Source organism: Panicum hallii, chromosome 9, assembly GCF_002211085.1.
Source record: "Panicum hallii strain FIL2 chromosome 9, PHallii_v3.1, whole genome shotgun sequence".
Classification (NCBI taxonomy): domain Eukaryota; kingdom Viridiplantae; phylum Streptophyta; class Magnoliopsida; order Poales; family Poaceae; genus Panicum; species Panicum hallii.
Genome location: NC_038050.1, coordinates 17,880,492 through 17,952,580, shown reverse-complemented (window position 1 = coordinate 17,952,580; position 72,089 = coordinate 17,880,492). Strand labels below are relative to the sequence as shown.

The 72,089-nt window shown below is 41.8% G+C and overlaps 2 protein-coding genes and 1 pseudogene across 2 annotated transcripts; 2 read left to right on the top strand and 1 right to left on the bottom strand.

The window, feature by feature from the left end:
- Positions 1 to 22,123: 22,123 nt before the first annotated feature.
- On the top strand, positions 22,124 to 23,491 carry LOC112872917 (zinc finger BED domain-containing protein RICESLEEPER 2-like). The gene is made up of 2 exons (XM_025935944.1): positions 22,124 to 23,288; positions 23,370 to 23,491. Exons 1-2 carry the CDS (start codon positions 22,124 to 22,126, stop codon positions 23,489 to 23,491), a joined length of 1,287 nt encoding a protein of 428 aa, XP_025791729.1.
- A 25,492-nt stretch (positions 23,492 to 48,983) lies between these two features.
- Positions 48,984 to 50,585, bottom strand: LOC112877000 (dirigent protein 21-like). The gene is made up of 3 exons (XM_025941192.1): positions 50,110 to 50,585; positions 49,805 to 50,000; positions 48,984 to 49,386 (listed from the first exon to the last, which is right to left on the bottom strand). Exons 1-3 carry the CDS (start codon positions 50,502 to 50,504, stop codon positions 49,381 to 49,383), a joined length of 597 nt encoding a protein of 198 aa, XP_025796977.1. The 5' UTR covers positions 50,505 to 50,585; the 3' UTR covers positions 48,984 to 49,380.
- An 11,873-nt stretch (positions 50,586 to 62,458) lies between these two features.
- On the top strand, positions 62,459 to 65,807 carry LOC112872915 (annotated as a pseudogene).
- The last annotated feature ends 6,282 nt before the right edge of the window (positions 65,808 to 72,089 follow it).

The window sequence follows — 72,089 nt, the reverse complement described above, 5'->3', positions numbered from 1 at the left end:
GATAAGGTGTACTTGCATATCAAAAAATGATGGAGGAAAACACATTTCAAGCTTGCACATAGTCTCGATGATGTATGCCTTCAGATAGTCCAAGTCTTCTAAAGCTATTACTTTTTGTGACACTGCATTGAAAAAGTAACACAAACGTGTGATGACAACTTTGACATGCTCTGTTTCGAGGGCTCTTACCGCAATTGGGAGGAACACCGTCATCATCATATGGCAGTCATGAGAGTTGTAACCAAATAGAGACAAGTCCTTCATCCTAACTAGTTTGCTGATATTGGATGAGAAACCTGTGGGCACTTTGATCCCACGCAAACATTTGCAAATTTTTTGTTTTCTCCTCAACTGTCAAGTTGTAGCTAGCTGGGGGAAGGTAAGGCTTCCCTTTGCCACTATCCACTGGATGAAGTTCCGATCTGATTTGAAGATCTACTAGGTCCTGGCGTGACTTAAGTCCATCCTTTGTCCTACTCGGCATGCCCAGTAAGGTTCCAATGATGCTATCAAAAACATTCTTTGTTACATGCATCAAATCAATGCTGTGGCAAATTTCCATATCCTTCCAGTATGGGAGGTACTTGAAAAAATCGATTGCTTCTTGAAAGTTGTGTCAGTTGAAGGGTCAGTTCTCTTTCTTTTTTCTCCTTTGTTGTTTTCCCCTTTCCGAATACAACCTGAATATTTTTTACAATTTCAAAAACGAGTTTCCCGCTATAAGGCTTTGGTGCACCTTCACTTTCCAGTTCATTGTTAAATTCCTCTTTCATCTTTCAGTACTTATGCTGCTTCATCAAGAACCGTCTGTGTCCCATGAACACCAACTTCTTGGATGATTTAAGGTATAAGGAAGCAGTTTCATCCACGCACACTACACAACCATTCTTTCCTTTGGTCTTTTGCCCTGAAAGTGTGGCACCCCCGGGAGAATCATGGATGGTAACAAATATAATTGCTCTTAGGTTGAAATACTCCTGGCGATACTCATCCCATATTCGAACTCCTTCATTCCAGAGCTTCGCCATATCTTCCATAAGAGGTTCCAGGAACACATCAATATCACACCAGCTACTTTCGAACCTTGAATACGAATAGTCAACATAATGTACTTCTTTTTTGTGACACAACCATGACGGAAGGTTGTACATCGTCAGAGTCACAGGCCAGGTGCTATGTATACTTCTTTTTTCACCAAATGGATTCATTCCGTCTGTACCCAAAGCAAATCTTACATTTCTGATTTCTTTGGCAAACTCAGGATACATATGATCAAAAGTTTTCCACTGTGATGCATCAGCAGGGTGTCGAATCTGTTTGTTATTCTGCTTGCGACTTTCAGCATGCCAGCGCATAAGCTCAGCCTCCCTAGGGTTTGAGAACAAACGCTTCAAGAGATCAATTACTGGAAGATACCACATCACCAAAGCTTGGATCTTTGACCTCCTTTTGCCATCCATGTCATCAAAAGTGTCATCATCAATTTCAGGTCCGATAGCGGCTTTCTTGTTTCTATTTATCTTCGCGATTTTGTTCACACACTCTTGATTGTAGCTCTTCTTGTATCGTCTGACATTGCAAACTGGGCATCTTGTTGCGTTCTCAAACTCGCCACGATACAGAATACAATGGTTCGGACATGCATGAATTTTTTGCACACCCAGAGCTACGGGAGATATAAGCTTCTTCGCTTTATAAGTGCTGGTTGGTAGTTTGTTGGGTTTTGGTAGGAGTTGGGACAGAAAATTTAAAAGATCTGTGAAGCTAGTATCAGACCATCCGGCGCTAGCCTTCAACTTAAGAAGTTCAAGAACTGTACGCAGTGTAGTAAACTCTTTGTCACAGCCCTTTGATTCATCATATAAAGGTTCTTTTGAGGCACTTTCCAAACCCTCCAATTTAGGTAGATCTTTCTTCTGTGATCCCATAGAACTCAACATTTCTGGATCCATATGGCGCAACATGTCTTCGCAATCAAATTCTACAAAATCTTGATTGGCATCCATAGAATCCACTTTACCATCTTTTTTAGGTAACATTCCCACAACACTTTCGTCATTACCAAGCACTTCACACAGATCCAGCTCACCATGTTCTGTCCATATCGTGTAATTGTTTTTGAACCCTCTTTTGAGCAGATGTGATTGGATTGCTCTTGTATCTCTCCAAGCTACCTTATTATCACAATCGATGCATGGGCACAATATCTCGTTACTTTTTCGCATATTCGCGTGCTTGTTGGCCGCTTCAATAAAGCTTCTGATATTTCGAATGTACGACGGATGTGGTCTTGGCACATTGTACATCCAACCTCGGTCCATTGCCTATCCCTACATTGATTAACGTAAATTGAATTCAAGACCATATGACGATAGGTACATGACAGTGAAACAAGATCATATCGATAGGTACATGACAGAAGTTTGAATCTTCAAAATTCTATGCCATGAACAACAAAAACCCCTAATTAATTGAATTCGATCACTAAATCATGAACGAATGTGCATAAACAAAAGCAACAGACAAATTTGATAAGGATACCTTGCGGCTTGGGGTCGGTTCATCAGCTCGTGGATGCGCGGCGCTCTGCTCAGGGACAGTAGCTCGTACACGGCGCGACGCTCGGGGATGGCGGCAGCTCCTGGACGGCGCGACGCTCTGGGACGGCGGCAGCTCGTGGACGTACGGCATGGCGCTCTGGGCCGGCGGCGGCAGCTCATGGACGCGAATCGGCGCTCGGGCCCGCGGCGCCAGCCCGTGGACGGCGCGGCGCTCGGGGCCGCGGCGCTCGTGGACGGCGGCGGCAGCTCGTCCCACGTCACGGCGCTCGGGGCAGGGATGGCGGCAGCTCGCCAACGGCAGCCTTGGCGGCGCTGTTAGGCAACGGTAGAAACTCGAAAGGGTTCCTCTGCAACTCGATTCCAACCAGTTTATAATGTACACACACCACAAGCAGATATAAACCAAAATCCACTTGAGATACACGAAAACCTCTTGTGATGTAGAACTTCACAAGCGCTTTCTCCTTGACGACCGCCTGTGATGTAGAACATCACAAGCGCTTCTTCCTTCACGACCGCTTGTGACGTGGAACATCACAAGCGCTTTTTCCTTCCCGACCGCTTGTGAAACCGCTTGCGATACGCTTTTCCTTCCCAACCGCTTTTTCCTTCCAGTCCGCTTGGGATAACTTTTTTCAATTTTTGGTCTTATAAAATTTCGTTTCAGAATAATCTGTGTGTGAACGTTGGATAAATCTTTTGGTATAATTTCTACATATCATATAGTGCATGAGTGTCGCTGCATAGAATTTTCATGAATTTTTGAGTTCGGTAACTATTTAATTGTATTTAAATGAATTTCTACATGCTTCTTGAGAGTAATTCGAACTTGAACTAAGACTACAAACAATATGTCTCAAAAAAATTCCTGAAAAATATATATTGTTTGATGTGTTATATTATTGACTAATTTCTAGAAAATGATCCAAAATTTAATTGTTTATTTATAAAAAAGGTACCTTTGCTCTGTGTGATGGCAACAAATAAATCTAATAATATGGATTTTTTGTCCAAAAAATCTATAACTTGACATGGCATCATACTTTAGGTTACTGAACTCCTAGAAAAAAATCACTTTATTTAGACAAACTTGGAAACACAGTTGTTCATAAGATCACAAGTAAAAGTCACATGGTTAGTATAAAGTCAACTAAATCAATGATCCTATGAACAAGTGTGTTTCCAAAGTTGTCGAAATCAAGTGATTTTTTTTCTAGGAGTTCAGTAACCTAAAGTATGATGCCATGTCAAGTTATAGATTTTTTGGACAAAAAATCCATATTATTAGATTTATTTGTTGCCATCACACAGAGCAAAGGTACCTTTTTTAGTAAATAAACAATTAAATTTTGGATCATTTTCTGGAAATTAGTCAATAATATAACACATCAAACAATATATATTTTTTAGGAATTTTTTTGAGACATATTGTTTGTAGTCTTAGTTCAAGTTCGAATTACTCTCAAGAAGCATGTAGAAATTCATTTAAATACAATTAAATAGTTACCGAACTCAAAAATTCATGAAAATTCTATGCAGCGACACTCATGCACTATATGATATGTAGAAATTATTCCAAAAGATTTATCCAACGTTCACACATAGATTATTCTGAAAAGAAATTTTATAAGACCAAAATTTGAAAAAAGTTATCCCAAGCGGACTGGAAGGAAAAAGCGGTTGGGAAGGAAAAGCGTAACGCAAGCGGTTTCACAAACGGTCGGGAAGGAAAAAGCGCTTGTGATGTTCCACGTCACAAGCGGTCGTGAAGGAAGAAGCGCTTGTGATGTTCTACATCACAGGCGGTCGTCAAGGAAAAAGCGCTTGTGAACAGATGGATGCCTATGTGTCCCACGCAGGCGCGCCCCAAACAAAATTTTCATCCCCCTCCTGGAGGCGCGCTGCCAGACAAAATTTTCATCGACCACCTACCGCGCCAGCCGTGTCCATCCCCGCCGCCATCCCCTTGCCGGCCGGAGGGCCGCGCCATCCTCGAGCCGTGCGGAGTGCCGCCGTCCCCGAGCGGAGCGGCGCCGTCCCCGAGCGGAGTGCCGCCGTGCCCCAGCGGAGGGCCGCCGTCCCCGAGCGGAGTGCCGCCGTGCCCGAGCGGAGGGCCGCCGTCCCCGAGCGGAGCGGCGCCGTCCCCGAGCGGAGTGTCGCCGTGCCCTAGCGGAGGGCCGCCGTCCCCGAGCGGAGGGGCGCCGTGCCCTAGCGGAGGGCCGCCGTCCCAAGCGGAGGGGCGCCATCCCCGAGCGGAGCACCGCCGTCCCCGAGCCCAGTGTAGCCACGGTTGTACCTGTTCCTGTTGGCCTTCTCGTAGTTGATTCTCTGCCTCACAGTTTACATATACGTACATCAATTGTTCTTCCTAGATGCTGCTCTAGTGCACTGCCCTTTACAGAATACAGTTGTTCTTCCTAGATGATAACAATACATGAACTGCCTCTTATGTTAACCTCTATTTGTTAGCATGAACTGCCTCTTATGTTCTAAGATAGCATCTATTCTTGATCTAAATTGCATTGATTCATCGTTTTCAGTTACATAGAATTAGCTTAAATTTTTCTACTGATGTGCAGTGCTTATATTTGTTACTAGGATGGATGATATGGACTTGACCGGTGTTTGTAACAAATCTAATGAAGACGCGACCAGACTCTATTGGCAGACATCAAGCAGTTCCAGTGAAGGCAGCGGGGAGGAGGATAGTTCTAGTGATGACAATCCTTCAACACCCATACCTCCGAGATAGAGAAAAACTTCAGATGAGCTTGATGCTGACTATATTCCCAACGAAGAGGAGGTAAATAGAAATCAGCCTGATAACTTAAATTATGTAGCATCTAAAATATGTCCATATATTAAAGGCCATCAATTGTTTTAATATATATAGGTCTCAAATGAAGAGAAGAAAGAGGAGGCATGCTCTACAGGAAACACAGAGGAAGCTCCGGTGGCTGAATCATCTGTTTCACAGAAGCGGAAACGAGGGCCACGAGGTCCCAATCAGCTGAAGGCCGGTGCAGTCATGTACATAACAAAGCTCAATGCAGAGGGGTTTCCTGAAGAACCACTTGATATGGTTACAAAGTTCCGAAATGCCTGTGGGGCTATTGTCAGAGATATAGTGCCAATCACACTTCAGAAGTGGAAGGATTTGGATGAGGACACCCGCAATAGGCTATGGGCTAAGTTGTCAGAGTCATTCAGGGTCCCGAAAGGCACGGAGGATGCAGTAAGGAAGTCGATGCTCTCTGCTATGGCCAGGAGGTTTCGTGGGTGGAAGGTTGAGATGAATAGGGATTTTGTTAAGAAGAACAGGGTTCCTCCGCCGAAGAAAATGGGAAAAATCACACAAGCTCAGTGGGAGGAATTTGTTCGTCAGAAGACCGAACCGAAGGCCAAAGAGCTGAGCGAAACTAATTCTCAGAGAGCAAAGAAGAACAAACACCCCCATCGCCTCGGGTCAACCGGATATCTCCCTAAAGCAATGGAGTGGAACAGGATAATTGAGGAAGCTATGGCCAATGGCACTTTGGACCCATTATTAAAAGATATCGATGAGCGAGCTCTTCGTTGGATCTTAGCTCTTGCAGGTTTGACTAATGAGGGCAAACTGTTGCATCCAGAATTGGTTGGTGAAGTTGCAGAAAAAGTTCAAGAATATGCAAAAAAGAGAAAGAAGGGCGAGTTTAAGCCTCGGAGGGAGAATGACATACTAACTGCAGCACTTGGCACTCTTGAACACACTGGACGGGCTCGGGGAATCTCTTCTAAGATTTCCTAGAGAGAGGCATTTCCAGAGTATGCAGCGTCATACAGGAAACATGAAAAGGCGAAAAGGACCCTTGAAGAGGCTATTGATGAAAGGGTACAGAAGGCTATTAATGAAGCAATGAAGAGAATGAAGGAAACAGGATGTGTACCGAGTGAACAGCATCCAGGCCCCATGAGTCCACCTCTAGTCCCTAGCAGTGTAGGATCTGTGCAAAGCTTGGGATCGGGCACCAAGTTCCCTGTAGACTTCATTGTTGAGGACACGCCTTGCCGTCTTCATATTCCAATCAATCGATCTGGGACAAAAACAAAACAGGCTGCTATTGGTGTGGTAAAACCAGGACTGCTTTGCTGCAATGATAGTCCTGTTCCGCCATTCTATGCTGTGGTCCAAGTTCTAGAGATCACAGATAGTGGTTGTGAAGATTGGGAGATAGACTATCCAGTTGAGGGGATCATGACTTTGCAGCAAGCAGTGAATAAGTTGGTCCTTTGGCATCGACGCGATATTAAGTTGGGTGATGAGCCGATCTCAAGCCCCCTATCGCGTCATAAGTCACCAACACCAACTTCAACACCCATGCAACAGAAAGATAGTTCAATCCCCATGGTGCAGGAAAGTATAGCACCGGCCTCCCACAAAACTAGTGAAACAGTCATATCACCTCTGAAGAAGGCAGTTGAGGAGGGGGATGTGGACAGAATTGTTCCTCAGAATGTTGATGCTGACATTAGAAAGGAAGCAAAGGTTGACACCAATGTTGCAGGGCCAAGTACTTCAAAGAAAATTCATCAACAAATAACCACTGACAATGTCAAGAAACCGGCAGAAGTTGTGACACGCTACTTGGAAAGGTTGAAGAGAGTTATTACAGATCAGTCAAAAGCAGAATCAGCATCTTGTGGAGTACGCACACGGTCCCAATTAAAAGACAAGCTCGAGGTATGGGAAGAAGATGGAATGATTCATACTCGAGATTCATTACATCTTAAAGTCGATATCCCGATATACAAGAAGGAGGATGTTCCTCCTAAATTTGTGAATGGGAGGCCGTTCTTGACAACGGTGCAACTTTCTAAGTTGTCGGCTGCAGAGATTACAATGCATGAGTGGTACATGGTGGCTAGCAACAAACACAAACTCGAGGGCTTCTCATATGTTGTGCCAGATGATGCATTTTGGAGCAAAGATAATGTAGATGCTGTGCGGCATTTATTCTTTGACGATCTGTGGTCGTTGTACCATCGAAAAAGGATGGAAACCAACTACTTAACCCTCTTTTGCTTGTAAGTACCTCTAAACTTTAATGTCTGTTAGTTTTGTACAGCACAGATTCTAACAATTATTGCTTCTTACATGTAGGATGCAGTACATAGATGGTAAGAAGAAACAACTTCAGACAGGGTTTCTTGATCTATTGATGATATCCCAAGCTCGCTACAAAGAAGTTGTTCGAAGACATGGAGAAGAATACAAAGACCTTGATGATGATGAATTTGAGAGAGCAGTAAAAAAGAATCAAAGAAAAAAATGAGGCTAATGGCAGCATACATCGGGCGAGCCATGTACAATCATGTACAACATGGCAAGGAGTTAATAATAGCTCCGCACCACTTTAAGTAAGTTCTCCACATGGTTTTGAACTACAAATTATGGCAATCGTGATCTTAACATGTGTTTTCGTATATGTGTATGTAGTGACCACTACATTTGTATCAAGATCTTTCCAAAGAGTGGTACAGCCATGGTCTTCGACTCGCTGAGAATGGAAAAATAAGCATATAATGATTTCTTGAGGATTTTAGAGAAGTATGACTATTTTACACTTGTACTTACAACTTAGCAAATGTATTCTCTTAATCTCACAATGGTATTCTTATATGCAGCGCATACCGTTTTTATTACAAAGATCTTGGCGGCGAGCATCCAGAGGACAAGCCTAATTTGTCAATATCATTATGTTCAACCAGTCAGAAACAACCTCCTGGTACTGTCCTGTGCGGTTACTATGTATGTGAATGGAGTCGTGTCAACCGTGAGGATGTAAGTTCCCTATCATTGTCTATGTTTCAATTTTTTTTATTGCAGCCCATGACATTACTATTACAAAGCACCTTTTGCTTTCATTCCAGGTTTCTAAATCCAACATCAAGGATGAATCGCAAGGAAGAGATATGGCTACTGTCGGCGTGGCTAAGGTTGTAAGAGACTTGCTTTCCTTTTTGCACCGTGAAGTTCATCCCCCAAATGGACTACTCTTCAATGAAAAGGGAAAGTTGTCTGATCTCCCAGAATTGTACAATCTAGCTCACAGTGTTTAGACCTTGAATTTGTTTAGCTTATGTCATGTGTGGGCTGTTCTTCAATGTTGATGTTATGGACTTGAACTTGAGTTGCTGTAAATTATGGTTTGGTGCTAATACTATTGTTGTCGTTCTGTGAATGTGATCTGTGATTTGTATGAATCTATATATCTATTTGCTGTATGAATCTGGATATGATTTATAAATGCAAATTGAATTTGGATATGAATCTGGACATATTAAACCGCTTGTGATGTGTTAGATCACAAGCGTCTGGGCTTGCAATCCGCTTGTGATATGTATTTATCACAAGCGGCTGGGCTTAAAACCGCTTGTGATATGTTCCTATCACAAGCGGATTGGCTTACAAACAGCCTGTGATATGAATTTATCACAAGCGGCTCGGCTTAAAACCGCTTGTGATATGTTCCTATCACAAGCGGATTGGCTTATAAACAGGCTGTGATATGTTCATACCACAAGCGGCTTTTCTTTCAACCCGCCTGTGATGTCTCTGAAACACAAGCGCAGTGTTTGTTTCTCACAAGCGGTCCGTTTAGACCAAACCGCCTGTGATGTTTGTCTATCACAAGCAGTGCGTTTGGACCAAACCGCCTGTGATGTTGGTCTATCACAAGCGGTTTGTTTGGACAAAACCGCCTGTGATGTGTGTCTATCTCAAGCGGTTTTTGATCGACCGCCTGAGATGTTGTTTTACATCACAAGCGGAGCGTCTCAAGCGGTTCCTGAAAGCGCTTGTGTAGAGGCTAACCGGACCGCTTGCGTAGAGCTTTATTGTAGTAGTGAATACCTCTGCTGATGTTTCTGGAGTGTAGAATATATGAATGTCAAGCTCTCTAACGTTATCAGTGATGCTACTCACGGTACTTTGGACATCTTGATACTTGATTGTACCGTGTGCATTAGTAAATGCTCCAGTGCCACCCATGATGGACCACTGACCACGGGTGGGCTTAGGGCGAATGAGCCCCAACACTTCAAGGGTGGACCCCGCAAAACTGTTACATGCACAAAAGTATTACAAGTAGCATTTAATAATAAACAATTTTATGGCTGTATAACCTAGCTAGAAACTAAATAAAATGATGTGTATTAGGGCCTTTCTTCGGGCCTACGGCCCTTGTAACCATTTTGTACACACTCTTTTATATTATAAATAGAAAAAAATTAGTAGTGCGTTCCCCAACTGTTTCCTTCAGAAAATATTAAAGATGGATTCAGATCCCATTCCTCCCCGCACCACAAGTTAAAATTAAATCCATTCCACGATCTCATTTTTAGCGTCCTCCCCGCACTGACATGTTAACACATTTTTATTGGAAATAGGTCTATGAGTGGTTGATTCCTTCCTTATCTCATTAATTATCCCTAAAAAGTTAGAGGGTTTAAACTACAGTATCTTGCAATGATCTTCGTCTAGCGGACGCTTTGCCGCCCTTCTATTCGTTGGCGGATACTTTGCCGCCGTTCTGCTCTGGCGGATGCTTTGCCGCCGTCTCCATGTTGCTTTGCCACCGTGGTGGGTTGGGTGGATGCTTTGCTACCTTTATCGTGTTGTCAACCTTTGCTCCCTTAGCGTTATAGTATCTTTTAGTAGGTTTAGCTATGGTCGTATCTAGATTTGTGTGCTCATCTGTGTCTCCTCCGTTTTTTCTCACCGTTGTTGTTTGTCGTACGGGGCGCCTGCCACTTACTTGGTGGTGCTCGGTTTCCGCCTTAATAGCCTCTGCCTATTAAGGTTTGTAACAGTCGTATTGCTTTCTTCTTAATGAAACACGTGCTCAGGCATGTTCGTGAAAAAAAACATGGCTTAAGGTGTAACAAGTAAATGTTTACAAAGATGGTGGAACAAGTAAATAGTAAGGGGGACTGTTAGGCAGCTAGTGACTGTTAGACCGTCAAATTAACTTGCCAAACATTTACAGGAGTGCCTTTCGAGGTCGTAGACCCGGTAGCTGACAACACGGCTCTTGGAAGTGACCACATCCCTCTATATATCCTCAAGGCAGTTGGAAAAGGTGAACAGTGCTTTAGGAAGTGAGCATTTCTCTAGGAAGAAGGGTTATAATGTTGCAGATCGCAGCCTACATATATAAGTAGATCAGTTGTATCCTACTAAAGGCCTGTTTCAAAAGGGAGACTTGGGACCCAAATGCTTAGGATTTAGTTCATCCAAGAATACCTAGAGAAATATAATCCTACATGCCCGAAATCCCTGTGTTAGTATGTGAAACTTCGTATATATATCATTATTAATTTCTCCACATCCAAACATTACGGGGGTAATAACGCCATACCAAGAATAACATGCCCCCCCTACCCCCCAAACCAACCACCACCAAAAAGGAAAAGTACCACCATTTGCCAACATTATAGTATATCGATCTCAGGTTTGCATGTAATAAAAGAAAACATCTTACCTGCTGTCATCCTGGAACACTATAATATGTGAAGTGTACCAACTTGTGGCGGTTTGACCAGCTTGGAGATGGAAGCCTTGTGCACGTGCAACAATCTTTTCATTCGGATTGGGTCCTATGGTTAGAAACCAGTCGTGAACGTACATTGTGCCAAACCCAATAGGTTGGGCCGAAGCTATTGCACCTACTTCATTAGGGTTTGAGACGTTTGGCCAGCACTACCGGAAAAAAGATCTTTGCCGAGTGTCAAATATTTTGCCGAGTGTTTTTTTTTCGGGCACTCGGCAAAGAGCTTCTTTGCCGAGTGCCGGTCTTTGCCGAGCGCCTTTTTTAGACACTCGGTAAAGAAGCTCTTTGCCGAGTGCCTTTTTCAAGACACTCGGCAAAGAAGCTCTTTGCCGAGTGCCTTGTTTAGACACTCGGCAAAGAAGCTCTTTGCCGAGTGTCTTTTTTACACACTCGGCAAAAATAATTTTCAAATCATATTTAAAGTAGTAAATTAATTCAAATAAAAATATTTTCAACTACAAAGTTGTATAACTCATCAAGATGCACAATTTTTATTTTGGACATTTCTTCATTTGATAAAATAAATGTACATTTGTTCACAAAACATATATATCTCCCTCGTAGTTTATGAAACTAGAAGAGAGATATATAAGATTTGTGAACAATATTAGAATTATCATGTCAGATGAAGAAATGACAAAACAAGCAAAATAAACTTTGTAGATCTTGAGAAGTTATAAGATTTTACAGTTGGCAACATTTTAATTTGAAGTCATCTTGTCAGCAAAAACTACATCTGAATATAGAAAATTTAAAATTTGAATTTTGCAAATGACCTCGAATGGAAAAGCCATCAAAATTAAAGTTGTAGATCTCAAAAAGTAATGAAAGTTTGTAGTTGACAACTTTTTGATTTGAAATCATTGTGTCATATTAAAATACGTTTGAAGTTTTCAAATTTGAAATTCAAATTTTGTAAACGATCTCGGATGAAGAAACTACCAAAATAAAAGTTGTAGATCTCGAAAAGTTATGTCACTTTGTAGTTCACAACTTTTTCATTTGAATTTATTTACTATCTCAAACAAATAATTTACACTCGGTTAATTATAATATGTGGAGAATAAAAACGTAATGTTGACACACGTGGTCCAATGGTGCAGTGGTAGAGGGAGTTGTTTGTGTGCAGCAGGTCATGAGTTCGAAACCTATCATCGACAAATTATGAAAAATTGCTGAAAAAATGTGCAACCCATTAGATGAGTGACTAGTTGGATGTGCATGCCTCCACTAATAAATTCGTTTTTTTCTGTTTCATTTATTTGGATTTTTTTCGATTTATATTTTGCCGAGTGCTTCTCTTTGCCGAGTGTTTTTTGGTTTGCCGAGTGCCTGGCACTCGGCAAAGACGTCTTTGCCGACGAAATCGCTCCGAGTGCCCTTTGCCGAGTATTACACTCGGCAAAGCCTTTGCCGAGTGTAATCGGGGCTTTGCCGAGTGTCCCAGGCACTCGGCAAAGCCTCTGATTCCGGTAGTGCAGGCGGGGAATTGGTGTAGGTACATATGTAGGCGAATCTCATTCTCTTGGGGACACTCACACGGATATGGATAATTTTTATCAGTGGGTGTAGCCGTTGCCAGGACTATTGGCAGGCAGAAGAGAAAAAGCAAGGAGAGAGATGGAGTAGCCATCTAGTAGGGGATTGTTGCAAACGATGCCAAGAGAAAAAAACCAGAGGCGCGCGTATTCCTTGTGTGAATGAGGGGAGAGAGGAGGTATTTATAGAATGCTTGGATTGGGAGAGTTGATGAGTAGAGGAAAATTGTTAAAGATAATATATCTTTTGGCCCCTTGGACGCACCATGGATCATATAAAAGCACATAGAGGCAACACCAAACTTTGATTGGATCATCAAATATTTTTTGTCAAATTGGCACATATCCTATTCATAATGATATTGTCGGTTCCGGAAATAGCCGGCAGCTAAACCAACTTGAAGTACGTATCGCACATTGTGATCGGATGTGGCCTAGCACACAATAGCTCAAGATTTATACGGGTTCATGAAATCGTGCCCTACGTCCAATCGGGGGTTAGTCGGTTGTATTGCTTGAGTCCAGGTGCTCGTGAGAGTTAGGGAAGTTACAAGCTTACGAGTGGATGATGTGGTATTATCAAGATCTGTCGAGGTTGCTTTTCTTAGACGGATGACCCTCCCTTTTATAGTCCAAAGAGGGGTCTCTGTTACAGGGGAACCAAAGGTAGAAAGAGTGAGTGTTGCTTGCTTCGTCGGCGGAGTCGCCAGCTCTATCAGTCGGGACCAGCAACTCTATCAGTAGGGGCCTTCCGATGGCCCCATCCAAGTCCTGCGTCGTGAGGTGGCCATCTTATCTTGTCCCTGTGCGTCATGCTCCGTCGGGGGGGGGGGGGGGAGGGCGAGCGTGCGACGATAAGTACGGTACGATAGTCACGCTCCATCCCTGGTGCTACATCCTGTCACTCTGTTGTGATGGAGGCGTGTTCGCCGCATCGGGATGACGTTGCGTCCCGTCCCTTCACGAGGACGGGCAGGTGGAATAGTATCCCCCTGCTGTGGCAATAGAGGGGACTGTAAGCCCCATGGAGAGAGTGGTTGGCCTGTACGACAAGTTGACTCCGGCGCGTCCGTCCTTATCCTTAGCACCCGTCCCCGGGGATGGTCAGTGTGCGAGGCCCGGCCAGCCCCTGACCTCGTCAGTCGGGAAAAGTGACACGTGCATGGCAGAGTTCGGTTGGCGTCTTAGGTCGAGACCATAGTACGGACCTAGACCTTTCTCGTCCCCTCGGTCGGGAATGCGGGCCGAGGCTCCAGCCGACCGGCTGGCCGATCGGGACCGTGGGCCTGGACGGCTTGGAGAAAGTCACGGCTCAGGAGGGCACCTGTTTGATCCATGCATGGTCTTAGGCCATCCTGAGTGCCAGAAGGAAGTGGGCACGTTGGGGACCCCGGGTCCCTGGACCCATCAGATATTCTTTAAGATGTAACCTTAAAATAAGTAAAAATATCCACTAACCCAATACTAGGGGCATCAAATATATTTTTTTGTCTGGATTGACACATAGCATCTAGTAGTTTCGTACAGTTTTCGGGTGAATATTGGGGTACTATGCATGAAGGTCAGGTACCATTGGGGTACCATTGCCACATCTTTGTCTTCTGAGTCATCATACTTAGAACTTCCATGGTCAGGTCCTAAGCTACTACATCCAATAGATAACGAACTTACATGAAGGATATCAAGCATCACAACTCAATATATGCATGTCGTACTGTATCAGGACAGTGCATAGTTGAATTAACCATGACACACAAAATACACGCATGCATCATATACACCAATATAGGTAGTAGTCAGGTCATTTAATGCAAACAATTTATGTAGAACTAGATTTAGTGCAGAAACCTATGTATGTGTGCTATGCAATGAAGTTCATATATATATATATATATACCATTTTCAACGCACAAAATCGATTTATTCGCTCCAATCTATTACTGCAGCATATATGGTGATTATAGTCCAGATGCTGATTCTAGTTGGTAGTGATAATAAGTTGCAGCGCATCCGAGAATGGACTTGAACTCATCTTACGGTCTCAGGTCCAAAGATCCTATCTGTATAACACTCAGGACTCGTTAATGGAACATATATTAGCATAACAATCCCATCCAGTTCTCTAATATGTTTACATTAATGATTTTGAAACATCATATCTATGATCAACGGAACATGACCATCGATCAATACATGTGCTATGTGCTCGAATGTAAATCATCATTATCCAACATAACGATATATGTGAGACTTGTGATCGTTTAGATTAACATCACGATAATAAAACATAGAGCTCATGAGCATCATGTCATATACTTGCTAAATAACACTTTATTCAAGCAATCAATCAAAGAACAATTTTCTTTGGACATAATAAACACATAGATGTCATGCAATGATCTCCTTGATTGCCTCTAGGAATCTATAACTAAAATATATAGAAATAATGGAACCATAGCACTGGTGATACTCTTCTCGTGACCTAGTGTTGGGCAGTAGGGTCAGATAGTGTTGGAGCCTAGCGAGGCTGTCAAATGCATGGTTATATAACTTTCATGGTGCTAATGATTCCGGTAGCCATCTCTGCATCTGTTCTTTAATGAGACTGAGTTTGTTATGCTATATCACTTATCAGCCTACACATTGACCGGGTCATACTGTAAAGCACCCAACCACCACCTTCATCAGTTTATGCTGACTAATCACTGCTGGTTCAAAGATCAGCAACCATTTTTTAATCAGCATTGGTATTGGCAGCTGGCTGATTGCAGCCTGGTATAGTTAACCATGTAGCTAACTAAATGCTTAAATATTTACCATCTTGTGTAACATGTTTATCTTTCAATGTTTAAATTATCGGCCAGCAGGGCTTAAGCATATGTAGCCAGCTGCGCAAGTTGTTGGCCAATGACTTGTTTGTTACTCAAATAATAATACAAAGCTCTGCAGGCCATTAACTTGTTGTAAGATATATCTAAACATTATTAATTAGCATGGAGTCAGGATTGGCATATGCTGGGTGTGTGTAAAAAACGGTTGACACTCAGCATTCCTTTAATTTGGTTGCGATTCAGCATCCATATATATGTATATATGTATAGAGTTATAGGGAGCTGTCAGAATTGAAATGAAATTGGGGCCACACTCTGAATAAGTTGAGGAAGTTAGGGAGTAGCGACTTGGATATGATAGTTTTAGACTAAACATGCAGCATTATTCTTAAGAGTTCCAAATATGACAACACAATAAAAGAATAATACTAGCTAGATGATAACCTTACTGACTGGAAACCAAGGTAGGCTTCATATTTTCCATCTACACTATGAACAATGATGGCACCTATGTTATAGTCTACAGATTAGCTTCCTTACGCTTGTGCAAGAAGCTAATTTATAAACATATAAGACAAGTGATCAACATCAGTATCATTGTAAGATTAGTTGATGCCAACCATGGAAAATTAGAACGTGTGTTGAATGAAATGATGTGACGCCTTCATATTGTTTATTCGCATGTATGGTAAAGTCTAAGCATGTGAGTGTGTATCAGAAATGTATGCACTCCTAACCTCTCTGCTTGAAGAAATTCGTTCCGTATAGTAGGTAATTATGCTGCAGAAAATAATCTAAAAATACAGGGTGCAAAAGTACAGATTTTTCAGACCGTTCAATCAACCAAAGTCCGAAGAGAGTTGTTAAATACAAATTCGGAGTCATTTCTTCGATGATATTTCTTTATGGATATCAAATACGAACTCAAATAGTTTCATAGATACAAATTTGAAATTCCAATCCGATAATTTAAAAACTTAATTTGGATACTAGATTCAGATAATTGGATGGGATAGACATCAGATGTGGCCTGTAGACCCAACTTAAGGCCTAAGAGTGAGCATAGCCTTTTTCGGCCCAAAAGAATTTGTAAGTTCAAATATATATGGAACTATATAAATTGAAATTCTAACTTCATTACTATAATTTATAAAAATAAAAATATAACTTTGTCAAATTAATGTAACATTATATTTGTAAAGGCCTTGAATTTAAGAAAATATTAGTGTTTTTAGGAACACTTAAGTAAATGTTTTTAGTTTGGTGGTGCTGGGCTTTCCTAGACACAAATTTGGACCTTACCCCGCCGCCATATGACATGCTCATTTAAGCTCGAAATAGCATTGGCTCTAAGATCTTCATAGAAATTTTATTGTTGCTTGCTGGACAATTTGGTGTCATCGTAGAAACTCAATTATTTTTTATGGTGGTACTCTATCTCTCGTCAAATAGAAGTCCGTGTTCAGAGGAGACCTCTCTCTTATGATGCATAAAGCCAAACATTCTATGAAAGATATTTATGAACAATAGATTTTGCAATTTTAGATAGCAAGGTTATTTCTTGTTTGCCTTTTAGGTTTAAAGCATATGTAAATTTTTTATAAAAATTATAGTCAAAGTCTGGATAACGTCCTAAACTATTTTTTAGTTCAATTTAACCCCTAAACTATGTCATTTGGTCCAATTTACTTCTTAATAAGATTTATATTTTTTATTTATCCATGCACAAGTAAAGTCTCGAGTTAAAATTTTACAAGATGATAACGAACATCATAACACATTTTAGAAAAATATGTCAAGAATTTTTCATCTTTATTTTGATAGGGTATGATATTTAATAATAAATTAACCCTTATGATACAAAATTATAGAAAAAATAATGATGAAAAATTCATAATATATTTTTTGATATACATTGTGATGCCCACTATAATCCTTCAAATCTTAAATTAAGATTCTACTTGTATGTGGAGAAATATAAAAAGATAATTTGTATTGGGAGGTAAGTTGAACCAAATCATATAGTTTAGGGGCCAAATTGAACCACGAGATAGTTAAGGAGGTTATCCAGATTTTGGCCATACTTGAGGGGAGTAATTTGCTATTAATCTAAAATAGTCCAAATAAAAATATGAAAACAAATATGGGGTTAGTGATATCTATTCGTATCCGTTCCGGCAGCGCACCCCTATCTAAATAGAGAATTCATTTAAGATTCTCCATAGTAACATGCTTAATAACCTTTATTTCAATCTTGAATTGAAAACAAAACAATCATGCTACTTCCTCCTAGTTAATCTCCTTTTCTTTGTATGACATCTATATATGTCATAGAACTCTTACAAAATTTCGTACTTTTTCCCATGGTATTACTTGTTAGTAGCACAAAATAGTGGAGCCACAAAAAGTAACACCAGAATTTAGGTATGTCCTGGAGTTTATAAATATCACATTAGTCTAAATATTCATCATTTGCAAATGCCCTTATTAGCCACGAAAAGTAATGCTAGAATTGAGGTATGTCTCAGAGTATATAGATGTGTCATTAGTCTAAATATTGCATCAACTGTAATGCCCCTGTTTTCTAGATCCCATATTTCTTTCGCTGCCATGGCCTTTATAAACACCCTGAATGCACGTTTCTTTGGTGGCGACAATCACTAAACGCCAGGTACAGGATAAATGCTGTCGTCATCAAGTCACAGTCATGTTGTTGTAGTGTTCGCGAATAAGTCAGTCTGAGACACAGTGATTTTTAGTGGTTTGATGCATGCATCAGTTGGTTTGGTGCAGACATGTTTCATTAGGTGTCAGTCAATGCTGAAGGTCATATCAAATTAAAGAATACCAGCGTCAATAATTAATCCTGGAACATATCAACTAATGGGGATATCTTGTTTCTTTTAAGGGTTATATTTCATTATTTCTTGTAAGATCAATAACTTTTATTTGGTACAGATTAATTTTTGTATCAATATGGTGTGGAAAGAATTCGACTAGCTTTTTTATGATTATATAAATGGTTTTAGAACTAGTTGCCGTACGTGGGGGCCACTGTAGCCCCTCAATCGATCATCAAGATATTGCAGAGATGTAATTAACGCCTGCCTTATCAGCTACCATAAATGGCATACGGTTGTTACATTTTTTACACCAACATTAAGTTAACACAAAACATGCTTGCCACCGAATTAAATTAAACTGACGCAAAAAAATTGTTGCACCTGAGTGTATCTTGAGGGTGCCGAGTTGTTGTGCGGCTGATTTGAGAGGAGAGGGCGGCTGCCTCCGTGAGTTGTGGATAGAAATCGGCCAAAGGATAGCAAGTTGCCGACTTTATTATTATGTTCATCATCGTCTAGATAAGCTCAAGCAATAGTCAAGTCGGGTCAAGAAGTATCATGCATGGTATGTCCATCATACATCATTTTGAATAAAAGATGGTTGATAACTTGGTATAAGCCACCAGAAACAAAAAAAAAGAACGTATTTTGAGTGCATCGTCCATCAATCCATAATCATGCATAAAAAATAATGTACTTTTATTGAAACAGTACGTACGCCCACAAAAGAAGTTGAGCATAGGATCTCAAGGTACGTACATGACTGTAGTAGATTATGACGTCCTTGGCCAAGTTTGTAACACTATTATTATACTTCAAGCATGACAAAACAAAGAAATAAGTCTAATAAGATAGCTTGGCAGCAATTACGTCTCTTGCATTGGTTGTGGAAGGCCCAGGTTGTTTGCCACTTCGCCCTAGGGAGAGTTCATATTCCCTGCTGCTGCTACCACGAAGCTGAAATAGTGGAAACATTGGTCATGTGGCATGGAGGGCCGAGCATGCTGACATTCTCCCATAACTATGGCCATGTATGCCCAAGACAGTCGGCAGTAATAATAGGTTTAATATCACAAGTCACGCAAATTTTCACATAAAGTATGTGCCATGCCATTTGTGACACTTTGAACCTGCAATCACTAGCTCAAGTATTACCTCACTGTTGCACTTATGATTTGTTGTTGATATCAATGCGAGTTATGACTATTTAGGTACTAAATGGCTTCAATTTTTTTAAAAAAAACATCAACTAGAAAGCTCTAAATGAATCTCATGAAAGGGATGTAAATTTCATATGTAATTTGTCTCCAACCGTCTCCATATGAGAGGGTTATGAAAGTTTTGGAAATCAATCTGCAAAAGGCTAAGGGAACAAACTAAGTCTGGCTCAGTTGGTTAGGTTCCTCATGGCAGAACGTGCCGCACATGTTCGAGTCCTCTGCATCAATTTTTCCGTCCATACCTTAATGACATAAATTGCCTCTATCTGTTAACTGCTGTACATTTATGTAAGTTAATGCCTGATTATGCACCAGTGCTTTTTTATACCTAGCAAGCTTTTCTTGCACCATTAATTATGTATGTATGATTGAACAAAACCCCCCATAACTATTATATACATATGACGTTGGTGTATATATTTTTCTTGTCTCGGTGCATTTAGGACCTTGTGGTGAACAAAATAGGCTTGTTTCACACGTAATAACCTAATATACTTCATATGCTATTCACAACCTATATATTATTACATTCCAAAATAACAGTCTACAGAGCGAATAAAATTTCAAAAGCAGTATTAATTCATCCATCCAATGTATTGGACAACAAACAGTGGAACTTGGGACCGTACGTAGGGACTTACATATTATTTGACATACATCAGGTACTTACATAGTGCATCACAATTGCACGACATGAAGGACAACATTATTGATGCATGACACATCAGGTACTAGACAATGCCTGATGCCTCAGCGAGAGTAGCGAACAAAAGCAGATGACGAGCTTCCATGCGTGCCCCCTTCGCGTGGAAGTTACCTCAACTAGGCCTGGGCATAAAAACCGAAAACCGAAACCCGAAACCGAAATAATCGAAACCGAAACCGAAAACACCGAAACCGATCTAACCGAGAGCTATTTCGGTTGTCATTCCTCAGAAACCGAAATAAATTTCGGTATTCGGTTTTTATTCGGTTTAAACCGAATAAACCGAAAAAGTCCAGTATTTTTCAACAAACCCTATCCCTAATGGCCTAATCCCGTGAGTCCCAGCCTCCCAGGCTCGACCGCTCGAGTGCCCGTCAGCCCGTGCCCGTGCCGCTGTGCCTGGCTGCCTGCCGCGCCCCCGACTCCACGAGCTCCCGCCGCCGCCCAGGCCCCGCGGCCGCCCGCAGCACCCGCCGCCGCCAGCCGCGCCCCGGCCCCGCCGCCGCCCGCCGCGCCCCCGAGCTCCCGCCGCCGCCCGCAGCGCCCGCCGCCGCCCGCCGCGCCCCCGAGCTCCCGCCGCCGCCCGCCGTGGCCCGGGCCCCGCGGCCGCCCGCAGCGCCCGCCGCCGCCCGCCGCGCCCCCGAGCTCCCGCGGCCGCCCGCCGCCGCCCGCCGCGCCCCGGGCCCCGCCGCCACCCGCAGCGCCCGCCGCCGCCCGCCGCGCCCCGGCCCAGCCGCCGCCCCGGGCCCCGCCGCGCCCCGGGCCCCGCCGCCGCCCGCAGCGCCCGTCGCGCCCCCGGGTTCCAGTCGCCGCCATGGCAACATCAGAGGACCAATCGTCGAACTCGAACCATGTACGTCCTGTTCTGTAGGTTCTAATCTTTTCCTCGCATTTTTCTTTACTTAGCTTCTGTTGTTGCGTGTTGATGTGTTGTAGATCCTCCTCAACGCCACTCGGACTCAGGTAGAGCCAGAGGTACCCGTATCAGAGGACAACAAAAGGGATGAAGTTAAGAAAAGAAAAGAGATGGCACCAAGATCAGAAATATGGAATCACTTCAGCAAGGTTCTTATTGATGGTCAGTTAAAGAAAGGCAAATGTAAGTACTGCAACCGCGAGCTTAAGTGTGATCCAACTTTGAATGGAACTTCTTCCTTAAAGAGTCATTTTAACACTTGCAAGCTTAATCCTCATAAGAACCAAGATCCGAATCAAGGTAGTTTGCAATTAACTCAAGGTGAAAGTGTTGCAGTCTATAAATTTAATCCTGAAGCAATTAGAAAAGCATTTACTGAAATGGTTATTGAAGATGAGCAACCATTTGCATGTTCTGAAAGGCCAGGCTTTAGAAAATTTATGTCAGTTGCATGCCCACGTTGGAGTATACCGTCTAGAAGAACACTAACTAGAGACACTGTTTCTATTTACTTTGAAGAGAAAGCAAAGCTTAAAACATTTTTTAAGCAACAATGTGAAAGAGTTTGTCTTACAACTGATGGTTGGACTTCTCAACAACAAGATAGTTATATGGCTGTGACTGCACATTTTATTGATTCTGAATGGAAACTACATAAGAAGGTTATTAGTTTTTTCTTGATCAAGAGTCACAAGGGGGATGATATTGGGAAAACTATTTAGAGGTGCTTGACTGAATGGGGGATTACAAAAGTTATGACTATTACAGTTGATAATGCTAGCTCCAATGATTCTGGTGTAGATTACGTATGTAGACAAATGAATAATCAAAGGAGTAGCATTGCTTTGGGTAAGTATCTTCATATGAGGTGTGCTGCTCACATAATTAATTTGATTGTTACTGATGGCTTAAAAGAGATGGATAACTCAATTAAGCGTGTTCGGGCTGCTGTTAGATTTGTTAAGAATGGAAGTTCAAGGTTAGCAAAATTTAAGAAACTTGCAGAGGAGGAAAATGTAGAAACAAATGCTTTCTTGAAATTGGATGTGTGCACTAGATGGAATTCAACATATCTTATGTTGAATACAGCAATCATGTATGAGAAAGTATTTGTAAGGTATGAAGAAGAAGATCCAGCCTACACAATAGAGTTATGTGGAGATAAAGGGCTTGGAATTCCTGTTGAGTATGATTGGGAGAACGCAAAAAAGATGGCTGAATTTCTTGGGCATTTTTATGATATCACGCTTCGTGTTTCGTCTACACTAAGTGTGACAGCTAATGAATTCTTTCATGAGATTGGTGAAATCCAGGTGCTGCTCCGAGATTGGGCTGACAGTGAAGATCCTTTGCGCCAAGCAATGGCTAAGAGAATGAAGGATAAGTATGACAAGTATTGGGGCAGCTGGCATGAGAATGAGAATGAGTTTGCAAATGAGGTGAGGGGGAAGGGCAGAGCGAAGGAGAAGGAGAACATGAATTTGCTCATATTTGTTGCTACAGCTCTTGATCCTAGGTACAAGCTTTCTAGCTACACTAAGTTAGTAATTTTGGAAATGTTTGGTGAAGAAAAAGGACAAAAAGTATGGGATGCAGTGAATGAATGTTTTTATGCATTGTTTGAAGAGTACAGGAACATCTATGCTCCAAGTGATTCATTACCAAATGAAGTTGATGAGGAACCAACTCAGAAAAGAAGAGGGAGTTTAATGAGGTCAGTAATTGCTAAGAAGATGAAAGTTGGAAGTGCTTCAATGGGCACCACCAAATCTGAAATTGATAAATATCTTAGTGAAGACAACGAAAATGATAGCAAAAAGTTTGATATTCTAACATGGTGGAAAGTAAATGAATCTAGATTGCCTATTCTAGCCCGAATTGCTCGTGATGTGTTGGCAATTCCTATATCAACAGTTGCATCCGAATCAGTTTTTAGTACGGGTGGGCGGGTTCTAGATGACTTTAGAACCTCTCTAACCCCATTTATGATTCAAGCTCTTATCTGTACACAAGATTGGCTGCGGCGATCAACTCCTATTAATGTTGATGAGGATGCCGAAGAGATAGCAAAACTGGAAGAAGGTAATTTTATAATTTAAAGTTTTTAACTGCCTAATCGTACTATTGAAAGTGTAATTCTAATTGATTTATCTTCTATTTCAGAACTGATTGTTGAGTATAATGCTGAGAAGGCTGCTGCCAAGGAGGGTTGTAAAGGATCCGGAAAGGCGCAATCAAGTGTGTCCATCACTAAGCCAAGTTGTAGTGCTGTTTGTGTTGATTAAACTGTGTTTGTAATATTTTAAAACTGTTTGTGATGCCTTGTGAATTGTGATCAGTGTTGTCAACTTGTCATTGAGTTGAAATTTGTTGTTTGAACTTGGAAGCATCGGATTTGATTTGTTTGAACTTTGAACCATGTTTTTATTGAACTAGTAGTTATGTACTGTTATATGCTGTTCGGTTTTTTCGGTAAAACCGAAATACCGAACCAAAAAAACCGAAAACCGAACGCTCGGTTTACAGTTTTCCATTTACAATTTCGGTTTCTATTTTTCATTAACCGAATTTCTGAAAAAACCGAAATACCGAACCGAGTTAATTCGGTTAACCGAATGCCCAGGCCTAACCTCAACCGACGTACCTGCTTACAAGATAAGCAACACAGCGAGCACCGTCCTTGAAGGCTTGTAAAAGGCAGTCCACACCTCCGGTCAAAGCACGGAGAATTGAAGCTAAGTCCAAGGTGAAGCGTAGCGCTGCCCACATATCCTTAGACAATAGGGAGAGAGGCGAGGTGAGAGTCCGGAGAGGAGCTGGAGTGTCGGCCCCTCTCCAACTTTGTACCACTGAGGAATGAAGCTTCGGTTTGAGTAATTTCCTCCTCTTTCGTCGGTAACACTGCTTCCTCTCCTTTACTTTATTAGTACTTGAATACTTTATCTCTCTATAGTTGCGGGATCCCTTGACAGCATAGGTAGCAAGTTCTACTTATTATTTGCGTATGCTCTCTAGCTAAGTACACGGTAGGAGTAAGTAACTCGATAGTTATAGGCGTGGTGCCTAGCCTTAATTAGTTACCTTGGGTTGTGTTCCATCCCACGGAACCGTTATGGTAGGCGGCAGGTGGTGACAGCCCTATCCATCCTTCGTAGTCCACCACGTTCGGGTGCTTTCATAGAAGTAGTAGTAGGTTGTTGTTGGACGCCCCTCTCACACCCCTTTCTGAAGTCCTTCCTCTTCCAGCCGCCGAAGCAGCTAGAGTATCAAGTAGGAGTAGTTAGCAAGACGATGTTAGACCACCTCTACCTATCTTCTACCTATCTTATCTGGACCCGTTAACTCCTGTCATATCCCCTGGATAAATAAGAGTCACTACTAATACACTTCTCATTCCTCGTGGATTCGATACCCTGGAATACTCCGAGGTGAAAGCTACATCGGCATTCCGTACGCTTGCAGATTTATTCTGTTAGGCTAAGGACCGCCAACAAGCTTTCTAGCACCGTTACCAGGGAACGGTAGCTGTACTAGTATCGATTCGAGTTCATCCTTGTATCATCCCACCCTCCACATGGATTCCATTTCTATCCGTAACTTCTCAGCTCCAGGGCCTCATTATTTTGAGTGTCCACCTTCATGTCACCCCATCCTTACACCAGGCTATGAGATCCGCCCTGGTCTCGTAGCCATGGTTTGATCACAATCTTTTTCTGGGCACAAGGATGAAAATCCTTACACTCACCTACGAGAATTTGAGCAGAACTGCTCTATCATCTCTATACTAGGTATGCACCATGAAACCGTGAAATGGAAGCTTTTTCCATTCTCTTTAATGGGTGCTGCCAAAGAATGGTATTCCTTAACCATAGGAAGGGTAGAGGGTGATTGGAATATTCTAAAAGAGAAGTTCTGTCTCCGCTTCTTCCCCTTATGTAGGGTCATTGCCCTTTGTATAGAAGCCGTAACTTTCAAGCAATGAGAGGAAGAACTTCTAGGAGCAGCTTGGGCTCGTCACACCGAGCTGATTTCTTTAGGGCCCGACTTTGGTATGCCCGAGGCTATGCACCTCAAGCACTTTGCTGGTGGCCTTAGAACAGATAGTGCAATCTTTTTAGACAAGGCATCCGGAGGGTCCTTCTGGCACAAAACCGTAAGCGAGGGCAAAGCCATCCACGATAGGATCCTTAAGAATACCACGTATACCGGAATATATGATGACCCGCCTGAAGAATCTCGAGAGCATGCTGAAAGAGCAAAAACATTTTTCCAAACTCCAACACCCTGCCCGCAAAAGATTGCCGAACCAGAACCTCCTGCCTTAGATCCTAAGCCCTTCAGCGAAGATTATCGACCTTTCTTCTTGTCCATGTTTGATGATGATGAATCAACAGTGGACGGTGATGTCTCATCATCACCAAGGGAAGAAAGTGATGCTTACAAAGAATCTGAGGTGGTGACTCCCGATCCCGAGGAAGAATCCTTGTCCGACACTGATCAAGTAAAGGAGGATTCATCATTCCATAACTTGGAGTTCCAGTTCACGGAGGACGAGTTTGTATTTTCTGAGGAGGAGTTCAAAGCTCCTATCTCTCCAAGTTCCTCAAAACTCCAAGAATCATATCAATACCCTTATCCGTTCTGTGATCCCGAGTAAAAATCTTTTCTCCTTGACCCGGAACAATCCAAGGACTTCTATGTCGAAGGCTTAGATTATGATATGCCTCATGAATACTATAGGCTAGAGCATAATTTTGAAAATATCTGCTCTATGGATACTCTTGAGGCAGCAAACTCCATGTCAGGTACGGAAGACAAAGATGAGCATGGAAATTTTATCTTGGAAGAGCCACAAGATCGATGCTCCTTCGAGGAGATTCCATCTCCTCCCGCCATTAGCACACACGCAGATTCGAGCCATCTCATGCCCCTCCATCAGAAAAATTTCAAAAGGGTGGTTGTGGATGATTTTTTCTATCATAAATATTGCAAATCTCATCATGGTTTGTTGTTCTAGTCTTGCATCTAGATATCTTGAGCTTAATCCGAAGATTGGTGATGGAGGGAGCCACAACACCAAACTAGCTGCAACGTCAAGAAGAGGCCCCCAAGGTCGAGCTTTTGACCATAAACAAGCACTGCCGGGAGGTAACCCATATTTTTATTCTCTTTGCTCAATTTTTTCCCACTTCTATTCCAAAAAAATATAAAAAAATTAATCTTTACTTTTCAATAAAATAAAATCGAAAAGAGCCTCAGAATATAATTCTAGAACTTTCTCCCTTCGGGTATTTTTATCACTAACCTTTCAGGTTGGGACTCAAATGAACGAAGAGTTGGAACAGCTAGATAAAAAGACCCATTTCTAGGCTTCAATGGGGAAGATCAAAGGAGACTACAACCTTAGACGCTCAATTTTTGGTACCAAGTATCACAAAATCTGAGTGTGGGAGAAGATAGTCTGAAAGACAAGGTGCTTCCATGACTCCTCATGTGAACATGACTCTTGGTACCACGGACAAAGCTTATGCAAGTCATCAACGCTGGTTTGCACTTCTGTCTCCCCCACTCGAGGTTAGTTCATAATGTTCATATCTTTTGAGGAAGCCTCTTTTGCATGATAAAATTAACCTTGTGCAACAAATTAACTTGATCAGAACTCTGCATCTCACATGTTGGCAAGCATAAGTTTTATTCCTTAACTAGTACTCAATGCTTATGGGATCATCAATTTAGGAGGATCTTGCCTAAGTTGTTAAAAAGTGTGATATAATAAGATAGAAGTATGCCTTTCCTTCTTGATGGAGTATTGCTTGGAGAGTTTTATTTTGGGCAAAATTTCAAAACCCTTAGTCTCACAATTCCTTAGTGGCTCAAAATTCCTACTATAGCGAAATGTTCCATATGATCAAACCTATACATATGGCGCCTATATCGTTGTTTTAAGTTTTATCAAATCTTGTGCCCTTATGGAATAGTGACATTTCAATGCCGATAATTTCTTCCTTTGAGTATGCCCTTGATTGCTAGCATTTCCATGTCTGGCTATGCTAAGTTCCACATTGGACTCTAGCATCCACCTTCACCAGACATTCCTCCATCAATCCAAACCCAATTCGCTTCATTCATGTATCCTTGATCTTATCCTATCCACAAATATGGCCTTCCAAAATAAATACTCCAGCCATGTCCCACACACATGTCCCCCAAATCCTTTATGGAAAGGAGACATGGAGCTATCGAGTAAAAAAAACTAGCCTGCCTGTAGGCAAAGAAGAAAAAAAAAGAGATAGAGAGCCCCATAGTCTCCAAAATCCTAAAGGGGGTCCATGAAAAATAAGAAGTACCACTCAAGGTCATATTCTCTCAAAAGCACAATATATGGTTTGGTCACCACAGTCCATTGCGCTTGTGCTCTGTCCATTTTCTCCCCCATCCTTGATTATCTATTTCCCAGTGATCGGAAGATGAAGTGTCACAACTTTCGCTAGGACCAACTTTTGACTTAATAAATTGTACAACATAGGTGAGCCTACATTTTCCCTGCCCGAGCTCCACATAAGCCTATAGACTATAGGGAGAGGCTGATCAATGGTCTTAGCTAGGAATAAAGTTACCACATGAGTGATTCAAGAGTGGCATCTGAGTATATGACCTAAGGAATTTATTTTGAAGAAAAAAATGATCAAAACTCCAAGTATGGTTGATTAAGAGGAAAGCTATAACTTTATTCGAGTTGTTCCACTATTCAACCATAGAAGGCAGGCATCATAGCCACTACAAACCCCACAGGTATGAGAAATATTTTGGAATAAAGTTTATGCTAGCCATTTACTTTGAGAAGTTGTGCATCAAAGTCTACCTTAGTTCTTGCTCGGCCCGGTATTCTTCATCCTACCCTTTGCTCGGGACGAGCAAAGATCTAAGCGTGGGGGCGTGTTGGCGGTTAATTTTCGATGATTTTGACCACCAACATTACCCCAGAATTCATGTTTACAAGGACTAGACCAAGCTAAGTTTATTTAAACTAATGAGTTCCACTAGTTTTGGTGAATATGTGATTCTAGGAACTCAGTGTACAAAATTGAGCCAGTTTGGGAGAAATCCTAGGCCGGTCGGCCTCCCTTAGGCCAGCCGGCCTAGCACTATGGCCAATGAGGCCAAACTTCGCCTTGCACGCAAACAAACACACAAAGAAGGGATTCTGATCAGCACATCACGAAGAACTACATCCTACGGCCGAAAGGCATGTGCCTTGGATCCATGAACCCACATGTAGTGACTCCTCCAATGTTCAGGCTCAAAACCGCCCGTCTGGACAACATGCATGCGTTGATGAGTGAGGTGGTGGAACAAATGGCCAAAGACACACCAAGACCAGGCCGACTAGCTTAGTCAATGCCGGTCGGCCTTGCAACTGAAGAAACGGTTTGTGTGCAACCATAACCGCCATCAGGAAGGCATCTGGGATGTCCACGCCAAAGGCGGTGCCAAATGGCAAAAATCCTAAGCCCGCCGGCCTCTACTTGCACGCCACGTGCCCCCGTTCGTGTGGAAGTTACCTCAACTGACGTACCTGCTTACAAGATAAGCAACACAACGAGCACCGTTCTTGAAGGCCTATAGAAGGCAGCCCACACCTCCAGTCAAAGCACGGAGAATTGAACCAAGTCCAAGGTGAAGCGTAGCGTTGCCCACATATCCTTAGAAAATAGGGAGAGAGGCAAGGTGAGAGTCCGGAGAGGAGCCGGAGTGTCGGCCCCTCTCCAACTTTGTACCTCCGAGGAATGAAGCTTCGGTTCGAGTAATTTTCTCCTCTTTCTTCGGTAACACTATTTTCTCTCCTTTACTTTATTAGTACTTGAATACTTTATCTCTCTAGTTGCGTGATCCCTTTACGGCGTAGGTAGCAAGTTCTACTTATTTGCGTATGCTCTCTGCCTAAGTATATGGTAGGAGTAAATAACTCGATAGTTATAGGCGTGATGCCTAGGTTTGGTTAGTTACCTTGGGTTGTGTTCCACCCCAAAAAAACCATTGTGGTAGGCGGCGGGTGGTGACAGCCCTGTCCGTCCTTCGTAGTCCACCACGTTCGGGATAAACAAGAGTCACTACTAGTACACTTGTCGTTCCTCATGGATTCGATACTCTAGAATACTCCGAGGTGAAAGCTACATCGGTATCCGTACGCTTGCGGATTTATTCTGTTAGGCTAAGGACCGCCAACAGTAAGCTCTAGCCATCCGAAGCTTGTCTTTCTCGATCTCCTTCAAAGCCTTCAAATGCTTGTCGATCACCTCATCAATATTGTCCATCATCCAATCATTGTAATCAACAACGGAGAGATCATTTTGTTTGGCCAATTTGTAAGCGTCCAGATTCACCTCAACATGTAAAACGGCCTCGTGACTATACACAAGCTGAAAAAGAGTAACTTTAGTAGCACCATGTATACATATACGATGAGCCCATAAAGCCTCAAATAAAACATCATGCTACCTCCTAGGATTTTCTTCTATCTTTTTCTTGATAAGTTTGATCAAAACCTTATTATTGGACTCGGCCTGACCATTGGTCTGAGCATAATATGGAGATGAATTGAGCAATTTAATCTTAAAAGATTTGGTGAACTCAGACACCTTCTTAGATAGAAATGAAGTCCCCTGATCAGTTGTCAAAGTCTGGGGAATACCGAACCTACGGATGATATGCTTTGTAATGAACTCAATCACCTCTCTACGTGTCATATTTTTTAAGGGAACTGCTTCGGTCCACTTAGTAAAATAATCTGTAGCCACCAGCACGAAGCGATTCCCTTTTTATGAAGGAGGATTAATTTGTCCAATGAAACCCAATCCCCAACCTCGGAATGGCCATGGTTTAATAATAGGATGCATCAACACAGCATGTACCAATTGCAAATTACCAAATTGCTAACACTCCTCACATCCCTTATTATATTTGAAACAATCTGCTATCATGCTAGGCAAATAGAAACCAGCCCTTCTAAGTAACCACTTCATCTTAGTAGCCGATTGATGTGTTCCATAGATGCCTTCATGAACTTCTCCCATGCAACTCTGGCCTGATCCGAATCTAAACACTTGAGAAGCAAATCTTTGGTGGTTCGTCGATGAAGCTCATAATCAAGTAATACATACTTAAACGCCAATGCCGAATATTTCTCTCTTGGATACTTGCTGCACCACCAGAAGTGAATCACCAAAGGCCTCAACATGTCTCATGCCCAAAGATTGTAAAACCTCCAAGCCAAATAGAAGTGCTTCATACTCAACTTGATTGTTAGTGCGATTTTCATCCAATCGGTTAGACATATCAAAAATAGCGCCATTCGGAGAAATAAGAACAACACCAATCCCTTGACCATCATCACAAACCAATCCATCGAAATAGAACTTCCATGGTGCGCAAGTAAACTAGCTGACTTTTAAATCAAGCCCATCATCAATCCGATGTTCAACAATAAAATCCGCTACAATTTGGCCTTTCATGGATTTCAGAGGTTCACAAGCCAAATCATATTCAACAAGCGTATACGCCCACTTGCCAATTCTACAACTCAAAATCGGCTTACGTAACATATGTTTAATCACATCGGTCTGACATACCGCTATGCAAGTACTCGATAATAAATAATGCCTCAACTTAGTGCAAGCATGATACAAAGACAAGCATAACTTCTCAATAAATGTATACCTTGTCTCCGCAGCAATAAGTCGTCGACTTACGAAGATGATAATATGCTCCTTACCTTTGGTCTCTTAAGTCAAAACAACCCCAATAACCTTATCCTCAGCAGCCACATAAAGCCTGAAAGAAAACCCTCTCCTAAGCGCCTTGAGCACCGATGGTGAAGACAAATAAAACTTGATCTTCTCAAATGCCTCTTGTTTTTGCCCCCCAAGTAAACTCGGCTTCATCTTTTAACCAAAGAATAGGAGTAAAAGCGTCAATCTTTCCAAACAAGTTAGATATAAATCTTCTCAAGAAATTCACCTTGCCCAGAAACTTCTGCAAATCTTTCTTACATGTAGGAGCTTGCACATTCTTCATAGCTTTAATTCTTTTTGGATCAATCTCTATGCTTTTCTCATGAACAATGAAACCCAAGAACTTTCCAGCCGATACACCAAAAGCACATTTAACTGGATTCATCTTGAAACCATATCAACGCATCCTCTCAAGAGCAAGTCTCAAATCAACCAAGTGATGATCCAATCCGGCCAATTTAATCACAATATCATCAATATAGACTTCCAAGATAACACCAAGTAAGTCATGAAAATCAAGTTCATAGCTCTTTGATAAGTTGCACAAGCATTTTTCAATCCAAAAGTCATGACCATCCAATCAAATAAACCAACAAAACCTGGACATCTAAAGGCTACTTTTGACATGTCAAACATAGGCCTTCTATGATCTTCCTCCCTCTGGTGAGATGGCGGATGCGGCATCGGATAGCATTGCATCAAGATTCCTTCATGTTCCCATGTTGGACAAGAAGAATCCAATGCTGGCAGCGCCCAAGGCATTGTAGCATACACCTTCTGAGAAGGAAAAAATGTAGTGACGTCACCCCTGCGCTTGCTGGATTCTCCCCTAGGAGATGGTGGCCTATCTTGGCGTGGAGGCGACCTTGGCCTTTTTTTTAATTGCTGATCTCTTGGAACGGTGTTTTGATTTTTGTACTTGTTCAGAAGCTGATCAAAGGTAGGTTTTTATTTTGCAAATCTTCCCTGCACCTTTGACTCATTAACCTTCCAAGTACCAACTTCCGGGCGCTTGGGTTTACTCATCTTGGGTGGGCTCTGGGCTGGACCGGTCTGACCGGCATGAGCAACCGGTCTGACCGGTTGTACCTAGGCAGCAGATCGACCCAATTCTCATGAGGAATTGTCTTGCTCCCCGAGTCCAAAAGCTTTTACGGTAATTTTTAGAGACTCCTTCTCATGAGGAGTCTTCTCAAGCATCACTTCCTTGGTCAGAATCTTTTCTTCTGATGTTTTCAGCCTCTCCTTACCAATGACCACATTTTTCCCCTTAGCTCCTTCGGCTTGTTCTGGCCGAATGAGTACCTTGGCATTTTTCAGATCAATGGTGTGAACTGGAAACAGTGTTTTATCAATCTGCATCTCAGGCAAGACCAATCGTCCTTCATTGATTGCCGATTGTACTTGTCAACGGAAAACATTACAATCATTAGTTGCATGAGATGAAGAATTATGCCACTTGCAGTATGCACGCCGCTTCAACTCCTCAAGCGGTGGTATGGCATGAGACAACTTAATGATTCCATTTTTAAGCAACTCATCAGATATATGGTCAACATTTAGAAACATCAAAGGTAAATCGCACTTCTTCTTGCCGATTCTTTTGAGTCGACTTGAGTGATGAGCATGAATATGATTTGGCCTTAGATGGCCAAACAAACTCGATGGTGTAAACTTCTTTCTCCTCATCGTCCGAAGAGTCGGATTCGCAATCAACAATGTGTGTGTTGGACCAATGAGTTTTATAAGTATCTTTGGCATTTTCAAACTTGAGCTCTTGATTCAAAGCTCTAACTTGAAGTTGGTTGGCAGTAATAAAAGCATAACCTTCAAGTTTTTCTTTAAAATGTGAACGCAAACCACCAAGAGCCAAATCAGCCAAATCCTTTTCAGAAATTGACAAATTGAAACAATGGTTTTTTATGTCTTTAAATCTCTTGAAATAATCAAGAATTGATTCATCCCTACCTTGTCTAACCGATGTTAAATCTGTCAATTTTGCTTCATTATCCCCGCTATAAAAGTGATCATGAAATTTGTGCTCTAATTCGTTCCAAGAATGGACCAAATTCGGGGCTAATGATGAAAACCAAGAAAAAGCAGTCCCAGTCAAAGATAGAGAAAATAAGCAAACACGCAAAGCGTTACTAGAACTAGCTTCACCAAGTTGAGCAACATATTGACTAATGTGTTCCCATGTAGTTCTATTATCTTCACCACTAAATTTTATGAAATCGGGAACATGCCAATCAGTGGGGTAAGAAACCAAATCAAAATCATCAGAATAAGGTTTTTGATACAACCTAGACTTGCCCATATCCTCCCCAAGTTTGGTTTTAATCATGTTAGCTAGATCTTCCTTTAACTTAGCAAAATCGGCTTCATATTTGCTGCCCGTAGTTGTTTGTGTGTTAGAAACTAGACAATGTGAGATAGGATTAGTTTGTGCCATCGTCTGAACTGAACTAACAGGAGCGCGCTTCAACAGGTCATTATTCACATCATCCGAAATTGGTCCTCGAGGGACACCTAATCCTTGTGGAGGAATAGGTGGCACGCTGTACGCAACTATAGCATAAGATGCCTCAAAATTGGCCAACTCATTCGTTCAGCTAGGGCTTGCCGAACAAGGAAGTGATGCAATTGGAGCAGGAGTTGCTGGACTGATCACTAGTGCGCCTGTCTGACCGGTCCAGCCGTAGTTGGCTACAACACATGCGGAGGTGGTCTTTGCCCTGCAAAATAGTTCATCAGCATGCCATACAATGGTTGTTGTGCAGTGACGGTCCTGACAAATTAAGGGCCCAGGGCAAGACTTAATATAGGGGCCCTTATTATAATAATATATATAATACATGTTGCTAATAAACATTTAAAAATATATCAAAAAATTATTCATCATAAGAAAATAAATAAATATGTGATTACCTTAAATTTGTCTTCTAACATGTCTCGAAGCGAAGTCATTGATAATAGCATCAGTATCAATTTCATCCAATAATATTTTCTCGATGCATAAAATAGCCAAACCATTTAATCTTTCTTGAGACATTTTGGACCTCAAATAATTCTTCAGCAACTTCAACTTTGAAAAACTTCTTTCAGCGGACGCAAAGGTTACGGGCATAGTAAATAAAAGTTGATAAGCAATAGAAGTATTAGGATAAGAATCCACTTCTCTAACATACTAAAAAATATTCATAGCAGACATTGGTTTATCTGATAAAGTCAACTGCAAAACACTAAGCTCTAAAATTAGATCATTTAGATCAACATCTGATGAGCCATCAAAAGAGAAAGTGTTTGCAAATTTGGTGCAACATTCTCTTAGTTCAATAGTATCCAATGACTTCAAGGTTATGGAGTCAATAAAAAATCCAAATATGTCTTTGAATGATTGGAGTTCTTCAAATCTACTTTTTAATGAACTAATTGCAATATCAAACATAGCCAAAAAATAATTAACTTCAAAAGCTTTTTTAGCTTCAAGATTTGCTTCCTCACAATCAGTTTCATCATATTGTTTCTTCCTCTTAGCATGACGTTTCACTGAAAATGATGGCTCTACACCTAATTCAGATGCAATCTCTTTGGCAATGATCAAACTAGAAGCAATTCCATTATTTCTATAGTTCTGAAAGTAACTCAGTGTATCTTCTATTCTAATTAATGTAGCATCAATGCACATGGATGGGGATTGCAACTGCTTGCTCACTTTGTTTACTGTAAATAAAATATCATACCAAATAACCATACCAAGTATAAAATCAAAGGTACCAAGAAGATCAAATAAATTTTTTGCATGACTCCTATCCTTTGGTTCGGTATCCTTATCGGTACTCAACTGAAGCAAAACTGACCTTATCTGAGGAGCTTGAAATCTTATTGCTTTGACACTTTTGATCCGACTCTCCCAACAAGTATTGCACCATGACTTCACAGTTAAACTTTCAACATGATCCTTCAAAACATCCCATCTTTTAGTAGAACTAGAGAATAATGTATATATTCGTTGCACAATTCCAAAAAATGAAATAGCTTTTCCACAAGATTTAGCCATGTCACAAAGTGTAAGATTAAGACTATGACAAGCACATGGCATAAACAAAGCTCTTGGATTTATATCAAGCAGTCATCTTCGCACGCCCTTGTGCTTTCCTTTCATGTTAGATCCATTATCATGACCTTGACCCCTAACATCTTCAATATTTAGGCCAAAGGACTTAATGGAATCAAGTAATGAATTAAAAAGTCCCTCACCAGATGTATCATCTACCTTAATGAAACCCAAAAAATACTCCTCAACTTTACAAGTAGACATATTAACACATCGGATCAATAAACTCATTTGTTCTTGATGACTAACATCAGGGGTACAATCAAGGATAACTGAAAAATATTTAGCCTCTGTAATAGTGTTTATGATAGATTTAGTGATGTCAGAAGCCAAAAGAGAAATCAACTCATTCTAAATTTTATGACTAAGATAGTGATAATGAATCTCATTGTTTTGAATACGTCTGAGGTGATCTTGCATAACGAAATCAAATTTAGCAATCATCTCAACACAATCTAAGAAATTACCATTTTGATCATTGTAAAGTTGCTCACTTGGTCCTCTGAAAGCTAAATTCCGCTTACCAAGAAATTTCACAACAACAATTATTCTTTGTAAAACTTGCCTGATACGCTCTTTCTCCTTGGTGATTTGCTGCTGAATGTTTTTGTCAATTGTTTCATGCTTACCGAGCCTCACCCTCAATTCATTCCAAGAGTTCATGCTTGTAATATGTTGTATACTAGCCTCATGTTCTTTCAACCTCTCATTAATATGCTTCCAATCTTTGAACCCCTCATGACCCAATGAACTCTTGCAGTTTTCTGTATTGAAAAGCTTGCATGAAAACCAAAACACTCTATCAACATATTTTGAATATACCAACCACTTTCTATCATAAACATCTCCATTGCTCATCTTTCTAGAGTAATGAGTATATGAAAAATGTCTGCCATTGGTATCCAAAGGAAATTCAATATTTTCATCTCTGATGGGTCCCTTCTCTACTAATATGTCCCTTGACTTGTTATCAAGATTATCCCAATTTCTTGAGTCATAAATATCCTCAGTAAAAACAGGTTGTTCATCAACACTAGCATTTTTGGTAGGAGGTGAATTAACCATGGGCTCATGATCACTCACATTGTTATCATTCCTATTGGTGTCAATATTTTCTTCTGGTGTAAAGCTTGGTGTAAAGCCCTGATCTTCTGGGTTATTATCAGGTTGCTCCTCCATAGCAACTATAGCCATCTTATTTTTATTCCTTGAAGTTCTTGAATTAATAGAAAAAAATTTGTCCATGGCTCCTCTCTGTGTTTCTATGAACTCATCTGCTCGTTTCTTCCTCTTCCTTTTCTCAGAACCGGATGGATACCTTCTAGATGACATGGCTATATGCTGAAATTAAAAAATAAAATTATGAATTGAAGCTATCGCTTAGTTACAAAAATATTGAATAAACTTAAAAAATTATTACCGATTATGTGGCACTGATGAGCCAATGTTCACCAGTGAGCAAAGCGATAACGAGACAATATTAAACCGATGAATTACAAATGACCTGCTGTAAAATTCCCAAACAATTCATTTAAATATCTAAACAATAGTCTAATTAGTAATCAATAATCATCTAAAGCATAGAGAAAAAATTATACCACGGATGGTTGCCCTACAGCGAATCAGCGTCTCAGCGATTTGCTACTGCACTGTTGATGCAGTGTCGCTCTCACGCCGCGCGTGGCCGGCGTGGGTGACAGCAAGCGGCGGCAGCCGCAATGAGCGGAGGCGGACTGGCGGAGATGGAGCCACAGAGGCAAGCGATGTGCCGTGCAGACTTTGGCGAGCAAACGCGACTGGCGGCGCGAGACTGCTATTGTTTCCCGAGTCCTTCCATTTTGTTTCCGTGATTTACTCTTAGCGGTTGGTGTTCCCAAGGAAGCAAAGTAAGGCCTCGGCAGGAAAGCAAGGCCTGCAGTTTTGATTCTGCCGATGGGCCCAATTTGTGTTGCCAATGTAATTGATACCTGAACTACTATGGTGTCAGGGGTGGGGCCCCATTATTCCGGGGGCCCGGGGCGACCGCCCCACGCGCCCCCCTTCAGGGCCGTCGCTGGCTGTGCAGATGCAGGCGCAACCGATGCACTAGGTTCAGTTTGGACAGAATAGCTACTATCAACCTATTTACCTTCTATAAAAGTGTGCACGTGATCGGTAAGATTAACGAGCAAGTCATTTGTGAACTTTTGCGACTCAGCAATCTTCTGGTCCATGATAGATGAAAGTTGACCAAGTAAATCAGAAGATGAAGTGCTTACATCGCTAGATACCTTAGACGGGATTGTCGGCATGACGAACTTTTCCTTCTCGACCACACCTTGCCGAGTCTTCCCAAAGCATGAGGCCATTTTCCTTCTGCATTCTGCTTCGTACTCCTTGAAGTAGGCCTCAAGAGCTTGGCGTTTATCTTCCGGCACATCATCATATTCAGCATTAATGATGTTCTAGGGTCGACCTTTGATTTGTCTTGATCTTCACCGGCCATACTTGCTGATGGTGATTTCTTCTTCCCAGTGCAGTCACCAAAAAGTATGTTGACGCAAATCTGATCAACACATGAATGCGCTAGAATGTGCAGATCACAAATGATCATCACCGGCGATGCACCTACGCAGGCCAGTCGGACCGGTTCTGCAGACCGGTTGGTCTAGGGGCAGCACGATGACCTAGAACCAAGAGCTCGGGAGGGACCCCGTCGGAGCTGATGGAGCTAGGGTTGTCCTGAGATCAGCAGGCTACTTAGAATACCCTCGAACGCCGTAGAGATGCAAGAAGAACTGCAATTAGGGTTCGGAAAAGTTAGGGCTTGAAGAGTAAAAAGTAAAGGCAATAATTGTTGAATCGATTGGGGATTACTCTCAATCGGCCTTAGTCTTCATATATATAGACCGGGGAAGTCGTACCCTTTCACAAGTCAGTTTACAAAGATCATGATTTACAAAATCTAAACCTACTCGGATTATAGCAGACCCAACCGGTCTGACCGGTCGGGCAGACTAGTCTAACTGGTCGGCCTCTGTCCCTGCTAATTTTGGCTGTCAACACCAGGCAATTCTTTTATTTTCTAACTCCGACTTGTGTATGTGACTATGCAAGGACCATCCACAGCTGAATTTCAAATTTGAATTTTTAGCGAAAATAAACTATCTCACGGAAGGTTTGTCAGTTTTCTTGAAAACAAATTGTGTGTGATAATTCTTAGTGCAATGGTCCAAACCATCCACTGCAGTATTTGTATTGACATTATTTTTTAAAAAAAATAGTTTTAATTGCCCACCTAAACTTACCATTTCTCATCAACAAATTTAACCTTAAAATAAGGGATCATGCTGGAAAAAACTAATTGTATATTGACAATAAATTGTTAGTGATTTCTAGTAACAGCACTGGAGAATGTAGTGAAGTTATTTTTGTTGGAACCCATATTTGGCTACAAAGGTTTCGGGTCGCTCCAGATTGTTTTCAGTTTTCATGAAACCTGAGTCAATACATCTATAATAATATGGCTCTCAAAAAGTTGGAGGGAAGGTAAAAGGTGTTTTTTTTTATGGTTCAATGTAAGTATCTAAAATTTAAAATTGCACTAAACGAGGAGGCACCAAAACTAATAATAACTATCAATTGCTGACATGGTAGATCTTGGTACCTCTCCAAAGACCACTTAGGGAAAGGTCACCACGTGCGATATAAACGATTAATATATAGTTCCCAGAGAAAAATAAAACAGAATAAAATAAATTACAAGATCTAAAAACATTATTGGCTCAGCCCCATGCATGTATATGGAAAATATTTAGCTGCCATCCTTGAACACTAGGATGTGGGATGTGTAGAAGCTGACCGCGGTTTGGTCAGCCTGAATGTGTACACCTAGGAGCCGTCCAACAATCTTATCGTCGGACTGGGCACGGTGGTTATAGTCCAGTCGTGAACATACATCAAACCAAACCCAAAAGGTACACCATCTCTCTTTATCACATTTACTTCGTTAGGGGTTGGGTCGTTTGGTATAGCAGCAAATTGGTGCATATACAAGAGGAGATGAGTCTCATCCTGCTGGGGACAGTCGCATTGATATGGAGTAATATTTTCACGGGGAGTAGCCATGGCCAGGACTGACGGAAACAACAGGAACAGGAGAACCAAGGCGCTACAGGGCGTAGGTACAGGAATGTTGGACAGGAAAAGGGACGGGAAGAGCTAGAGGGATAGAAGGGGTTGTATTTCCTTATGTGTTGTGAGATTCTGAGCACTAGAGTGGTTGTATTTACAGTATGAGAATTGAGCCAATCGTTCGCTAATTCTGAATGCAACGCTCGATCTGACACGGTGCTGTCCGAGCCCAACAGCCCAAAATTTCCCTCCCCAGCGCACTCATGTGGTGGGCCCCATCCAAAGTAAAGCCTCGCACCACTCTCTTCGGTACACAGTACACTCATTTCCTTTCCTCTTTCTCTTTCCTAACAGCGGCGACATGTCAGGCGCGACGCGGCGGAGCATGCGGAAGCGCAAGTAGGAGCCGCGCGCACCGGCGAGCGGCAGAGCATCTCGCACGGTGGTGGCTCGCTCGCGCGTTGCGACCTGCATGACTGGCGCTGGCGACTGTGTGAGCGGCGTCGAGCATCTCTACATGGCAGCCCACGGGTGCGGTTGCCTGGTGAGCAGCGTAGGTGATTAGGTGACCAGCTTCCTGGTAAATAGAGCGGCGTGGCTCCCCGGCGTGGGTTGCAGCATGGCCAGGAGCGTGATTCCCTTTCCCTTCCTTGTTCATCGAGCGGAGTGATGGAGCTCCGGTGAGAGTTTAATAAATTTCTTTTATCATAATTCTGTTTCAAAATTTTGGCCACCGATTTTGCTTCATAATTTCTTTTTCATATTTTATGTTCACTATTTTTTCACCTTCTCCTTTTCTGTCTAAGATCCAGATTATGTGCACAACTTTTTGTATGCACAACTGTTGTTCATGAGTTATGTAAATAAAAAGATTTGTGCATGTTTACAACTTTTACAAATATTATATGTTTACAACTTTTATCTATATAATTTATTTTTCATGATTCATGAAGTATACGAACAAAATTTTGTGCACAGGTTATGTGCATGTTTTTTGTTCATTAGTTATGTGAAAAAGATTTGTGGGCACCATTTTGTGTTTACAAGTTATGAAAGTTTATATATAAATTTTTGCATCCAAATTTGTGGAGTGCAAATTCATGTGCATAAATTTTGATAGAGAAGCCTTGCGTACGAAATTACATGCGGAAGAGAAAAATGAACCGCACCTGGAAAGGAAATGGAGAGTACACGTAAAAGAAGCTGGGGAAGGCTTAAGAAGCCGGTAATGGAAAATCTACATCTGCACGCGTACTTCCAGAAAAGGAAACCACGGTGATGTCGGAAATCGATTGCTGGAATCTCTCCCAGCGCGCGCTCGCTGATTAGCAAGACCCAGAATTGAGGGGTAAATCACAAAGGTACTCTTCCTTGATCAATGGTATTGTAAACTGTTAGGAGCGATTAAGAGAGATAGTATAGCTAATGACTAGTTAGGTGTCGTCAATGGGTGCTGCAAATATATTTTAGTACGTATGTAGTTCATGCATGTCTTTTTGTAATCTATGCGTATTGATTGATCCCGTCCACTCTATCCTGGGGAAGTCCCTTTCCTCCAACTACCATCATCATCATCATCATCATCATCTTGTATTGGTTAGGTTTCTTGTGGTGAATGTTTGAGTCCTCGAGTTCTAGTATTTTTCTTCATTTATTTGAGGAGTGAACGGAGCTTTTCTTTTAGGTTGGCAACGCGCTAATAATACCAACACATATATGGGTGACTTCGTGCAGTTTTTATTGTGGAAAAAAAAACAACTTTCATTTCTTATGACCCACTCTGCACCTGGTACCTATTTCAGCAATCTCCTTCATTGGTGCCCCTCAACACTTAATGGCTCTTCACAAGCGCATAGTTCAAACGAACATCACTTAGTCTCTAGGGACCCAAGAGATCGTGGAACAACATGTGAATATCACTATAGATCTCAACGAGCTTTTCACAGCAACAAAGTAAGTCCATACTCCCATATAATTATTTAATTATTTTTAAAGCGAACTGGGTAGGAAAGCTGCCGATTATATTAAAAAGAAGAATTAATCCTAGACTCAGTAATAATACAACAAACTTACATCGCCACTCCACAAACTTCACTCCAACGCTATCCGAACACTAAATTATAACACCACATCGCTGGCAAGTCAATATGCCATCGTCACCACTTGCGCCGCTTTGCCGACCTGTCCCACACTAAGCCAGCCATTATCATGCAAGGATAGCCACCACATATCGCTGCAAGCCGTGTATTTCTTAATACATGCGATCCGCTTGTGACGCCTCTCGATGTTGTGCTACACCGTAGTAGCTTCGCTCATGCAAAGCAACCCATCATTGTCCGCTGCAAGCCGCCAAACCGATTCTTGAAAAACTATCTCGAACCATCGCCAAGCCAACCACACCCACCAAGATCTGGCTGCCCACAGAGGCTCATGACAACCCAGTCGCCTTATCGAAGAAAGCGGAAATGTCACACAGGGCCCTCATTGCCATCAAATATGCTAGAACTGCCACCATTATGCAGGGCAGCGTGCCGCCACACCACTCAAACAACGGCAACACACTTCTGTTGGTCACCTCCTCCCACGCCGGTCTCTTTGCCAACTTTGTGGACACCCCTTGCATACGGCCCCACCTAATCATTGCACCCAACTACCAAACAGAAGTCTTGCCCTCCAAACACTGCACCAGTGCCCTCATTTGGTCGCCATCCACCACCATGGACACCCGCACTTCAACTCCTAGACTTGGTCTCCACCCACCTTAACTCAACTCCGGCCTTGCCACTGCCCCCGATTGATTGACCTCCACCACAAAAAAAAACACCGCCTCTATGACTACCACTGCTACACTTCGGTGCCACGGGGGGTGCTCAGCATTTCCGGCGAGATGGAGCGCAGGATGGCCACCATAACCAGCTATCACCGCGGTACTCGATGACATCATCCTCCTCCAGCTTGATCTCATACCAGATGCCCTGGGATTCCATGGTCATCTGCATCAGCAGGGCCCATTCCTGGTAATTGGAATGGGTGAGAGTGGGGTACTGGACGACTGAGGCGCAGTGTCTACTTAACGGTCCACCGGATGATCACTTCGGGGCTGCGGCGACTACGACGCCGCGGCGTGTGTGACCAGCCACCGTGCAGCAATGATTGGCAAACATCAGGTCCGTTGATCAATAGCTCTAAGGCTAAATATCAGCCATAATTTCTCCTTCCCAAGAACAAACAGCCCAAGAACATGACGAACTCAAAGAGCAGATGAAACAACCCAAACACGATGAACTCAGAGAACCGGATGTGCTTCGTCGAGTTGCTGAGGCTCACAATTTCGGTGGTCTTGGAATGAAATACACCCCCATCAGGAGCAGGTGCTGTCTGGTCTTGCCTTGAAACATGATGGAGCTAATGGCCTCAATCGGGACCTCGGAGGCATCCCCGAACTTGATGGAGCCTGAGATCCCAGTGTTGATGTTGAAGAAGGCTCCGCGACTCCCGGACATGTGGCTAGTGCTACAACTATCCAGGAACCACAGTGCCTCGTCACGGCCCTCATCACCATCAAGATGGGTGAATACCTTCGCCTCAAGGATGCGAATAGGTTGATGCTGCTGCAACATGGTTTGGGGCGGTGCAATCACTGCAGCGGGGTGGAGAATGATTGGGCACGGCACATGAGACAACTGTCACCCAAGCCATCATCAGCATGGGCTTGCCTTCCTCCTTGGCCTGGTTCAAATGGGCCTCGGCTCGCATGGGTTTGGACCTGCAATCTTTGGCCCAATGGCCTTTCTTACCACAATTGAGGCACTTGCCGTTCCGAGTCGCACAGGACAATGATGATCTCTCCTCTTGGTTGCCGCCTTTCTTTCCCACTATGCCGTGACTTGCCGCTTGCCTGCACCCCGACCTGCTGGAGCCTGAGGAGCCAACTTTCCCCACCGCCTTGCAAAGCTTTAGCTGGGCCATCCACTCCAAAGAGCAAACACCCCTAATTGTCGACGACGGCCAGCGGCTTGCGACGCTGCTCCATAGCGCGCAAGAGCTGGTGACCACCTCGATGGTGATCGTGTTGATGTTGACAAGTGTCTCGATGGAGATTGCCACCTGCAGGATCTTGCGCACCACCTCGATGTCCGCGATATTGTCACCAAGAACTCGAAGATTCCTTTTTCAAATCAAATTTAGTGATTTATTATTTGTATTTGAACTGTACAGTTTATTTAGCTACTTTCTTCCTAATTTGCTTCTTAATCACTAAACAAATCAACTACTAATTTTTTCTATTTTTTAAATCTTGAATTTATCTATTAATTAGTCGAGTTTGATATGGACTCTTTGGTCAACTGCTGACTTTATTATTTTTGTAATTTCAAATTTATATATTTACTAATCGTGTTCACCATGGACTATTTGGTTATGTCCTAATTTTTCTTAACCGAAATTAGCTATCTATGTCCTAATTTTTCGTAACTGAAATTAGCTAGTTATGAATCAAATTTGATTTGAACTTTTGAGCTAGTTTAGACCATAAGATCTTCATAAAATCCAACAATGGTAATCCTTCTTCTTTTTAGATTAACATGAGACCTTTTAGGTCCACTCAGTGAATATGGTGGTCTCTTTTAACACTCCTTGATTAAATATATTACATTACCTTTTAATTTTTTTACTTCCTTCAAAATTCATGTAGAATAGTACAATTTTTTATTATTTTAATTTCAATTTAAAAACACATTAATCATATTTGAACTCTTTCTATTAACCTAAACTGTTGGCTAAGTATAAAAATAAAAATTGTATATTTTCCTATTAGCATGGTGATTTCAAGCTATACTTTTAAATGTAGCTTAAATAAATTTACATGGGCTATTTACATATGTAATTTGCTTCCCAACTCAATGAAATCAAAATATCTATTTTGATTATTTTATTTCCAAATTCAATTCTTTATTAATTATATTTGACAAATACTTTTGTTTAGCTATCTTTGTTCAAAATTCATATACAAATTAACTACTATTTTTATTAATTTTAGTTCTAGGTTTAGCTATTATTAATTATATTTGACATGAAATGTTTGTAAACTTGTAACTTTTTTAACTCAAGTTTAGTTAGTTATTTGTTATTTCTATTTGACATGTACTATTTACTAAGCTATTTTCCTTCCTAATTTACTTCTTAATCGCTATACAAATCAACTACTATTTTGTCTACCTAGGCGTACATCCTACGGTCGACACAGCTCAGACACCACTCTGTGGCACTAGGTTTTTAAAACAAAACCGAATGCATAAAAATATGTATGCTATGATCAAGTTCCATAAAAATATCGACATTATAATGGAATAATCAACAATTATGTCATGGAAAATATACTTATAAATACTAAAAGTCTATCAGAGATATACAACTTCTTGTACAAACGAAGGCTCCACACTTCACAAGCAATTGATCGGAGGTTGCATACATCTAGAACTCAGCAACACCTTCAGCAAACTTCACAACAATTATGTGCTATACTTCAGCAACTGGGTTATTTTAGTTTTAAAAAATACATTTAAACGATATTCCAGAAGAAATATACAAGATTATAATTAACTTATATTAATTTATATTCATAAAGATGAAGTATAACTTAATTAAATTTTACTTATAATTACGTATGTATAAATTATAATAGTTAAACAATTGATTGAAAAGACACATTTATATTGGTATTATTAATATTATCATTAATTATGAAAACTAAGGTAGAACTCTAATTTGTGTTTAATTGGAAAAGCTAGTTTAAAAAGGTATTAATTAAATTAATTTTAAATTTAATTATAAAATAGTACAAATGTACTACTGAATTATAGCTCACGCTAAAACTAACGCAACAGAAACATATTAAAATGGAGCTAAAATGACGATTCTACTAGCTAAACAAGGTTAATGGCCAAAATGCGATTACTGAGAAATTGAAGGGCTAGCTGACAAGATTTGCAAGACTAAGCCAATAGAGCCCGCAAAAAGTATAAAGATTGGGGTTAGATTTGCAAAAAAAATATAGTTTGGGATGGACTGAAAGCTCCTAACAGTTGTAGGGGGTTTTCTATGAATTAGCAAAGAAACAAGAAATGGGAACTTATTACCTCATTTTCCATGGGCCTATACGGAAAAGCTTCCAGTGCACAGCCATGGCGACCGACCAGCTTTGGCGTTCGAATCTCCAGCGGTCCGATGAGCGATGAGCTCGGGAGGGGTGAGGAAAAGCGAGACGCGGCTGATGGGATATATGGGGGTCGCTCACCAGCGGCATAGGGGGCTGTAGTCGGCTAGAATCCGGCCGGCACCGGTTCGAGGCTTGCACTGAGGCAGCGGCGCAAGGGTGGAGAGGCGATGAGAACCGGCGGTGGGGCATCGGCACGGCTCAGGGAAGCCCGTGGGCACGTCGGCTTCGGCCGGTGTTGAAAGTGCATTAGGGCTTCCTTGTGGGTTTTGGTGGTTGAATGAAAACACAATTAAAAAACTAATAAGTTTGATGAGATTTGGATAGACATCATTGCAAATAAGTGTACCAAAATTATAATATCTCAAATTGAAGAAATTGCAAGGAAATTGAAAAGGCAAAAGAGATATTGTTGCATGGGCACTATTATTTGATCTTCATGATGGCTTGCTTGTATTAATGAGTAAAGATTAATAATGCATTGGTATTTTGATCAAGAAGGAAGAAATATGATCAAGAGCTTAATATTTCAATAGAAATGAAGATTCTTGTTTTGCTTGATCACGAAATTTTGATATGGATAAATTTGTTGAACAAATGGAATTTAGTGAGTACATAATGGTTCAAGGCTACATGTGATTTAAGATGGCAAGATGATTAAGGGTTAGTAAGAACTTGGCTATAAGGTATTAAGCGAGGGAGAAGAGCAATGAAAGGGCTTGGCACCGATGAACCCATGCTAGGGTGATGAAGTAAGTTAGTGCTAGCATTTATAAACTAATCAAAGTCATGGATAGTCACAAGTTGCTAAACATCAATCATTGTTGAATCATATGGATTTAGGTATCTTGAGGATGTCAAGTTGAATATTGATCATATATGATGAGAAACTCAAGGTACTAGCTCAAGAAGGATAATGCTCAAGAAAAAAGACAAAGGAAATGATTGCAAACCCTCAAAGTGTGATATTGAAGAAAAGCGGTGTGGTAAATATATTCAAGCTCAAGAGCTTTATATTGTGTTCATTATTTGATCTTGAGTATAGGTAATACCGTACTATCAAGAGGGATGTGACGTTGATAGCTTTGCTTATATCTCGGTGCTCTAACCTAACCTTTCAAGTGCTAACATAAGAGAAATATTTATCACAACAATTGCACCGGATGGTCTTGGACATTGTTTTCAGTTAGAATGGATACTCCTTTGAATAAGTTTTCCATAGAGTCCAAGATCATCGGATTCGGAGTCCGGAGTAAAAAGTTATAGAATTTTCTCTTAGATCACCTAAGTTGTCTAGTGGATCTACGGAAGTTCCGGAGATTTTTCCAGAGACTCCGTAAGTATGGAGATACCGGAGATTTTTGCAGAGACTCCGTGAGTTATGGAGATTCCGGAGAATTTTTCTGTAGATTTCTGAGAGAAGGGAAATGTTAACTTTTTCCCAAGATTCTGGAGTTTGTACTGAGCTTCCGGACCTGTTTTGAACCTATCGGCTAGTTTTTTGATCCGGAGTTTTCGGAGATTTTCCCGAACTTAACAGCCTAATGGCTAGTTTTGGGGTATGGGTATTTATATCCCTCACCCCCTCCTATTTGTTGCTGCTGAGTCCCTACACAAAATTCACTTATACACATCTCTAAGGAGCTCTCCCCATTCTAGATTGGGAAGGAAGATTGAGTAAAAGTGAGCAAATCCATTCTTGAGCACCCAAGTTCACAGCGAGAAATCTTTGTGGCGTTTGTTACTCTTGGAGGTCAAGCATCCGAGACGGTTAGCCGTCGTCCGATGAGCATCCAAACTTATGGTGTGCCACGAGAAGTTTGTGAAGACTTCGATTTCGCCTTCGCAAGGGAAGAAATCAAGAAGTGAAGTGGGCAAAGGGTTGAGAGCGACATGGCTTCTTTGAAAGCACCCAACAGAAACCTAGGAACCCATAAAGGAATCCAAACTTCTATAAATAAATATTTGTGCCACTTGTTCTTGATTTGTTGATTTCACTACTTGTTCCTTGTGCTAGCTCCTTTCTAGGTTTATGTCAATCTACTCTTTGAGAAGGTTTGAGTTGCAAGTATCTAGTGAAATAGCTTGGAAACAACTTACCCTTGTATTGTAATTCTTTGATCTACTTTTTGTTGGGGGTTCCATAGGCTTGTGTGAAGATTTTATTATTTTCGGAGACCCACAGATTTCTGCGGAAACTCCGCAAGTCGTGGAGATTCCGGACAAATTTTCAGAGTTTTCATAATTTACTAATTCCGCAGCAAGTTTTTGTGTAAAATTTCTGAACCAGCTATTCACCCCTCTAAGCGATATCAAAGGTTTCGACTGAGGCGGCCAGAATGGGCTCGCCGGAGCGCGGCCGCAGCACTTGGCAGCTCTACGCGGGAAGGCGGCATGGAGGCAGCAGGGGCTGGGGCTCTGTGGTGGCGGGGTAACCGGGTAGGGGGTAGGGGCCGAGCGCTCGGCTTCTCGGAGACCGAGGCGGCACGCACGCCAAAAAGAGCCGGGTAGTGGAGCGGGAGAAGACAGGAGGGTGAGCGGGCCGGTGGCCTGTACTATTTACTTAGCTATTTTTCTTCAAAATTTGCTTCTTAATCGCTATACAAATTAAATACTATTTTTTCTATTTTTCAATTCTTGAATTTATCTATTAATTAGTCGTGTTTGATACTTTGCTAAACAGATAATTTTCTCATTTCTCCAATTTCGAATATAGCTATTTACTAATTGTATTTGTCATAGACTCTTTCATCATGTCCTAATTTTCCTTAACTAAAATTATTCATGCATCATATTTGAGATACTCTTGATTTAGTTTAGATCGTCATATCCAACAGTGTAAATTTTTCTCTTTTCTAGATTAACGTGGTAATTTCTAGAGCGAACGTGGTGATGACTTTTTCTAACTCTCTCTTATTAATGTAATAGTAGATTGGTGACCACTAGGTTATTCTAACAAAACAAAATACGCCTTACATTTTCATCAAATAATTGAAGGGAGTACTAATACGCAACATATATTTGTTGGTCCGTAAGGGCATTCCACTACAATATAATAAGCATGGATACAACAAGTAGCATGATGATGCTGGCACGAAACGCGTGGAGCATAGTACGTGCCCCGTATGCTTGCAGTCTCAGCATACACGCATGCAATCGAAAAAACCAAATCCCCGTGACTAGCTAGCTTTGTCCATCCGAATCCCATTAAAGAAGGCTGCTCCATGCAATTCTTTAATTAATTATCTCTCTCTCTCCTCCAAACATGCACGCATGGGTGTGCGTATGCAATGCATGCAGCATGAAAATTAGGTAACTGCATGCACGGTCGTGCAATCACGTTATTATAAGACATGATCGTTTCCGGAGCTCGTTGACATCAGATCAGAAGCGACTTCACTGCTCCAGATGACCAGACTATTAGGGTTGCGGGATCATGCGACGCGCAGGCGACAAATATTCCTGTCCTAGATAACATTACACTGTGTAGAGTTCGCGGCATTTATGTCCTAGACAGACAACATTCCACGGAGCCTGTCTCACAAGTCACAACCAGAGAATTATATTTGAATGACAGGAACAACATTCATCCAAACATTACAAAGGCACCAACACTTATTGTCCCTTACGTGCTACAAACCCGGCCGGCCACGTAATATTATTTGGCATACATGAGAAACATTACATCACTCTCGCATCTAGCACAAGACACATCAACGAAGGCGTTGCGAGTACCAACGTTTAGTTTACACACCGCAGCCTTCCGATCCATGGACACATTTTTATTATCTCCTTGAATTATTAACTTAAAGTTTGCACCCCCATAACTCAACTCTATGCGCCCACAAGGCAAGTGCACCTCCCTCCAATTTGTTCTAGCTTCACCACTGGACATTACTCGATACGACCAGTTGCGCTTCAGATAGCTGCCGCCGTAACTTAAACCTGTATGTATAGATTATAGAATAAGGGAAATTTTACAGCCTGCTGCACGTGAAAATTTATAGGGATACTATATGTATGTATGTATATATATGCTTGTACATACATTATTATTGGTACTGGAACCGCATGCATATGAAAATGACCAAAGCTGAATTCTGGATATATATTATTATTGTTCAAATGATTTCATATACTTGCAGTGCCTACAAATGATGAATCTTGGAATTAATATCCTAGAAGATGTAGATGCTGTAGGGATAGTAGAATAGATTATATTAATGCGTGCATGAAAGTTATTAGTCGTGACCACTATTATTAATTTTAATCTATTAAAGAAGGATGTCCTGTGTAGATGCACGGATGTTGCTAGGTTCCATGAACAGTATTAGTCACTGACGATCTAACATGGTATACTTACAGTTGTCGGAGTCTCTGGAGTATAAAACACATGAATATCAACCTCTCTGATCGCGTCAGTGGAAGTACTACTCTGTGAAGAAGTAAACTTGGCAGTGCCGTGCGCATTAGTAAGAACTCCAGTACCACCCGTAATGGACAACTCATCAGTGGGGTTTCCAGTGAGGCCCAAGACCTCGAGTGTGGAGCCTGCGAACCTATTTCATAGTACTCGAATATATATTCAGATTGTAAGAATAGCATGGAAAATTTCGATGCCACGAAAGAAAATATAGTGGTATAGCTAGAAAATATATAGTTTATTACCTGCCATTCTGGAACAACATGATGTGAGAAGTGTACCAGCTGGTAAAGGCTTGACCAGCCTGGATGTGAAAGCCTTGCAGGCGTCCCACAACATTCTCGTTCGGATTAGGCCCTTCGGCTAGAATCCAGTCATGAACGTACATCTGGCCAAATCCAATAGCCGAGCCAGGTGGGCTTGCCACGCTTACTTCGTTTGGGTTGGGAACGCCCGGCAAAGCAGGGAACTGGTGAGAGAACAAGTGCAGGCGAGTCTCGTTCTGCGAGGGGCACTCGTACGGGCATGGCCATGGCCATGGGATGGATTGGCCGGAAACCTTTACTTGGAGACTAGCCACGGCCAGGATTGTTGGCAGCAGGAGGAACAGAAAAATGGAGGATCTTGGGGGGGTAGCCATGTACTGGATTGTGTTGGCTGCAAAATAAGGAAGGACCAAGATATCTAGGGGCCGGGGTGTAGAGATTAGAGAAGATGTATTTCCTTGTGTGCTGTGTGAGACAACTGAGCTGCAGAGGGGTTGTATTTATAGTGATGAGAGATTGGACGGATTGAGAAAATTATTCTTTTTCTTTCCTCGATCATTATACACTAGCTAAGTGCAGTTAATGTTCTGTATAAGAACAAGTTCAATAATAGAGCCGAGCACTTGGCTATGTAGCCAAGCTATACATTAGCATTATAATATCCAAGCCATACAACAACAAATACTTGCTTTGCTTATCTTCTCCAACAATATAAGCCTTTTTTTTCTCTCAACTGGCCAGCTAAACATCCTTTTGCCAGCTAAACATCCTCAATTACCACTATCCTTTTGCCAGCTGCCCTTGCCCGCGCGCTGCCCAGCTCCAAATTAAAGTTGCCACATCGATCAGCACATCGATTTGTGTGAGCAGCCGGTCGCTACATGCAGCGGCAAGCTGCCTTCTCTCTCTTCTCCTCTCTCCTCCATGTCATCCTGCTGCGCTGACCTTTGGGCGATCCGTCCATTTTTGGCCTTGCTCTAAGATGAAGACTGTAATAGAAGTCCTTAACGTAGACACGCAGGGGGCATACTTTTAATAAGTAGGTACGTGCACTATACATGCATGCCATTTTGTGCTCTATCCATATTGACCACATCCATGGTCAATTTGTATCATCCCTCTTGACCACATCCATGGTATACAGTTTGCAACTGTGTAATCAGGTTTTTTTTCTATATACTGGAATAGTGTAACCAGGTTTGTCTTGCATTTTAGACACAATTACCCCAGTCACTAGCATATTTTATGATGATGTATTATCCAAGGGAAGGCGGAAGACTGGATCAATCATTCTATACTATTAACTTCTGTTATCATGTTATTTATGCTAAAAAGTGTCTTTGAGCCCTTAACAAGGGGTGTAATATATTTATCAGTGCGTACTAACCCATCCATATTAACTCATATTTTTGGGTAAGCACATTCTCCACCATCAGACACAGAAAATGTTGTTTGATAGTTGATATATACTCTATATATACATTCAATGCATGTGCAAATAACCTCTGCCGATCTACGGTCATATAGTTTCTTAGACAGCCGTAGTACGCTGCCCATCAAGAGGAGGTGGAGCAGCCTTAGTAAGACTTGGAGTGAGTCACATGTCGAAACAGGAACAGGAGAATATATTGATTGAGAAAATAAGAGTTTCAGTTTTAAATTAATCTGAAGATAAATTATAACCATGAAGAAAATTACGTACAGAAAATAAATATATGTAAACATGCTGATCAAGTAATTTAAGATAAAACATTGCAGCAGCAAGATCAACCCTAACCAGATCATACTAGGTATGAAAGATATAGTTAGGGACAGAAAACCGTACGTCTCAAGACTGACCGGAATAAGCAGGTAAAGAAGACAACGGCGACGATCAGCACCTCCGCGCGCTTGACGACGCCGAGTCACGCCCCACTGATGAGGAGGAAGATGAGCCGTGGCGACGAGAACGTAGAGGACGGCGATGTGGAAGCGTTCGAGCAGTCGCGCAGAGTGCTTCCCAGGATCGCTGAGGACGACGTTCCATAGATCTGCTCTCCCGATCACCGGTGCACGCCGACGAACAGGATGAAGTAGCGTACGCGGCGGCGCAGCAGGCAGGCTGAGGTGCGTTGTGCGTTCTGTTGTATTCTTCTGTATCCGGCACCCGTGCGTATTCATACGAAGGAACTGCTAGGGTTTCTGGCGTCCCAAAAACCAAGTCGGTTACGTGTCCTAAAATTCCGCGCGTGATATCCGTAACAGATTCGAAGTGGCAAAACAAATCTGCAAAAGGAAGCCGCGTTCCCGCAAGGATTGCACAGGATTTTTGGCGGACCATTCACGCGCACATCGTGTGCGCGTGCGCGTGCGGGAGCCCGAGCCCGAGCCCGAGCCGGCGAGGCGAGGCGAGGCGAGGCGAGCGCGCGTGTTTTTCCTTATTCCTCTCACCCACACTTGCAAGATCATGGAGACTATCCAACTATTTAAGTTGGATTTCCTCCACCTCCACTAGCAAGGTGGGACTAAATTGTTGCCATGCGCCTTTGCACTAATGGGTCTTTGAGATTTTATTGGAATTATTTGAATTTACATTGTGGGCCTTTGCATTATTGGGCCCAAATATTCCAACAATCCCCCACCAGATCTCAAAGTCTCATTATAATTTTGGCTCAACCTACTGTTGTTTGATATACCAGTGTTTCAATGAAGACTGTTAAGTTGAACTTCCATCTAGAACAGCAAGTTATACTCATTTACAACTTGAACAATGGACTAAGCCTTGAATTGCAAGTTTTGTGCAAATGAGTTTCACTTACAGTCAAACTGATACTTGACCTCCAGTAGGCTACTTCGCGGTTGGAGCATATAGGTCGTACTCTCTGGTCTCTTCATGAGCTTAATAGAGATCACCCGAATCTCCCAGACTGCGACCGTCCAACAGTCAGGCTCACATAGGTGTATTCTTTCAAGAACATTCTGCAGGATAACGTCTTTGCTAACTAAACCCAACAGAATACATTAAGGCCAATACCAACCTGCAATGCAGTAATCGAGAGTATTGCATCCTTCTTGAGTGAGTATAAAAGGTTACTCTCATGCTAACCTCTAGCTTGTTCTTCCCAGATCCTAATTCACAGGATCTCCGATCATATAGGTTGGGTTACCACTAGGGAATAGCTTATACGGGTCTCAAACCCATCTCCTTGGATGCATTGTCTATCACATTGCGTGATAGCCCCTTGGTGAACGGATCAGCCAGATTTTTCTTAGTGTGGACATAACCCACAGTGATAACTCCGGAGTTTCTCATTTTTCTGACTGATTTTAACCGTCTCTTGATATGTCTTGAAGACTTCATATTGTCTTTTGAACTGTCTACTTTGGCAATCACTGTTTGATTGTCACAGTTCATCATTATTGCCGGCAATGGTTTCTCGACAATAGGCAATCCATCAAGAGCTCACGAAGCCAATCGGCTTCCACTGTAGTTGTATCTAGTGCTGTGAGTTCTGCCTCCATAGTAGACCTCGTCAGTATCGTCTGTTTGCATGATCTCCATGAAACAGCAGCACCGCCAAGAGTGAAAATGTATCCACTAGTGGCATACAGCTCATCTCGATCCGATATCCAATTAGCATCGTTGTATCCTTCCAGTACTGCAGGAAAACTGGAATAGTGAATCCCGTATTTCATAGTACCCACCAAGTAGTGCATTACGCGCTCAAGCGCATGCCAATGATCATCTCCCGGATTACTAGTAAACCGGCTCAACTTGCTAACAGCAAAAGAGATGTCAGGCCTCGTTGCACTCGCAAGATACATGAGTGAGCCAATCATCTGTGAATATCTCAATTGGTCTCTACCAATTCTTCTGTTCTTTCGAAAGATCAAGCTCGGATCATAGGGAGTTGGACTAGATTTGCTATCCTTATAGCCAAACCGATTCAACATTTTCTCAACATAATGGGATTGCGAAAGAGTAATCCCATTCTCTCCCTTGATCAGCTTGATGTTCATAATAACATTAGTCTCACCAAGATCTTTCATATCAAAGCTTTGACACAAGAATATCTTCACCTCGTTGATTACATCAAGACTAGTGCCAAAGATCAGTATGTCATCGACATACAAACACAATATAACTCCATGGCCCCCACCATAGCGGTAATACACACATCGATCAGCCTCATTGACACTAAAGCCTGCTGATATGAGTGTCGAGTTGAATTTCTCATACCATTGCTTAGGTGCTTGCTTCAGGCCATACAAAGATTTATACAACTTGCACACCTTGTCCTCATGACCCTCTACTATAAAACCATCAGGCTGTGTCATATAGATTTCCTCTTCCAGCTCTCAGTTGAGGAAATCTATCTTAACATCCATCTGATGGATGAGAAGACCATGCGAGGCAGCCAGGGAGAGTAGAACACGAATAGTGGTCAATCTCGCAACAGATGAGTAAGTATCAAAGAAATCTTCGCCTTCTTTCTGGGTGTAACCCTTAGCCACAAGACGAGCCTTGTACTTGTCAATAGTACCATCAGGCTTAATCTTCTTCTTGAACACCCACTTAAGCCTTCTTCTTGAACACCCACTTGCAACCCACAAGTTTGCAACCATACGGTCTTTCGACCAGCTCCCAAGTTCCATTGGAGAGAATGGAGTCCATCTCGCTACGGACAGCTTCTTTCCAATCATCCGCATCAGGAGATAAGAATGCCTCAGTGATTGTTTTGGGAGAATCATCTATGAGATAAACAGTGAAATCATCACCAAAAGATTTTGCAGTCTTTTGCCTCTTGCTCCTCCTAGGAGCATCACTGTGAATCTCCTCATGATTTGATTCAAGTGTGTGTTCATCATGCTTAGTAAATTCAACAAATTCAGGAGTTGTATTCACTGTTTCATTCAGAGGTAATGAAGATATAACATGCGAGTCTTTCATAGAAAAAATATTCTCAAAGAAAGTAGCATCACGAGACTCGAACAGTGAATTTACATGCATATCAGACACCTCAGATTTAACTACTAGAAATCTATAAGCAATGATATGATGTGCATAACCCAAAAAGATACAATCCACAGTTTTAGGTCTAACTTGCGCTTCTTGTTGATTAGCACATTCACCTTAGCCAAACAACCCCATGTGCGCAAGTAAGAGAGCGAAGGTTTTCTTCCAATCCACTCCTCGTAAGGAGTCTTTTCCTTATTCTTCATGGGAACTCTATTCAGGACATGACATGCAGTCAATAATGCCTCCCCCCACCATGCCTTAGATAATCTAGCGGTGTCTAACATGGCGTTAACCAAGTCAGACAACGTGCGATTCTTGCTTTTGGCAACCCTGTTTGATTGGGGTGAATAGGGAGGCGTCCTCTCATGAATAATACCATGTTCCTCACAGAACAAGTCAAAATCGTTAGAGAAATATTCAACTCCTCGATCGGACCTAAGTCGTTTGATCTTTTTCTCAAGTTGGGTTTCTACTTCAGCCTTATAGATTTTAAAGCAGTTAAGAGCCTCATCTTTCATTTTCAACAAGTACACATAGCAAAATCTAGTTGCATTGTCAATCAAGGTCATGAAATATCTTTTTCCACCTTCTGCTAACACGCCATTCATCTCACAGATATCTGAATGGACGAGTTCTAGAGGTGCCAAATGTCTCTCCTTTGCCACCTTGTGAGATTTTTGAGGTTGCTTAGATTGCACACAACTATGGCACTTAGAACCTTTGACTATGGAAAAATTCGGAATTAAACTCATAGTGGAAAGTTGAAACATAGAGCCAAAATTCAGATGACATAAAGTCAAGTGCCAAATAGATGCATCGCTCTCATTTATACCATCAGAAATTAAGTTCACGAACTTATTACAGTAATCTGAAACTGAAAAATGGAACAAACCTCCGCACTCATAGCCTTTACTGATAAATTATCCACACGTAGATACGAAAAATTTATTGGACTCAATCACTACTTTAAAACCATCCCTACACAAAAGGGAGCCACTAACTAGATTATTGCCGATAGTAGGGACATGTTGCACGTTCTTCAGCTGCACGATCTTTCCCGAAGTAAGCTTCAGATCGACCGTGCCAACACCACGAACAGTAGCATGCGACCCGTTGCCCATCATCACTGTAGAATCCCGAGCGGTCTGGTAAGAAGAAAACAAGGTAGCATCAGAACACACATGAACATTTGCACCAGTATCAAGCCACCAACTAGTAGATTGAAATACTGAAAAGACCGAAGATAAAGAAGTATACCCACTAGTTTCCACTCCAGCCATGGTGACCGTGTTCGTAGTCTTTTGCTCAGGTGAAGGCTTTCTTCCTTTACGGTGTGGTCACTTCTTTGCCCAATGATCGGTAGATCTATACACAAAACAGTCTTGACCTTCCTTGAACTTCTTCTTCTTGAAAGTAGTGGTAGGCTACGGGTTGGTCTTTTTTTCCCTTGCGCTTGCCTTTGCCGTGAGACTTCTGCACCATGTTGGCACTAGTCTAGCCCTCAGCAGTCTTAGATCGCCCATCCTTGGCCTGAGCTTTTTCCTCAACATCAAGGGATGCTATCAGATCAGACACTGATATCTCCATCCTCTTGTGTTTGAGAGTAGTGGCGAAATCCCTCCATGAAGGAGGCAACTTGGTAATGATGCCACCAGCCACAAACTTGTCGGGTAGGTTGATCTTGAGGTGCTCAAGCTCCTTGGCCATGCACTATATCTCATGAGTCTGCTCGACTACAGATTTCCCATCGGTCATCTGGTAGTCATGGTACTGCTCCGCCAGCATCTGTGCCGCCATAGTCGGCCTCCAGGGCGTCCCATAACTTTTTAGCGTCTGTGTGATGAAGGCACACATCTTATAGACAATCTACAAGTGTACCGATCATAGCGCCCACAAAAAGTGTGTTGGCCTCGGTAAAGGCCTTCTCCTGCTCAAGGGTAAGAGGCCCCTCAGGTTTGCCCTTGGACACCCACATCACATTCATGGCAGAGAGCCACAGAATCACTCTCGTTTGCCATCTCTTAAAGTGCTCGCCAAAGAACTTCTCGGGCCTCAGAGCATCAACAAATCTAGCCATGAAACTGAAATTCCTATAATAAGGTTTTTGGATTGATAGAAAAAATAAGAGTTTTAATTTTAAATTAATCCGAAGATAGATTATGACCATGAAGAAAATTGCGTACAGAAAACGAACATATGTAAACATGCTGATCAAGTGATTTAAGATAAAATATTGCAGCAGCAAGATCAACCCTAACCAGATCATACTAGGTATGAAAGATATAGTTAGGATAGAAAACCATACGTCTCTAGGCTGACCGGAATAACCGGGTAAAGAAGACGACGGCGACGATCAGCACCTCCGTGCCCTTGACGACACCGAGTCGCACCCCACTGACGAGGAGGAAGACAAGCCGTGGCGATGAGGATGTAGAGGACGGCGATGTCGAAGCGTTCGAGCAGTTGCGCAGAGCGCTTCCCAAAAATCTTATTCGCCCTCTCCCGGTGCAGGATCGCTGAGGACGAGGTTCCGGATACCTACTCTCCCGATCGCCGGCGCACGTCGACGAACGGGATTGTGGCAGAACCAATCTGAATTACACCGGCTCAAGTACGCGAGTCCTCTTTGAGGGCTACCTCATACTTCAAACGGTATAATCCTTTAGCCTGTCGGGTAACGTCCCGATAAACCACCGAACGCAGGATCCAACAAGGTACCTCGCACGAAGGCGAGTCCAGAGATATAAAAGCCATTACACTTTACATCACAGGCAAGTATATTACATATGCATACAAAAGTAACATTAGTGTCCAACGAGGGACATTATTACAAAACAGTTTAAGTTTTAAGTCACAGCAACGGAGTTTGAAAACACGAACACTGTACACGATATTATTACGGATATCATGCTAGCCCTGGCATGATATCACTCGGCGGAATCTGTGTTGGCCGGGGACGGATCCCACTCCACGGACCAACCATCAGGCAGGGGGTAGGGCCACGGTGTAACGAATGCTGGCTCATCAGGAAGATTACCTGAAGTAAATCAACAAAAGCAAGGCTAAATATAGTAATACTCAGCAAGACTTACCCGCTCATGGTATACTTAGCCATGTATCTAGACTTATGCAGGCTTTTCAGGTTTTGGGTAGGGTTTTCAGCTGAAAAGCAACAAAGAGTAGATCCTTATTTTCAACTTTTAGCTTTCAAGTTCTAGTTGATTAACCATTCTAGGTAAGCACCTAAAACTACTCAAACATGGTAGAATCTTTAATCAAACATCATCTTTGATAATCACAAAGTTGCTCTTGTTACTCTATGTGGTAAAGGGATCAAGCAATCTTAACCATCGTGAGAAGCGGACGATTCTGAATCGAATTCAACCTTGCAAGGGTAAACCTAACACACACGCTTGGAACACCAAAGGGTCGTTCCGAAGCAACCGTTTGCCTTTCATTCCGACTCGTGGATCAGATCCACCACAAGCGACTGCAGGACCATACGCACTTCCAAAGTGCAGGATGTACGTCTGTAGCGCGACTACAAAACCCGTACTCCTGGTTGCCCAGCAACACGTATTCCTACACGTCGAACTAAGTAACCAAAAGAACCAAATACATGTGGTGGGGGGTATGTCCACTCATCGGGCTGATTGGTTACTAGGCTTACCGCTTACCATATTTCACGGCATGTGGCTAGTACTTTCAAACGCTTAACCACCGCTACCACACACTGCGGCCTTATCCAGTTCAACAACACAGACGGGGTATCATCTCAAACATGATACTCCATAAAATTCCCGTCCGTCATCCTTATAGTGAATAACATGAACGTAAACATTACAATTCCTATATCGCGCGAGTGACAAGAAATCACCCGACTTCTACCGGTCCTATAAGCATAGCAGCTAGTCGGACTCAAGTTCTAGGGTTCAATATATTGGTTCCTGGAATTATGCAACTAGGGTTCCAGACAATTCCTAAGAACTTAATGCATAAAGATATATATAAATAATATAGTTCGCAGTATAAATAAAGTAAGGGTTATGTCCGGGGCTTGCCTTCGCTGGTGGGGCTGGGGTCAGTCAAGTTCATATCTTCCGAACCTTGGTTCGGGGCTTCAGAGAATTCCGCGACGAGTTTCTCGGGGTCTTCAGAACAAACTCCTTCTGGTTCCGGGATCAGCTGGTAATCTCCGTCGGCGAGAGTGGTCGAGTCTACATGACGTGCAAAAGTATAAATTATGGAATGCATATACTTTTAATTTAATTCACAATAAAGTTGCAATCTAAATGAAAGAATATTTCATTCCGATAAATAACCTAAATACCCTGCACTGGGCAGTCATTTATTGAGTATTACTTGTTTTATCTAAACCCATTAAACATCAGGGTTGATTACACTAATTATCTAACTAGTGGAATAGGATAACAAGTTGGGGTGTGTTTCTAATAATTATATTAGATAACTTTAGTTATTTTTTATATTAATTATTTATATGAAACTTATGTTACTATTACATTATGGACTAATTAAACTATGTCCAATTTGTTTGACACCAAATCTTTGGTTGGAAATCTAATAACAGGTTATACTATTAAAGAACAGTACCCTAAAATATTTTCAGAATATTTAGTGCAATAAATAAATCACAACAGTTAACTTAAGTAAACTACATAGATAACTTGAATGAATTTTACAGAGCAAGATACTTCAAAACAGGAGCTACAAAAATTACTGAGCATAGATTGATATTAGATACATTTACTGCAGTTTTATTGGAATTTTATTCTAAAAGGAACTAAGCTACAGAATTAAATAAGATCAAAATTGAGATTTCAAGATGCAATTATAACTGGAGTTTTACACTAAAACTAGGGTTCAAAATTTAAGAACATCATGAACTACTCAAGATTGGTATTCCATAAAAGTTTCATAATTTTTCATGCATAATAATTATTATTTATGAATTACCTTTGAATTTAAGCTTGAAACTTATAACTCAAGTTCTATTAGGTTTCTGATTCTCAAATTTTTATGATGTATCACACGTTTAAAGATCAATTTATGGTAGAAATTTCATCCATAAATATGCACAGATGCTTTTGAAATTAATTTGTGAAGGTTTCACTAACATATAACAAAGGTAGCAAAATATTCTAGCTAGAGGGCTGATCTAAGCCTCAAAAATTTACACAAGGCTACTCAAATCATATGCAACACATGCTCCAAAAATCAACAGCATCAAGGCTATGGATCACAAGATTTAGTTAAAGCATCCCTTTACTTGTATTTAAAATACAGAACAAAATATGCATTTTCATAGCATGATCATGAAATAAAAGTTGTAGAATTCATCACAAGGATTCTAACCCAACAAGTTTGGTATTTTTCTGACTTTTCTATGATTTCCTACACATTTTTGAACTTCACTGATTCGAAATAGAGGAAGGGACTGAAACTTTGCATAAAGGACCCTAGAAGAATGTGAATGCTTGCAATGTAGCCCCTGGCCGGAGTCAGAGCGCGGGACACAACTTTGACCGTCGATTCCGGCGAGGCTCATCGCCGGCGGCGGGGGAGAAGAGGGGGAAAAGCACGAGGGAGTCGAGGGCAACCTTCTGGGGGTTTTGGATGGGGTCGGGGAGGTCTGTGTGGGCCTGCCCACGGCGAGGCAGAGGCGGCAGCCGGGGAGAACGGCGCGGCGGCGCTCCGGTGTCCGCGCGGGGAAGGGGATTGGCCGGGCAGCTGCGCGAGGATGAGGTGGAGCTGAAGGCGGGGTCAGTGCAGGCAGAGCAGCAGTGGAGGGGTGGGGCGACGGTGAGCTTGAGCTCGCCGGCGTTCGGGCGGCAATGGCGGCGGCGTTCCGAGGCGTGGGAGTGGAGAAGGAAGGAAAGAATGCGTCCATTAGCTCCGCAGGGTAGTTGTAGTGCTCAAGCGCGCACAAGCACGAGGACTGGGCGCTCGGTTTGGGGCTTGCCACGGCGGCGGCTCAGTGGCGGCCGAGCGGCGGTGGTGCGCGCGTGGCGAGCGCAGGGGACGCCAGGGAGGGAGGGGAGCAGAGGTGGGGGAGGTAGGGGGCGACGCGTGGGCACATGCAGTCGCTGGAGGTGGAGCTCGGGCACTGCGCCGGCGGTGAGCGGCGGTGGCAGAGAGAAGCAGAGGGGGAAGCGGCGGTGACAGAGGAAGAAGAAGCAGCGGGTGTCAGTAGGACTTGTTTGCAATTTGAGAAAATTCCAGGGACCCCTCTGTAAAGAGATATTTCCCATTGATACAAAATCCTAGTGAGAAAAATGTCTAAAGTAAAGTTGTAAAGAATTTCAAACCCTACAATAATGCTTTAGGGTTCAAGTTCAAAATCTCAAAGGATACAGTTTTATTTTAAAATTTGGAACCCAACTCAATTTGTAAGGCTTTTGTTATAATTCAAACAAAATGCTTTAATGTTTAGGGCCTTTTTGCCAAATTGCATGCAGTGTAATCATGACTAACCTTTTTACACTTTAACCCTTAAGTAAATCTGAGTTTTACTTTTATCTTTTCACCATTTCACATGTAAATCCTTATATCTTTGTGTTAATTACACATAGGTCCTTAGTTTCATACCAAGTCTATTTCTCTTAGGTTTTAACTTAATATTTGTACTTTTCTTCTCTATGGTCATTTGAATTTGAAATTTAATAGCATTTTTACACAATTACACATAGGGACTTATAAAATTCATAATTTACAAATATACCCCTAGTTCTTTGTACAACTTGTATGTATTATAGCAAGCATACCTATATCACATTAATACCTAGTGTCTATACCCTTAATTACCAGAATGTTACAGGGATGAAGTAGCGTACGCGGCGGCGCAGCAGGCAAGCTGAGGCGCGTTGTGCGTTCTGTTGTATTCTTCTGTATCCGGCACCCGTGCGTATTTATACGAAGGAACCGCTAGGGTTTTTGGCGTCCCAAAAACCAAGTCGGTTACGAGTCCCAAAATTCCGCGCGTGATATCTGTAACAGATTCGAAGTGGCAAAACAAATCTGCAAAAGGAAGCCACGTTCCCGCAAGGATTGGACTGGATTTTTGGCGGACCATTCACGCGCACGTCGCGTGCGCGCGCCCTTCGCCCGAAGCCCGAGCCTGACCAGGCGAGGCGAGCGAGCGCGCGCGTGTTCTTCCTTCTTCCTCTCACCCACACTTGTAAGAGCATGGAGAGTATCCAACTATTTAACTTGGATTTCCTCCACCTCCACTAGCAAGGTGGGACTAAATTGTTACCATGCACCTTTGCACTAATGGGCCTTTGAGATTTTATTGGAATTATTTAGATTTATATGGTGGACCTTTGCACTATTGGGCCCAAATATTCCAACACATATCAGGCAACGTCTCCATTGGGTTTGCTTAGCTGGTTGCGGGGCAGGTACCGGGAGGCGGGAAAGGATGAGGATGAGGAAGAGGTGAAAGAGGATGAATACGAGGAGAACGATAAAGATGAAGCTGTGGAGGGGAAGGAGCATCAAATCGACTATTACTGTCACAAGGAAAAGGTTTACCTTGAAGCCATCATCAATGATATGCATACCACTAAGGTCCTCCTTTATGTGGGTATGACACGCATAGATACGGTCATTAAGAAAATATAAGGTGAGCTTGTTCCAATGCGCTTTTAGTAATTTTGATAATAGTTTACTACCTAATAAAATTATTATGATCAGGAACAATGAAGAGACCAAGGAAGTAGCTGAAGAGAGTTATCTGAGGAAAAGATCAGCAAGAACGTCCAAACTAAGTTGGAGGCTCACAATATACCAAATTTGGGTCCAACTCGAAGTCCTAGACCATGCTATCTTAAAATCGTCGCACAGTCCATAAACAGAGTCTGTTTTGAATGTTTTACATATGTACAGAAAGCTAAGAGGATAAGCTTTCTAGTGCCGCTAATCCCACACAATATAATGTCTGGGTCAACAGAAATCATCAAAACAAGTGGACATCTAGAAGCTGGCAAGGTGTTGCGACACCATCTTTTGGGCTGTTGGTCCGTGTATCGTGGATTGGCGCGTCTAGGGTTTCTTGGCTTACTCTTCCCCTTTATATGCAGTATCCTACATCCAAATTAGGATTTGATTTTGCTTAGATTAATCTGTCAAGATCAGTTTTACCGTTCATCGTTCGTAACATCCCCACTCGATGCTTAATTAGTCATTAATTTGCAATTCGGTTGAATATCTTTCTTGTTCTTTAATTTCTTGTGTTTTTCGTTTCGCAGATAAGGATTAGCCTTCATGATGAGATCAACCAGGCAACGCACGATTGATAACCAGATGAGACATGGTAGTGCTTCTAGCATGGGTTTTAAACTTGTTGATCAGAAGTCAGATCGCCTGTCTTAATAAGTTTCTGCTATGTTGAAAGTTATCCCCACCTGGTGGAAGATCGAGAATCCCTGCTCCCATCACTCCTTATGAATGCTCTTGTGGAGTACCAGTAAGTGGTCAGGGTTGGAGCTGATGGAGGAACACATTGCTGACGCCATCCTTTTTAATGCTCTCATCAAGTTTGACAAGCAAGACCATCGCAGTCTTGCTATTGATGATCTATTTGTACACATTTTTGTCCTATACTATCTTATATTTGTACGGAAATCATATTAATATTATTGATTATACTTGATAATCCTAACATTTTCCCTTTTGGTTTTTTTAGTCTATGTTGAATTTTTGGAGAAAACATGCCCAAATTGGAGCAAATTGTGCTAGGATCAACATGAGGCTCGAGCATAAGAAAGATGAGGCCTAGAAGCCATATGGTGTTGAACCAATCGGCTCAGTGGGCCTGTTTGTCCAAAACTACAAGCAGTACTTAATGTTGGTTAGTTCAAAAATGCCCAATAGCGATAAAGGTATCACTACTACTGGTTCGTAACATGAATCGAAAGTGGAACTCCATCTATAACTGAAAATATCACGGACAGGTAATAATACCAGTATCACTGCAAGTTCATTCTTGGCACGTGTTTTGCCACCTTTTTTAAGAATAAATATACCATTTCGGTAGAGAAAGTTGGACAGAAACTATATATGAAAATTGTAGCTCTTGGCGAGATTTATAACTTTGTAGTTGACAACCTTTTGATTTGGACTCATTTAGGCTTTGTTCGTTTGGGCCAGGATCGGCTGGGATCAGGGATCAATTCACGGGTGTCACCCTGGCATGGAAAAAACCCAGCCCACGAGTAAATGCACGTTCATTTAAGCCCGTTCGGGTTTGTAATCCGGTCCATCCCAGTCATTCCCTGCCACCCCGGCCTGGGATCTCACCCCGACCCAGGTGGTGTGGAAAAAACCCAAGAGAATTCCGTATTTGGCCTTGGAAGATGACTCAATTCCCTATCTGACCTTGAATGATGAAAAATGCCCTATTTGACATCAACTTGCAACTTCTATGCCCAATTTGACACTATCGTCAGATTTGTTAGACCATTCCGTTAGGTTTTCCTTTGTGGCTATTAACTTTTGCATTGTTGGATAAAAATACCCTCACTTCCCCACACCAACCCACCTTTTGCTACCTCTGTTGCGCCGCTGCTCCAATCCTCACTGAAAAAAAATAGGCGCATTACTAGGAGGGGGCTCCAGCACCAGCGACGCCTGCAGGCCATGCCCCAAGGCCCACCCCCTGCCCCGGCGGCGCAGGAGCTAGCCGCAGATGTGGTGGGAAGCCATGCCTCAGCCACGCGTTCGCGTGCGGCCATGCCTGCCCAACCACGGGGGCGCAGGCTCCCGTCTACCGCGTGCCTTCCCAGCCGCGCCTGAGCCTTGCTGGCGTAGGCACCCGGCGGCCATGCGCCACGCACCTTCCCAGCCGCGCCCTGAGCCGTGCAGGCTCAATCTCCTGACGGCCGCGCGCCTTCCACGCAGCAGCCCGAGCGTCTTCCTTGGCCGCGTAGTCTACAGCGGGCATGGATTCCTCCACTACATCACTTGAAGGGTAAGTTTAACTGCAACTCTATTTTGCCATTTGAGAACCAAAGAACTAGGAGATGCAATAGTAGTTACTCATATTTGTAGAATGCTTTGACTTACGGGATGGATCCAGAATCAAGTTATGTTCTAAAAATTAAACTTCTTGGCAATCGTAAAAAGGCTAGAAAGATGTCATTTGCTTTTCATTTGAGAAGGTTGTTGATTCTGACACAATAAATTTTAAGGACTTTGTTGAATCAGTCGTAGATAAGTATCCACCGTGTTATATGGAACTTGCGCATGTTCGGTACTATGACGCTGATTTGAAAATATTCCCAATAGTTACAACATATCAAGAGTTGATGGTAATGTTTGAAAAATACATAAATACAAAGGTTGTGCACATGTTCATTGCATACAGTGGATTCTCTGAACCATATCAGCCCATCACTCAGTGGGAGAGTTATGCTACCAGCACACAGCCACAACCTGATCAAAGTCAGCAAACAGCACATAATCGGCTGAGGATAGTTATCTACGAAATCCATTACCTGAGAATGAACATGTTGGCATAGATGAGGAGACTATATACTTAACAAATAATGATCCAGTAGATGCTCTAGATGTTGTTGTTTTTTGTGACAACAAAAAGAACAATATTTCCGACGAGGATGAGGAGTCCGATATATGAGGATGGGGATGAGGATGAGGATGAGGTTGAAGAGGACGAGGTTAGAGAGGCTGATGAGGAGTTGAGAGGAAAATGCTATGGACCAGATGTGCAATATGATAAAGATGACCATCCAATGACAGTAGGCTCCACATATCCCAACATGGGCATATTTAAGTTGGCACTATCGCAACATGCAATCAAACATGAATTTGAATACAACACCGAGAAAAGTGCACCGTATAGGTACAGGGCATATTTTCCAAGAAAAAAGAAATATAAATGTCCCTGGAGGCTTCATGCTTCAACAATGGAAGATAGGAGCACTGTTATGGTATTTGTCTTACTGATCTGAATTGTACTTTGTTCATTGGCTTTTGCATGCAGTATCTAACCAAATTGCCTATGTTTCTCTTTTTTAGGTGAAAAAGAACCCATGTTAACATAGCTGCTCAAGTACAAGGAGGAATAAGAAGGTCAAGAATGCAACCAAACATTGGACATGTGAAAAAGTAAAGGATTGGTTAATTGAAGATTCATGTTTGGGAGCAAAGGAATTATAGAGGAGGCTTAAAGAACACCACAAGGTTATGATCCACTACCAGAGAGTTTATATGTGTAAGGAGCTTGCACTAAAACAACTCTATGGTGATTGGGATACTAGCTTTGACAATCTATTTAGGTTTAAGGCACAAGTTGAGGAGTCATGTTCAGGTAGTATAGTTGTTATTGATCATCATACAAACAATGGGAAGATTAGATTTAGAAGATTATTCTTTGCTTTGAAACCTTGCATAGATGGGTTCCTTAGTGGCTGCGGGCCATATTTGGCAATAGATAGCACTTTTTTAACAGGTAGATTCAAGGGACAGTTGGTTAGTGCTACTTCTATTGATGGTCATAGTTGGATGTATCCAGTTTGTTTTGGAGTTTTTGATTCTAAAACCAATGAAAATTGGATATGGTTCATGCAAATGCTCAGAGAGGCCATAGGATCACCAAGGGACTTATCTATATGCGAGTTATGATAGGGGTACAAGAAGTATTTCCAGGTGTAGAACATAGAGAATGCATGCTTCACTTGGTGTCCAACTTTAAGAAAAAGTTTCACAGGAAGGTGTTTGATGATCATCTTTGGCCAGCAGCTTACTCATGGAACCTGTGTTTATTTGAGAAACATGGGGCTGCAATCAAGTGCATATCTTAGGAAGTGGCACATAAGGTTGTGGACTAGGAGTCGGTTCTCAACCATTTGCAAGGTGGATTATGTAACCAATAACTTGGCTGAGTTTTGTACTGTACAGTTTTGTAACAATCTTAGATGCTTGCTATATTTTCTATGATTTGAGCCATCTTATTGGAGTCACAATGTTTATTTGAGTTGCTCATACGTGTAAGTTTCAGAATAGGTTGTTGTTGCTCTCACCCAATCATGAATTAAAGATGCTGACTCGTGTTCCTTTTGCTGCGATATGGTTTGCATTTGTTTTTTCTTTCAGAATTGCCGTACTAGGATGCACATAAAAATCTGCTTTGGATGTGCTAACTTACCTTGTTATTATATATGCTGCTCCAAAATGGACAGCGCTGAGCCGGTGACGCTTTAATCTTTTAGTTGACACAGCTGTAATGGGGTATGAAGACACCCATAGAATGCATATGCATTTTCGAGATAAGTTGCTATCTGCCTACCTTGCGGACCAAACTTGTTGTATTGCTTGGCTTTGAACTGTTTCAGTTAGTTCCTTTCTTCAGCTTGGTTGCCTTTTGCAGCAGGATAATTACTGAGCTAGTTTTACGTTTTGATGAATGCCTTTTTGGTTATGCTTTAACATATGGAACAAACAGTATTTTCAGGTTGCATCCATTATGATTCAGTTTAGTTTTCCAGCATATATATATGTACACGTACGTAGAAAAAGAAATCATAGTACTTCCCTTGGTAATAGATCTTTGTTTTAAAATAAATTTGAACCATGTTCCATGGTTTGGATAAATAGTTGTCTTGTATTCATTGCACTAGTCAGTTAGTGGACAGATCAACTACTGAAACCACTACATGTTGATAGATCAGATGCTTATCTTTTTTATATATAAGCATGTGCTGAGCTTTACTTGGTGGTGGTTGTAGGAGGCTGCCGATGGATACTAGCATGGAGAGGTACAAGAACATATGATCTGACACATCGAGTACACCAAGTTTGGTAACTTCTCAAAGTGGCTTACCGTCATCATGTTGCAGTGCTCGTGAATAAGGAAGCCTGAATAAACAGTGATTTTTAGTGGTTAGATGCATGCATCACTTGGTTTGGTAACTTTGGTTAAGAACATGTTGCCATACATGGGGTCCACTGTACACTGTACCACAACTTCAAATTGTGGAGAATCGAGCCTATGCTTCTCTGTTAAGTAATGCCTTTTGATTTTATCATACTGGTGAAGAATCTCACGCTTGGGAGAAAGTTTGGGCTTTCTCATAAAGAAACCGGCAGATAAGATCACTATGCCAACATGGGCAGAGTTCTCGTTACCAATGATTCAATAAACCGCAATGTTGATGTTGCTTCATGTTTGAAAGCACTGATCACTTCTTCTGGTCATCATATGAGTATTTTAATAGCCACAATTTGTTTGGTATAGACCATGAAAATTAAAACACATATAAGCACAAAACAAACTCTGTCAAGCATGGACCAATAGTGAATAGATACCCTAAAATAATAAGTTCGGATTTCTCAATAGAGGAACCTTATCACATTATGCATGGAATTCGCAGAAGAACACCACATTATCAATTGATGACCTGTTCACTTGTTACTATTACACAAACATTTTCACCGCTGGTTCATAACCCCCCATCACTGCTAGTTCGTTTGAGAACTGCTACATAAAAAGTGACAGTGATAACGTAGTACTCCCTACATCACTGACTCTTTCGAAACTGATGGTGGAAATGGTTATCACCACCCGTTGGAGCCACAAGCTGGAGGTGGTAACTTTTTTCAAAAACTGTGTAAAAACATAGATACTGGCAGAAAAAAATATTTTCATCCAAGTGGATACCACTGGGTTTTTCATGTGAAATATGCAAATGCGTATTCTTAAGGATTCAAACTCACAACCTCCAACCTTGCGTGAACCATCCTTACCACCACACCAAATGGTCACATGACTAGCATAAGGATGCAATTCTTTTGTACTATTAAGTTTTCTAAATCTGATGAGATTGTTTGATAGGTCTAAGAACTTAATTATATCAAATATTTGAGCATCTAAAAAATTCAAATGAAAAAGTTGTCAACCATAAAGCTTTAGATCTCATCGAACTCTATATTTCGATATAAAGTTTATCTTCATCCAACTTTATATGAAAAGGTTATAAAATTTTTTTCATGTGAATCGGTGGATTTTCATGGTCGGGCAAGCCACAAACTGGCGGTGAAATGGCACTTTGTTATCACTGTGGGTCCATGGATGAAAAGGGAAGTGATACGCTGGTGATAAGCAAGTTGAATAAAATATTGTCTATAGCAGTGTCCGTGAGTAGTGGATAAACTTGCATACGTGCCAGACAGTTAAATTAATGGTGGGAGAGGAGAGGGGTGGATTATGCTAGACATACTTACATTTGTAGTCCCTTGAAGTCGGCCAACAAGGATAACAAGTTGTCTTCCAGATCAAGCAACAGTCAAGTCAGGTCAAATGGTATCATGGTATGTCCTTTTGTCATGTCACTCTTATACATATGCTACATCATACATCATTTTAAATGAAAAGGTGGTTGATATAAGCAACCGGAAACAACAAAAACAAGAATGTACTATCTTATTTTTTTTAGTGCGCCCAAATCCATAATCATGTACAAGAAAGAATGTACAACAATCCACGCAAAAGTAGTTGAGCGTACATGCGCACGGATATGCTTAGGATATCAAGGTATGTACGTGGCTATAGTAGATTATGACTAAACTTGGCCGAGTTTGTAACACTGTTATTATAATTCAAGCATGATAAAAATAAAGAAATAAGCTTAACAAGGTAGCTTGGCAGCAGGTATTTACTTGGCTATGGAAGATTAAGGATGTTTATTAACCCAGGGATTGTTCATCTTCCCTGCTGCTGCCACTAAGCTGAAATAGTGGAACCGTTCGTCAGGTGGCACTTGGAGAGCGGAAGCATGCTGCTGACTTTCTTCCATAACTGTGGCCATGTATGCCCGAGACAGCCAGCAGTAATAATGGGTTCAACATCAGGGCTGGAGTTCTTTTTCATCTGGTACACCTCCACTGTCGGTGTCACACTGCACGTCAAAAGTCATGCAAATTTTCGCCTCGAACACACAACATGTCCTTTGTGAGACTTTGAACTTGCAACCACTAGCTCATGTGTTACCTCACTATTGCACTTATAATTCGTTGTTGATAGCAATGCGAGTTATGACTATTTAGGTACTAAATGACTTCAAATTTAAAAAATTGTCAACTAGAAAGTGCTGGATAAATCTCTTGAAGGGATGTAATTTCATATGTAATCTGTCTCCAACCGACTTCATATTAGTGAGTGATGGAATTTTTGGATAACAAGCTGGAAAAAAAAGGAGCAAACCAAATGTAGCTCAGCTGGTTAGTCAGCTGGTTAGGCTCCTAATGGCAGAATCTTCGATCCATGTTTGATTCCTCAACTCAGCATGAGCGTATCTATTTTTCTATTCATACTTAGAGCATTGGTCCAGTCTAATTGGCGGTCTCATGCATCGCCACGTCATCATAAGATGATGTAACAGACAATACATACAATAGGTTGTTTTATAAGTTGTCTCATAGTAAATATATAGAAAAAGAAAATTTATGCATAATTCCATAATTTGTGCATAGAAAAATAAAATATTATGAGTTGCATGGCAACAACAACTCGTACAGTGGTGAGAAAGTGGTCTTATAGTCCTAAATTTTAGCCTATGAGACGGTTGTCTCGCGAAACAACCATATTGTTCTCTCTCCTCCCTCTCTCTCTCTCTCTCCGGCACCTAATCAAAAATCCTATATGGACTTGCATAAGACGACCTACGAGACCGCTGATGTGTACCAATATACTTGCCCTTGGTGCCATCAATTGGCCCCATTAATTGCTATCATTTTCTGTATGGTGATCCTGGATTATTCACTAGTAGTTTTGTCTACCTAGCAAGCTCTGCATGTATGCATGATTGAACAAAACCTCACAAAACCATTATAGACATATGAAGTGGTTGCATATAGTTTTCTAGCCGCGGTGCATTTAGAACCCTGTGGAGTCAAACAAAAATAGCTTACTTCACACTTAATGTTCTAATATGCTTCATATATATGGCATTCACAACGTGTATATGATGTCATTCAAGAATAAAGCGAATAAAGATTCAAATAATTCATCCATCCAACGCAGGGAACAACAAAGAGTAGTGGAACTTGGACCTTATATAGGAACTTACATATTATTTGGCATACATTAGGTCTTACATACTCCATATGAGTGCATCACAATTGCACAACATAAAGGACAGCATTAATGATGCATGACACATCAGGTACTAGACAATGTTTGATGTCTCAGCGAGAGTAGAGATCAACGGCAGACGGCAAGTCTCCATGCTTGGACATACATTATTTCCTTCAAACTGTTCAAATAATCAACGGGTACTTTAGCAAATTCTCCAATGCAATTTGCAGATTGGCTAGTTGCAGATCAAATAGCCACGGCCCCTTGAACCTGTACCAAACAATAAAGTAGGAAATCAATGAAGATGTTACAGCATTACATAGACATACGTGTTCCTGGTACGTATATGATATTATTGATCCTTTCATCATGTATGTGAATAGTAAAGGAAATAATAAAGGAGAGGATACTAACTACAAACTTTATATGTTTATGCAACTGAAGTTTGTCAGCCTGCATAAGTATATATATATCTACCTATTTCCTGAGAGATGTCCTCCACATGCTCTTTGCTACCGCACAGTCAAAAAAGAGATGCTGCATAGTTTCTATTTCATTACATATATAACAAACAAGAGGCCACCTGCAGTGATCTTCTCTTACTCAAATCTCTGCTAGGAGTTTCTATTTTTGATAAAAATAGATGGCATCTGAGACACCGTCATACGCAGTCAACACCTAGGGTTCATCCGATTAGGTTCCAAGAGGGAGCACAGGGTTGAGAAGGAGAGCGATTGCTTGCACCTGCTGTCTTCTGAGGATGCAAACGCGATGATGGCCCGGATGGAGACCAGCGAGGACGCGACAGAGGGGAGGAGGACGAGGAAGCCAGGAAGGTGGTTCTGCTGA

Coding starts and splice junctions, on each gene's coding strand:
- LOC112877000 (XM_025941192.1), bottom strand. CDS start 50,504: ATGGCTACCCCCCCAAGATCCTCCATTTTTCTGTTCCTCCTGCTGCCA. Junction 50,001..50,109: donor ATGTTGTTCCAGAATGGCAG/GTAATAAACTAT, acceptor ACTATGAAATAG/GTTCGCAGGCTCCACACTCG.
- LOC112872917 (XM_025935944.1), top strand. CDS start 22,124: ATGGATAACTCAATTAAGCGTGTTCGGGCTGCTGTTAGATTTGTTAAG. Junction 23,289..23,369: donor GATAGCAAAACTGGAAGAAG/GTAATTTTATAA, acceptor CTTCTATTTCAG/AACTGATTGTTGAGTATAAT.